This window comes from Lontra canadensis, unplaced genomic scaffold (genome assembly GCF_010015895.1).
Source record: "Lontra canadensis isolate GAN:19392208 unplaced genomic scaffold, GSC_riverotter_1.0 scaffold57, whole genome shotgun sequence".
NCBI lineage: Eukaryota > Metazoa > Chordata > Mammalia > Carnivora > Mustelidae > Lontra > Lontra canadensis.
The window spans coordinates 316,285-388,373 of record NW_022631051.1 but is presented as its reverse complement, the minus strand read 5'-3'; the positions used below and the strand labels follow the sequence as shown (position 1 = coordinate 388,373).

The following is a 72,089-nucleotide window of genomic DNA, read 5'->3' as shown; positions in this document are numbered from 1 at the left end:
GAGCCCCGCAGCATCGGGCTCTCTGCTCAGCAGGGAGCCTGCTTCCTCTTCTCTCTCTGCCTACTTGTGATCTCTGTCTGTCAAATAAATAAATAAAATCTTAAAAAAAAACAACAACAACAATTACAGGTTCTGTAGTCTTAAGTCCTAGTGTTTTCACTGCTTCTGGGGGGTCAATGCTCTGCAAATAGAAAATACTCCTGCATAGCTGCCCTTCTCTCATCAGTTGCTGAGCCCTTCCTTCTTCCTAGGGCTTTCAAGTCCAATGCCTGCCAGCAATAACTATTATGAAAAATGAAGAGAAACATCTGGGGACTTAAATAATACTATACGGATGGCCCCATAAAGTGTATTGGAGGAAACATCTCTCCAGGATAAAATAAAAACATTTTACTAACTTTAAAAGATGGCCCATTTGAAAGGATTTTTGGTCCTAGGAAATAATTCTTACTATTGAAATGTTTATTTACTTCTGTAAATTAATTTTTTTAAAGTAATCTGTACACCCAAGGTTGGGCTTAAACTCACCACCCCGTGATCAAGAGTCCAACTGAGCCAGCAAGACACCCCCATAAATTGTCTTTTTTAAAAATATCAGCTTTGTCACCATTGTTTCCTTTCTAGAATAACCCCTAATGTACTTTGCAACCTTGGCCAATACAATGTCTGTCTGTAATTCCCAAGTATGAGAAGAAGCAGACCTCAAAGGCAGCACTTAAACAAAGGCAAGCAGGAGATAGTTTATATAATTTACTCTTAGATTCCTTTCCAGCTTGATTTAATGTAACACATTGATCAAGAGCCTCCCTTCTCCCCAACACACTCAGTGAAGGTATTTCTCTCATCTACAGCCTGGTCCCTGGCCAGAGCAGTACCTGGGAGATCTTGGTGAGCCTGGCATTTCCAGTGTTGAGCTGGACAAGCATTAAAGAGCAACTCAAGGGCTCCTGAATTATTTCCTACATTAGTCAGGCAAGGCAATGAGTCTAAAATGATTGAAGGACGATCCTTTCAAAAGAGCTTGTGTCTTCGTGTCTAGGCTTGAGTTGGTACACCAAGGATTCCTTGGCTAGCAGACCATTCAAAATGAAATCTTACAGAGAAAGGAAAAAACTGATCAATCGTTTGGAAAATCAGAACAGTGGAGAGATGTTGGTACGGGAAAATATTTGTTTGTTTGTTTGTTTTTTTGTTTGTTTGTTTTAACTGAATGTGAGTGAGTATTAAACGCTTAGTAAATAGCGGTGAAATGAGGTATAATTATTCAGATAATTCTGAGTAATTCTGGAGACAGAGAAAGTAAAAAACCCTAACCAAGCAAGCCTGAGATGTCTCTGTGTTAGACTCTTCAGGACCTGTCAGTGGCTGAATTCATCATGTAGTTTTTCTCAAGGGCACTTCATTTTAAGATAGGTTAAGAGAAGGCCAAGGACTAGCTATTCTTCCAGCAAAGGCAACGCATTAGAATTGGGTTAAATATTCTACCGAGAGAACTTGAGTTAAATATTAAGGAAACGCTTACTGGAGGAAAGTATGAGGTCTTGACTACCCTGAGAACCTTGGTATAAAGAAGTTATTGTGACAACGGTGTCACCTCATGAAAGAAGGCGAGTCCCCGCGTGGTTCTTAGTATTTAAATTTGTTTATTAGGGCCCTGGGTGGCTCAGTTAATTAAGCATCTGCCTTCAACTCAGGTCATGATCCTAGGGTCCTGGGATTGAACCCAGTGTGGGGCTCTGTGCTCAGGGGGGAGTCTGCTTCTCCCTTTGCCTGCTGCTCTCCTGCTTGTGCGCTCTCTCTCTCTGTCAAATAAATAAATAAAATAGTTTTAAAAATAAATTTGTTGGGGCGCCTGGTTGGCTCAGTGGGTTAAAGCCTCTGTCTTCGGCTCAGGTCATGATCCCAGGGTTCTGGGATTGAGCCCCGCATCAGGCTCTCTGCTCAGCAGGGAACCTGCTTCCCCCCTCTCTGTCTGCATCTCTGCTTACTTGTGATCTCTATCTGATAAATAAATAAAATCTTAAAAAAAATAAAATAAATTTGTTTATTAGATAATAAATACAGAAAAGACAGGTCTCTCGCCCCCTCCACACCTCATAATCCCTGTTGGCTTCAGCCCAAAGTAATAATTTCCAAGCAGCATTTCTGTCAGTGACTACAGATTCACAAGCAGAGAGGATCCATCTGGGAGGAAACAAGGGCAGAGGGAAAGTCCCCACACCCTCCAGGGGAAAGACCCATGTGATATTTTGATTGTAATATTCTGACTTGGGGTTGGGTAGGAAAGAATTGCTATAGGCTTACAAATATTCCCAGCATTTCTCTCAGAAACTAGACTGACTCTCTGATCCTCTTCAGAACTGTGCCATGAGTGGGCCTGTCTGGCCAGCAGAAACAGCGCCATTCTGCAAGTGGGAAAGAGCTCAGGTTATGGCCAGACCACCTGTGTTCGAATCCCAGTTATACCACTGACAAGCTATGTCTTTGGGGGCAAGTTATCTAACTTCTCTGTACCTCAGTTTTCCCACCTGTACAATTAGGATGAAAATGGTACTTACCTCATAAGTTTATTCTAAGGATTAAATAAATCAACACATGTAAAGCTCTTAATATGGTGCCTGGCACATGGTAAGCACTCAAAGATTCATTCTCATTATTATCATCACCATTATTATTACACATTTACATGTACATTTACTGGAAAAGTGCTTTGTGTCCTGACTATATTGTTTCATATGCAGTTCGTAGCTTAATCTTCACAGTAACCCACACTAAGATAGTCACTTACAGGTAACTTATAGGGAGCATCCCAAGGTCCCTGGTAACTGACAGAGCTAGTCTTTCAATCCCATCTAACTCTAGATTCTTTGTTCATAGATGTACAATTTGTGCAAGCAAGGCCATTTATCTGTCAGTTTTTTTATTGGAGAAAAAGAAACACATATGAAAATTTCAAACAGAACAAAAGGTAGACGTTGAAAATAAGCCCATTTTTCCGCTCCAGTTCTGCAATATTCAACAGCTTTGAACAATTTATTGTTTTTCCTTTTGAAATTTGTCTATGCATACTGAAGCATATATATTTTTTATTTACCCACAAACATGAAGCAGACTAGACACATTCCTTTATTATTTGCTTCCCTTTGTTTAATGACGTGTTGTGTCATTTCAGAACGTTATGACCCACCTATTCTCTTTATTGGCTCCATAGCATTCCATTTCACGGGTGAACCATAATATATTATTTAGTCCCTGGGTTGATGAACAGTTAGGCTGTTTCCACAGCACGCTATGACAAACAAAATCTGCAGTAAAAATCGTTTCACAGTGTATCCTCAGTACATGTGGAAGCTGTATCTACAGGTTTTTCTCCAAGACAAATAGACCAATTAGACGTGTACTTTGTTTTAAATATTGCTAATGACCTTTCCAAAAATACTACCTTGATTTTCAGTTCACCAAACATGGACGCGTTTTAGCACTTATTTTTGCAAACAAGAAAACAGATCGTTCATAAAGTGAATTTCGAGGCATGTTTAGAACAGTAACAACAACAACAACAACAACAACAAAAACCCTGGAATCTTCCAGTTGGCTTTCAACAAGGAAGGAGAAAAAGTCTCTGGAGATGTGGAGGTGGTTCCCATGCAATCTTTGATGTAACTCTCAGAACAAAGGTACCAGAACTGAAGGAAAAAGTAAACACAGCGTTAAGGTTTTGATTTATTTGACAGGTAGAGAATACAAATAGGCAGAGAGAGGCAGAGGTAGAGAGAGAAGCACACTCTCCACTGAGCAGAGAGACCAACGCAGGACTCATTCTAGGACCCTGGGATCATGACCTGAGCCCAAGGCAGCCACTTAACCAACTGAGCCACCCAGGCGCCCCTCTTTAGTTGTTTGTTGTTGTTGTTGTTGTTGTTTTTTAAGAAACTCCTAAAAAGGCTTTAAGATGATTTATGGAATGAAAACATAAAACTCCAAACAATTTTTTAAACAAAAGAAAGAAAGGAAAAATTCGTGGATGACTTCACCAAGCTCTCAGGCCCCCAGGATCCTGAGTTGTCAAATGAATACTCCATTTCTTTCTAAGCTTCCAGACAGCCACGGCAAAGTGGTCAGCATTTTAAAGGTTGTCTTGGGCAGCCTGGTGGGCTCAGTCCGAAGAGCAGGCAACTCTTGGTCTCGGGGTTGTGAGTTTGACCCCACGCTGGGTGTAGAAATGACTTAAAAATAAAATCTTGGGGTGCCTGGTTGGCCCAGTGGGTTAAAGCCTCTGCCTTCAGCTCAGGTCATGATCCCAGGGTCCTGGGATTGAGCCCTACATCGGGCTCTCCGCTCAGCAGGGAGACTGCTTCCTCCTCTCTCTCTGCCTGCCTCTTTGCCTACTTGTGATCCCTGTCAAATAAATAAATAAAATCTTTTTTTAAAATTAAAATAAAATAAAAATAAAATCTTAAAAATAAATAAATAAAGTTGGTCTTCCTTCAGTTTGGAGACTCCAAAACTTTTAAAGTTCCTTCCATGCTGAAAGAGCTACCAAAACAATTTTGCATATGGCACAGGCCTAGTGTGTGAGTGCCACTGCCTTGCTAATCACAACACTGACAAATGTCCACGTAGAAGGAAGTACAACTACTGCTGTGTCTTTTAAAATCAACCCTCTTTTACTTAACTGATTTGAGTGACTTCTGGTTCTTGGCAAACAAATAGTCCCATAAGAAGACAGAGTTAGTTCGGACATCCTTGTTGAGACTGACATCCTTTGGAGTTCGATCCAAGAATATGTCCTTCCCTCTAGGAAGTAAGCAATAATTTAGTGGGTACTTTTTTTTCTTTTCTTTTCTTTTCAAGCAGACCTCCTGACAAATAAGAAATCCTCCTTTTCCTGTTCAGACAGGACCATATTAGAGCGTGTGACTTTCAAGACCTATTTTTCTGTGAGCAGGAACTCTTCATTTCCCAAAAGCATCCCTTTGTCTCACTAAAGGTTGCAACCCTTTCTTCCCAGCAGGCTTGGCTGGTCTTGCTGGGCGGAAGTCACTGCTGTCCCTCAGGGCTGTTACCACCTGACACCGTGTTCACGTTGTGACCCAGAGGGCAGTTTCAGCCGCGTTTAGGCAAACAGCCCTGTGTCTTTTAACACACATTAGGACAGAGGACTCTTCTTCAGTGTGGGAAAGTCCACAGAGGACTTCAGACAGCAGCTAGGGTTCTAAGGTCTAGTTAATACTTCAGCCCCAGCCCTCGAAAGACTATGCTTGGATGTTGAATGTAAAAGACCACTACTTTATTAAGTGTAAAATTCTGGGCTGAGCTGTCCCTACCCTCTCACAGTCACATTCTACTGTATGGAAGCTGGGAGAAGGGAAGGGAAGAAGACACACTCTGCAAATGCAGAAGAAAACTAGACGATAACGCGAAGATACACCAAAGCATTCTGCCTTTGACAAAGTACATAAGGTGATTAACTGCAGGGAAGGAGGCAAAGATTTATGGAAGATGGGGTTTGACTTGCAGATTTTTTTTTTTTTAAGATTTTATTTATTTATTTGACAGAGAGAGACATAGCAAGAGAGGGAACACAAGCAGGGGGAGTGGGAGAGGGAGAAGCAGGCTCCCCATGGAGCAAGGAGCCCAATGTGGGGCTGGATCCCAGGACCCTGGGATCATGACCTGAGCTGAAAGCAGACGCTTAACAACTGGGTCACCCCAACGCCCCTGGACACCTTATTTCAATCAACCTTCACAACAGTGAATTTTTTGGACAGTCAGATTTCTCTCTGGATATTTCATATAAGAATGAAATTTGAACTATAGTTCACCCTTGAACAGCACAGGTTTGAATTGCATAGATCCACTTATACACAGAGATTGTTTTTTATAAATATAGTACAGTACTGTAAATACATTTCCTAATAACATTTTCTTTTACCTAGCTTACTTTATTATAAGAATACTGTATATAATACAGGTAACATATAAAATATGTGTTAAAGGATTGTTTATCTTATTATTAAGGCTTTTGGCTAACAGTAGATCATCAGTAGTTAAGTTTTGGGAAGTCAAAAGTTCTATGTGGATTTCCAATGGTGCAGGGAGTTGACACCCCAACCCCCATGTTGTTCAAATACACAGGTCCTGAACTTTCCAAGACAATTTAGATACTACAGATTTTTCTTATAATTGTTGATATTTATGTATACACAGATCAGGAAAGAAAACTCCTTTGCCAAACCAAGTGATTTAATATTTGGTTCAGAAACATATTGCTCTTGCCTTCATCAAATCACCACTATTTCTCCCTTACCCAGAAATCTGTGCAGTTTTCCACAGATTATAATTTGCAAATCTAAATGGCCTTTAGAGTCATCCTCTCTGTCCTCCTTGCTTTTAAGAGAGCTCTAAGGCCTGTTGGTCTTTTGTATATGTGTATGTGGTCTTACGTATATATAAATATCAGTGATTATACCAGCTTTCCATGGCCCTGGAAATTATTTTGGGCCATCCACTCTGTTCTCCCTCCTTCCCACCCCAATTCCCAATCTGTAGAAGTCTGAAGTACCTGGCCTAGATTTCTTTTAATTTTGAGGAAGGGGCTTAAAGTGTGTAGTTTTTGAAGACTTTGGGTTCCTGTTTACAAATACAATGCTTATATTTGGAATCATGTTGAATCAGCCTCATATCAGTCCCTTTTTCCTTTTCCATATACATCTACACACCCACAATTCAAAAGGCTTCATGAATTCAAGATGTGGGCCATGAGAAGATAAACTGAGTGTCAAAAGCACAAAAATAGTACTTGGCATAAAATGGTCCTTAAAGTATGGCAGGGTTCTCAAAGTATCCTTCAGCCATCTCTCCTCCACGGAAGCCTGCAACTTCCCAGCAGTCACAGTAGAAGATGCATAAATAAAATGCCTTCTTTCCTTCTCCCACCTAAAATGTAACCCTCAGGACAGTAGGGAATTTTTTTTTTTTTTTGGTCTGTTTTGTTCCTTTCTATATTTCCAAGCAACCAAACAATGCCTAGCGTATAGAAGGCACTCAATAAATATTAGTCGAATGGATGACCCTTGAAGTTATGTCTTGCCTATTCTGTAATAATCTGTAATACATTATTCTGTAATATCTGTAATAAATTATTCTCATCTCTTCTGTAAAAAGTTGCTATTGTTTTTGTGTTCGTTTCGATAAAGAGGAATTATATCCAAAGCACATGGGATGACTTGAGATGAGGAGAGGGTATTGATTGTAGGAGGAAGGTGGGGGATGGGGAGAAGGTACAAAGTATAGGAGGCAAGTGATACTCCGGTGAATCAGTAACTCAGAGTAAAGGATGACAAGGAGTATTTAAGCTCTGGCTCCTCTTTTCTGAAGTTCTGACAAATGTTGGTTGAAGCAAATACATAAGCCCACATCAGATGAGACGGAAGCTGTAGTACTTATTTATTTATATTTATTTGAAGTAGGCTCCACATCCAACATGGGGCTTGAACTCATGAGCCTGAGAACAAGAGTCACGTGCTCTACAGAATGAGCCAGTCAGGAACCCCTGATCCAACTTTATAAGGTACATCACAAGCATTGGTTTTACCATTAATCAGTCTTGCCCTAGTTCAGGAGCTGGGGGACTTGCTTCTCCACCAACATTGTACCTGTCCTCTTTGGGAATGCAAGAGTTGGGGTGTCCATGCAGGGCCCAATTTATTTAGAGTTTTATCTGCAGGGTAAGCCACAGGCGCTGTGTCCTGGCAGCTGAGGGAACTGCTGTCCTGATGCCTCAACAGTACAGGAGGGTGATTTTCTCCACAGTGGAGCCTGTGGTCAGGTGCAAGTGGTGCGTCTCATGGGCTTGGCTTGGAGACTTCTGACTGCATGACTTTTTCTCTTCCCCCTTCCTATCAGCACCTCTCATTGACAGCCCCGGCCATCTCCAAGGCCACAAATGCCCATCTCCTTTCCCCTCCCCATCGAAGCTCACCTCATTACCTCATCTCACCACACCTACCAGCCCTTGTCTGATAATCCCTTGCTGATCTTCAACTGCTGGTAGAGCATAAACCCAATGCCTCCCTGTTCCTCTCTCTCTCTTTTGATTCTCAAAAGTATACTTTGAGGGGTGCCTGGGTGGCACAGTCAGTTGAACATCTCATTCTTGGTTTCCTACCCAGTCATGAACTGAATATGTGGGGTCGAGCCCTGTGAAGAGCTCCCTGGAGTCTGCTTGAAACTTTCTCCCTCTGTCCCTCTGCCCTGCTCTCTTTCTCAAATAATAAATAAATCCCTTTTTTTAAAAAAAGCACACTTTGAGAGTAAAACCAATCAACAACATGTATATGTTTTTCTTTGCTTTTCTGTTATCATATTGCTCATGGTCCTCAAGGCCTATAGATGTTTCAAGCTAAATGCAGAACAACAAGCAGCACAAAAAAGTGTGAAGGAAAGCACACAAGGTCTTACTCTTTTTTCATACAGGTAAGTTTTGTTGCCTCAATTTACATATGAAGGCACCAGTGTGCAGACTCCTGACTTATACAAGATCAAAGCCAAACCATTCCATGCAACTGAACTGACCCTCCCACATATAGGCAATGAGCATTTTAGTCCTCAAGGTGTTTGCTCAAAAGCACACTGAGGTTGGCTAATATATTCCATTTATATAACCCTAATTTTCCTGTCTACTTCCTGACAGAATGTCAGTAAGACTGAAGCAGCAGATGGAACAGGACAGAATAGTGGGCAAGAGCAGGCAGGGAGACCAGTCAGCTCAGAATTCAAACCCCAGCTGAGTCAGTTACCAACTCCATGACCTTGGCGAGCTCATTTTATAGCTTGTTAAGCCTCCATTTCCTTGTCTGTCAAAACCAGATGATAATACCTATTTTACCTACTTTAGAGATTGTCGTGAGGATTCAACTGGATGACGTGTTTCACAGAAAACATTCAACACAACAAGAAAATGAGTGCTGGCGAGGATGTGGAGGAAAAGGAACTTTGGAGCACTGTTGGTAGGAAGGTAAACTGGTACAGCCACTGCGGAAAACAGTATGGAGGTTTCTCAGAAAGTTAAAAATAGATACACAATCCTGTAATTGCACTACTAGGTATTTACCCAAAGAATAGAAAACACTAATTTGAAAGGATATATGCACCCCATATTTATAGCAACATTATTTATAACAGCCAAATGGAAGTAGTCCAAGTGTCCATTGATTGATGAATGGATAAAAAAGATGTGGGGTGTGTATACATTATTATTCAGCCAAAAAAATGAATAAAATCTTGCCATTTGCAACAACATGGATGGAGCTAGAGAGTATGATGCTAAGCAAAATAACTCAGAGAAAGACAAACACCATATGATTTCACTCTTGTGTGGAAATTAAGAAACAAAGCAAAGCACAAAAGATAAAAGAGAGAGAGGCAAATCAAGAAACAGACTCCTAACTATAGAGACAAACTGATAGTTACCAGAGGGCAGGTGGGGGTGGCAACGGGTGACAAAGGTGATGGAGATCAAGGAGTGCACTTGTAATGATAAGCATAGGCTGATATATAGATTGTTGAATCACTGGGGGGCCTGGATGGCTCAGTTGGTGGAGCATGCAACTCTTGATCTCGGGGTTGTGGGTTCAAGGCCCACGCTGGGTGGGAAGATTACTTAAAAAAAATAAAATCTTAAAAAAAAAAAAAGAATTGTTGAATCACTATATTACACACCTGAAATTAATATTAAACTGTATGTTGACTATACTGGAATTAAAATTAAAAACTTGGGGGCTCCTGGGTGGCTCAGTGGGTTAAAGCCTCTGCCTTCAGCTCTGGTCATGATCCCAGGGTCCTGGGATGGAGCCCTGCATTGGGCTCTCTGCTTAGCAGGGAGCCTGCTTCTTCCTCTCTCTCTGCCTGCCTCTCTGCCTACTTGTGATCTCTGTCTGTCAAATAAATAAATAAAATCTTTTTTAAAAAATTAAAAACTTGAAAAGAAAAAGGAAAACATGCAGCAGAGTCCTGGCAACATAGTAAGCATTCAGTAATTGGTACCTTAAAACTATTGCAATAGCAGAAGTTTTGACCTTTTGTTTCTTAAAAAAAAGGCCTGAAACCTTTTAGTTACAACATCTTAGATTAGCTATTAAATCTAACAGCTTTTTAACCAGTTGAACAGGTTATTTCATGTTGTTCATTTTTTCTGCATTAGTCATGAAAACTGGAGGTCCCGTCACTCATCTTTTCCCCGTTTCCAAAGTAAAATTTCAAACATGCAACTAACTGAAACACTTTTACAGTGAACACCCCAACATAGGCCCCCTACCGAGAACTTACCACTAATATTTTACTGGACTTGCTGTATCACCTAGCTATCCATGATCCATCTGTTTCTCTACTCAGTGATCTTTCTTATATTTTATGCATTTCAAAGTAAATTACAGACACTTCCTTCTGAATACTTCAGCATATCCTCACTATCTCAAGTTTAGGGTTTGTTTACATTTTCTAATCATTGTATTATGATCTAGAAGCTACATTGGAGATCAGTCTGTCCCCATCCCTTTGCTCCACAAAGTGGAAGCTGAACCAACACACGAATCTCTGGAAATGGCCTTAGCTTTGAGAGTGGAGACCCCAAACAACACATACAGCCAGGTTTTAAGAATTTCTCCATTTCCTTTTTTGTTTGTTTTATTTTATTTTATTTCTTTTCAGTGTTCCAGCATTCATTGTTTATGCACCACACCCAGTGCTCCATGCAATACATGCCCTCCTTAATACCCACCACCAGGCTCACCCAACCCCCCCAACCCCCTCCCCTCTAATACCCTAAGTTTGTTTCTCAGAGTCCACAGTCTCTCATGGTTTGTCTAAAGTAGTCTTTGTTTCTTTTTTTTTTTTTAAGACTTTTTTACGAGCAGTTTTATTTTTTTATTTTCTTTTTAAAGATTTTATTTATTTTATTTGACAGAGAAAGAAAGAGAGAGAGAGAGCACAAGTAGGGTCTGTGACAGGCAGAAGAAGAGGGAGAAGCAGGCTTCCCGGAGCCAGATGCAGGGCTCAATCCCAAGACCCTGGGATCGAGACCTGAGCCAAAGGCAGACACTTAACCGACTGAGCCACCAAGGGGCCCCTGAGCAGTTTTAGATTTGCAACAAAATTGCAAGGAAAGTACAGAGATTTCCCTTATACTCCCAGCCTCCTTATATGAATAACCTTCTCTATTATCAACACCACTTACCAGGATGATACATTTTTTACCAAGGATGAACCTACAATGACACATCATAATCACCCATAGTCCGTAGTTTACCTTAGGGTTCACTCTTGGTGTTGGACATTCTATGGGTTTAAGAAAATGTATAATGACATATATCCATTGTTATAATATCATATAAAGTATTTTCACTGGCCTAAAAATCTCCTGTGCTCTGCCCGTTCATCGCTCCTACTTAACCCCGACCCTGGCAATCACTGATCTTTTTACAGTCTCCATAGTCTTGCCTTTTTCATTATGTCATATCCTTGGAATCAGGTGAATTTTGGAATTAGGTGACTTTTCAGATTGGCTTCTTTCACCTAGTGATTTGCATTTAAGGTTCTTCCATTTCTTTTTGTGACTTGATAGCTTGTTTCTTCTTAGCACTGTATAATATCCCATTGTCTGCGTGTGCCACAATTTCTCCATTCACCTATTGAAAGGAGTCTTTGTTGTTTCCTTGTTTTGGCAATTATGAATACATTTGCTATAAACATCCACGTTCAGGTTTCCGTGTGGACGTGTTTCCAACTCTTTTTATTTTTATTAATTTTTTATTTTTTAAAGATTTTATTTATTTATTTGACAGAGAGAGACCCAGTGAGAGAGAGAGCATAAGCAGGGGGAGTGGGAGAGGAAAAAGCAGGCTTCCCGCCAAGCAGGGAGCCCAATGCAGGCTGGATCCCAGGACCCTGGGATCATGACCTGAGCCGAAGGCAGACGCTTAATGACTGAGCCACCCAGGTGCCCCTTCAACTCTTTTTAAATCAATACCATAGAGCACAATCACAGGATCTTAAGGTAAGAGTATGTTTAGATTTGTAAGAACTGCCAAACTGTCTTCCAAAGTGGCTGGACCATATTGTATTTCTACCAACAATAAATTAGAGTTCCATTGTTCTGCATCCTTGGCAGGACTCAGCGATATCAGCATTTCAGGTTTTTGCCATTCTGATAGGTGTGTAGTGTTATTTCATATTTGTCTGGATTTGCATCATTTGGTTTGTTGAAGTCTATCTTGGATACTTCTAGGTGGTGCCATGGACTGATTTGTGTTTCCCCAAAAGGTATATGTTGAACTCATTCCCTCCAGCGTGATGGTGATCAAACATGGGGACTTTGGGAGGTAGTTGGGATTAGAAAAAGTCATGACAGTGGGGCCCTTGTGATTGGATTAGTGCTCTTATAAGGAGAGACACCAGGGACCATGTTTGCTCTCTCTCCCGTTTGAGGACACAACACAAAGGTGACCATCTGCAAGTTAGGAAGAGAGGTCTCACCGAAACCTGACCATGCTGGCACCATGATTTTGGACTTCTCAGCCTCCTGAACTGTAAGAAATAAATTTCTGTCATTTAAGCCACCACCCATGCTGTTTAGTTATAGCAGCCAGAGCTAAGACCAATGCACTGTAGATATATTGAAACTATTGGCTCATCTTATCATAGACTGTAAATTAGTGTCCTGCAGAAAAGACTAATGAAATCTCAGTTTGTTGAAAATGTTAGATAAAAAGTATAAATTAAAAAATTATAAATAGGGGCACCTGGGTGGCTCAGTGGGTTAAAGCCTCTGCCGTGGGCTCAGGTCATGGTCCCAGGGTCCTGGGATCGAGCCCTGCATCCAGCTCTCTGCTCAGCAGGGACCTGCCTCTCTGCCTACTTATGACCTGTTAAACCTACTTATGTTATGACTTAGACCTACTTATGTCTGTTAAACAAAAATTTAAAAAACTTAAAAAAAATTATAAATAAAAAAATGCCATGTATTTACAAATCATGTATCTAATAAGAGGTTAATATCCAGAATATATAAAGAACTTCTACAACCTAATAACAAAAAACAAATAACCTAATTAAAAAGGAGCAAAGGTCTTGAACAGACATTTTTCCCAAGAAAATATGTAAAGGGACAATAAGCATATGAAATGATGCTCAACATCACTAGTCATTAGTAAATATAAGTCCAAGCCAGAAGACACCACTCTTGCCAATTAGGATGGCTATCAGCAAACAGAAACTAACAAATGTTCATGAGGGTGCTAGAGAAACTGGGACCCTTGTGCATTGCACATGGGAATATAGAATGCTATAGCCACTCAAAAACAGTGTGGTAGATCCTCAGAAAATTAAAACTGGAATTACCGTATGATATAGTAATTCCTCTTCTGGGTATATAGCCAAAGAATGGAAAACAGGGTCCCAAGGAGGTATTTGTTACACCCACATCCACAGAAGCATTACTCTAAATAACCAAAAGGTAGAAGCAACCCAGTTGCCATCAACAGGCAAACAAATGAACAAACTGTTCATTCAGCTTTTTCAAAAAAGGAAGGAAATTCTGTCACATGCTACAACATGGAAGAATCTTGAAGACACAATGCTAAGTGAAATAAACCAGTCATGGAAGGGACAAATATTGTATGATTCCGTCTAAGTGACTGACTGAGAGAACAGTCAAATTCATGGGGACAGAAAGTAAAATGCTGGCTCAAAGGGGCTGGAGCAGGGAGAATGGGAAGTTATTGCCTAATAGGGACAGAGTGTCTGTTTTGCAAGATGGGTTCTGGAGATGGATGATGGTGATAGTTGCGCAATAGCACAACAGTTCCACAGAACTGCACACTGACAAATGGTTAACTGGATGGCTCAGTGGATAAGTGTCCAACTCCTGATCTCAGCTCAGGTCTCAATCTCAGGGTTGTGCGTTCAAGCCCCACATGAAGCTCTGTGCTGGGCATGGGGTCTAGTTTAAAAAAAAAAAAAAGGTTAAGATGGTACATTTCATGTTATATGCATTTTACCACAATTCCCCTCAAAATAAAATATTATCACATAATAACTAAGTACTCTAAGATAGGAAAGAAAGGATGAGTGAGTTACTTTTTGGTGAGTGTCTACAGGCCTTTAAAAAATGTTCTACCAAAATTTTTAAAAAAATAAATAAATAAATATTGCTTTACCAGTAATCCACTGTGTCCATACAACGTCTATGGTTTAGGAAGCACATCAGCACCCACTATCTCAGTTATCCTTACAAAATCTCTGTGAGGCAGATAAAGTATGTTATTCCAACTTTATAAGAGAAGAGATTGAGGCTCAGACAAGGTCTTGGAGGCAGGAAACTATAGAATCAGCTATTAAGGCTGGTCTCCTGTCTCTAAAATGGTAGCCAATATACTTTTAGAAGCCCCTGGCTGCTTCTAGAATCCTTTGTGGTAAGTCACCCCAACATCTCCTGGAGCTTGTGGTGTATCACAGCACGAGTGTTTTTAACTCAGTTGGTTCGTAAGCCTTGCCAACTGGCCGGTGTCACGGGTCTGTTTCCTGTAGAGCCCAGTTCACTTCACTGCACTCATGGTCAGAGACAGTGGATCTAACTCTGGCCAAACATCTTTCAAATGGAGACGCCTTTTTTTTTTTTTTTTTTTTAAGATTTTAGTTATTATTTGACAGAGAGAGACACAACGAGAGAGGGAACACAAGCAGGGGGAGTGGGAGAGGGAGAAGCAGGCTTCCCACTGAGCAGGGAGCCCGACCTGGGGTTTGATCCCAGGCCCCTGGCATCATGACCTGAGCTGAAGGGAGATACTTAACCGACTGAGCCACACAGGCGCCCCATCAAATGGATACTTTCAACAACAATTCGGTATAGATGGAAATTTGGATAGATTTTTCCTTACTGCTACCGAAAAACTCGAAGTGCTTGCTAGAGGTATATCAGTATTAGATGCACAGGAGAATCGGAACCTGTTAGAATGCAGCCAGTTACAATTAAGAGGAAAGGTAACTAGACCTGGTTTAAACTACAAACTGATTTTGTTGGTTCCCATAAGTGCTAAGTTTAAAAACCATATACGCCTCAGGTCTGGAATCATCTAGAAGTTTGTGAAGAATCGGGGTCCTGGACTCCATTCACTTGCTGGGCCCTCTTCCAAGCATGACTTCCTCTACCTGGCTTCTGTCATGATGGCTCACTGGACATAGCGGTGGTCTCACCTCCACACACATGGTGGCCAGAAGAGGAGGGATTGCTTTGTCCCAGCATTCTAGGCATGAGTTTCATTTGATTGGACTGATGAAGGGCCATGCCCCACCCGGTCCCTGAGGCCTGGGGAATAGGTTTACCAACTGACTTAGCTCATGTCCTGTGCTCACCTCTACAGGCCAGGGATAACCACTTCTCCCTTAATCCTCCAGATATGGAAAATGTATGCCATTAGAAAGTAGAAACGGTTAATGACTTTCGGGAAGGATCCAACAGGTATTACCTCAGCAGAGCTTCCCATGCTGGGTGCTGCAGCCTGTGGAGTGGTTAGGTAAGGTACACTGAGTGCTCAGTAGGCCTTGGAGCCCCAGGCAAGGTTGGAGGCGGCTGGAGTTCCCATGGACGCTCTCCAGCCCTGAGCTGAGCCTAGCTGTATATGCTACACAATGTGAAGGCTTTCTGTGTCTGCCGTGGGAAGAAAAGATTGAGAAATACTGTGCCACCAAGTCATTTGGATACTTCTCAATCCATTAAAGCAATTTATCAGTCATGTTAATAGACTTAGGCAATCTTCTCCTGAAAGCACTACCTTTGTGAACTGCAATCTTATCTCAAATTTCCATTTCCAGAAAAGATGGTGCAAAAACTAGTTTGGATACTGCCTCATCTAGGTTTGGGTCTGAATATAGGGTAAAGTGCACATTGGCTTTGAGAGCAGGAACAGAGTATTCTTCAACATTTCCTATATGTGGGGCTTAGGATTGATCTGGCTGAATTTGATTGTAAACAACAGTGGATCTAAAACAGGATTTCCTTTGTTGGGGTGTAATAGGTAAGCCCCTGACCTCAGCCTGGCTGCTGTCATGGTCCTTTGACTTCCAAGAGTTGAAGGCAAAATGCATGGTGGGAGGAGGGATATATCCCTCACCAAAGCCACACATGGTCCCACCTCTCTTCAATTCTTAGCATTGCAAAATGTTGGTACCTCTTTGGAGCTTCTCCACTGCTGGTCTGTGGCTTAGTTGTGGTGAACACACACCGACAATGAGGACACAGAATAAAGGAGAAAGGAAGAGGAACCTGGAATTCCCTTTGCCTCTTCACCCAGACCTTTAGCAACTTTGATAGAACCTGGCTCTTCCTCACTTCCCTCACCTTGCCTTCATTTTAGAGGCCCTGGCCATAGAATCCGGTAACTTACAAATTAGAAATAAAGTCTAGGGTGGGAAATATGGACGTGGACATGCTCCATGCTCAGGAGAGCCCTGTGCTTGGTTTATTGCTTTTTTATAACCATCTTAACATTCTTTTTTTTTTTATTTTTAAGATTTTATTTATTTATTTAAGAGAGAGAGAGAGAGCGTGCAAGCAGAGGGAGTGGGAGAGGCAGAAGGAGAAGCAGGCTCTCTGCTGAGCAGGGAGCCCGAAGCAGGGCAGACTCCATCCCAGGACCCTGGGATCATGACCTGAGCCGAAGGCAGATGCTTAACCGACTGAGCCACCCAAGTGCCCCCCAACTTGAAATTCTTAATAATTATACCTTTGTATTTGTGTTTTGGAGGTGAAGTCCAATGGGACAGCAGTGGATGTTCATAAGCTGAAGAGTCAGGTGTCACGTGTGACCTTGCAGGCTCATTCTCATGGAGTGTGCAGTCTCATGTCTCAGGAGCACAGGATTTCAGTGGACTCACCGGAGAGCCCCACTGGAGATAGCAAGAGACTGGGCAGACTCCAAATAGATGTCAGATAGGGTGCCAGGTCTACGACTGAGTAACTGGAGGTGTTCACCCCCAAGAAGCCATTCTTTCTCTTTGAGCCAGAAAGCAAGCAATGGCATTCTCAGAGTCATGAATGAATGAGGACTGCTATCACGTTTTCTCTTGCTCTCGTTACTTCCTTATAACAGCCAACCACTTGCTTCAAAGATTTTATCTATTTATCTCATTTTAGAGAGAGAGAAAGGGAGAGCACATACAAGTGGGAGGAGGGGCAAAGGGAGAGGGAGAGAATCTCAAGCAGACAAGGCACTGTACCCAGAACCTGATGCAGGGCTGAGTTTGTGACTAGAGCTGAAACCAAGAGTCAGTCCCTCAGCCTACTGAGCCACCCAGGTGCCCCAGCCAACCACTCACTTCGAAGATGGTGATACAAAAGGAAAGGGAAAGGAAGGGAGATCCATAGTTCCTTCTCCTTTCAGTCCTTTCTTGCTCAGGAAGCCACAGGTAGAGAATGTCGGTAGGATGTGGGCATATTAAGAAGTGAAAAACGACAAACAACGTTTGGTTATTTTTCCGCCATGTTTCCACTATTCTCGCTACAACAAAATATATATGCGTGTACAAACTATGAAACAGAAATGGTGTGATTTGGGTGATTCTGCATATGTTTCATGCTCTTATACTTCCATCTAAAGCTGCCATTTGTGGGGCGCCTGGGAGGCTCCGTCAGTTAGGATTCTGACTTTGGCTCAGGCCATGATCTCCAGGCCTTGGGATCAGGTTCCTTGCTCAGTGGGGAGCCTGCTTCTCCCTCTGCCTGGCGCTCCCCCGCCCTGCTTGTGCGAGCGCTCTCTCTCTGTGAAATAAAGAAATAATATGTTTTAAAAAATAAAGAAAGAAAAGTAAATAAAACTGGAATTTGTGATATAAAGATGAGTGGTAAAATTTCATGCTAATAATGTACAATTGTAGTTTTTCTTTACTTGAAACATTAAATAGCAAGTGGAAAACACCACGACAGGTGAACAGAAGGAAGAAACATGAGATTTTAGTAGCTTTCATGGTGCTTTTTTTTCTTGTTCTTTGGTCCTCTAAGTTAATGGGGCTGGCCCTGGCTGGAGCCCAGATATCTGCATTTCAAAGCTCCCTGCCAGAAGATTCCAAAGCACAGCCTGAAGGTAGAACCTGGTATCTCTTTCCCTGGCTTCCCAGGGCTCTATTCCTGCCAGCCTGCTCCAGCACTCCCCCACTACTGCCCCTCCACCTTCGCCTCCAGAGTCCTGAGCACAAAGTCAAGGTTCTCGAGCTCCGGAGTTGTCTGCCCCGCATAGCGTGGCTCCCTTTCTCTCAAATAACATTGACGCTGTGCTTCAGATGGCCTTAATGTGAAAGCATACAGTTGCCCAGCTACTCTGAAGGGACAGCTCAGTTTTGAAAGCACTACATCCTAACTTCCAAGGCTCCACATTTTTGCTCCCTGAAGTCATAAGGTTCTTTCCTACCTGGTTTCCAAATGCCCCTCTGACCTTTCACTCAGTTTAGAATTTCAATCATTTTCCTAATCGACTACAGGTTTTCCTGGAGGCCTGTAGTCTTCAGGAAATCCTTGAGATCCTCCCCACTTGTCTCCAGTAGAGACAGACATGACAACTGGGCAGGCCTGGCACTCTACCCACCTCTGCTCACCTCCACCTCCCTCTCAGAGCAGCAAACCATTCTGTCCTCTCCTCCCTCTGCCGCCTCACTGCTACCTGAAACAAAACAAAACACTTGGCTTTTCCAATTTAATAGTTTATTATCTTTTTAAAGAGTCTATTGATTTATTTGACAGAGAGAGACACAGCAAGAGAGGGAACACAAGCAGGGAGTGGGAGAGGGAGAAACAGTCTTCCCACTGAGCAGGGAGCCCGAGGCAGGACTTTGATCCCAGGACTCTGGGATCATAACCTGAGCCAAAACCAGACACTTAACCACTGAGCCACCCAGGCGAATAGTTGAATGTAGGCTCTTCTCCTCCATGAATGGAAGTATCATCCCTAAAGTTTACAATCCCGCTCTTGATAGTTTTGCCCAGGGAAGAGATATTTCCAGTAGTAAACTTTTTACTTGCATTCTGTCACATAATCTTTTGCTTAAACTTATGATTATCAGTATTTTGTGGACCTTTTACTGATTTCAAAGAAACTACATTGTTATTAGATCAATAGGTACTATTGTTTATGTCCTTAGAAGTTAGTGCTCTCAGAGGCGGGCCCGATCATTTCCGTCACCCTATCCTCTGCTTTACTGGTGAGAAAACCAGCTTGGAGAAGCTAGTGTTATGGGGCCTGGTACAATACTTAGTTCTTCTGAAGTCGAGCTCAGTGTATCAAAGTCAGAAAAGGCAAGAAACCTGTAGGTTGGTGAAGACATCTGCGCACAGTGCGGGGCAGGGTGGGGGGCACACTGCAGGTTGCGGGGACAGAAGCTCCTTCACTCCTCTCCCCTCTTCTGGACCTCACCCATTACCCCTTCACCTGGTTGTTCATCTGTATCCTTCAAAATGTCCTTTATGAGAAGCTGGCAAACAAAAAAGGGGGATAAAGAAAGAGAAAAGGAGAGCAGAGAGCAAAGAACAAAGAGCTGAAGGAGAGATACTATCCTTGAGTAACTGGGGAATGAAGCAAAAGAAAGACATCCAAGAATAGACAAATGAGATTCTATTCAACCAGTTATTTTTTCTAGTAAAGGACCAACTGTGGTAACTTAAAAACGTTCTCTAGGAGATAAACAAGGAGATGAGGGGACTCAAGCTTGGAGAGGTCATGTAACTTGAAAAGGTTAAGAGAGGAACCAGTGTTCGCATCTCTTTTAAATGATCCAGTAAAGTCCTTCTGCCTCCAAGAAAATGAAAAAGTATACCTCTGTTTCTGTTCCACGGTCATCATAAATTTCACATCTTTCATGAGAACAACAACAAAAAAGCACAAAAGTCAAAATGAGATCTTTTCGGAATGTTTTTCTATTTTTCTTTTTCTTTCTTTTTTTTTTTTGTTTGTTTTTTAAGATTTTATTTATTTATTTGACAGACAGAGATCTCAAGTAGGCGGAAAGGCAGGCAGATAGAGAGGCAAGCAGGCTCCCTGATGAGCAGAGAGCCCGAGGCAGGGCTCCATCCCAGGACCCTGAGCCAAAGGCAGAGGCTTTAACCCACTGAACCACCCAGGCACCCCTCGGAGTGTTTTTCTTGAGGGAACCCAGAGGAAGGAGAAAGCAAATCTCTCTGGGTGGGTCAGCCCCTTCGTAAGGAGGAATCGGTGTTATTTTGTACTTCGCAAGAGGGATGCCCGTGGTAAAAATTCAAACCGTTTTGAGAGAGAGAGAGAGAGAGAGGATTACCTCATCTTCAGTAGAAGGGCCACCACTCTCTCCAGCCTACAACCCATTTCTGAAACTTTCACACAACTTCCTTGTATAACAAGAGAGAAGGAAGACAGCACATATGGAGTGGGGGAAGGAAATGGAACGGCTGCTATTGTAAGACAGGGAGAAAGGCAGCCAGTAGGTGGGAAGAATAGGTGGGGTGGGGCCTGGCCAGACAAGATCAAAGGCAGCAGCAGGATCAGGAGCATTTACCTGGCCTGAGGCATGTGGAAGCAGGACTCTGAACCTGGCCCAGGGAATGGTGGGTGTGTGGAGGTAGGTCCGGTTTATCTAACACGCAACAACCGCATATCTTTGTAGGCCAACCTGTTTTGCTCTAAAACTTTTAAAGGGTTTCTGCTTTAGGTATTTATTTTTACCAAATTTAGAGGTGACATCCAGGTTTAGCAGGACGCCAGCTAGCTTGCTTGGAGCTTCACAAGTTCAATTGTCTTTCACTTATGGCCCCAGTTCTAAAACACCTCTCAAAGCAATGTCAAAAACAAAACAAAACAAAACAAAAAACCAAGCGAGGAAAATGGGTGGGTCAGTCGTTGAGCATCTGCCTTAGGCTGTGGTCATGATCCCAGAGTCCTGGGATGGAGCCCCACACCGGGCTCCCTGATTGGCAGGAAGCCTGCTTCTCCCTCTCACACTCCCCCTGCTTGTGTTCCCTGTCTCGCTGTGTCTCTCTCTGTCAAATAAGTAAAATCTTTTTTTTTTTTTTAAAGCATTTTTAGAAATCCAAATGCAGAGGCACAAAATCTTGGCAGCCAAAATTGTATGGGCTTTGAAAGAGAAATGGAGCCCAAGGACACGTATTGACTTGTAGTTGAGTGCCAAAGGATGAGAGACCAATTTTTTTTAAAAAAAGAGGAAGACTGGATGTTATCTGACCATTCACTTTTGAGCTGGTAATATACTCGGGATCCCTTGGTAAGGGACATTGCTCTTTGTAACTTAGAATACCCAATCCACTGTCTGAGGCCCAGTTCATAATACCCAGACCTGTTGTCTGGGTGTCGTCTTCATGGACAAAACATGTTGCACTTCCTAGCTGCTTTCCCGCTAACAGAATTCCCTTAAACCAAGGTGGATCTTCTGGTTACTTCCAGCACCAGGACGGCAGGCATTGATTTATATCATCACATAAATGTCATCTCAAAAGAGCAGGAGAACCCTCCTTGACTTTCCATTTGCAAAGATTGAGTTACAAAAAGCGCCCCCCCCCCAATACCTGGATGCAGGTTTGATATTGTGACAGTCAGTATAATCGAGGAAAACGCCCTTCAAGGAAAACATGCTATTATGCGAACCCAGTGGGCAGACACAGAAACAGGAAGGCTGAGATTAGAGTCTGCTTTACAGTTCTTTTGATGTTTCCGGAGCCAACTCGGGAAGCCTGTGAGGTTCTCAGGGAGCTGATCAAAGGTACCTCGGCAGGTTCAAGTTAACACGGACTTGGCGAAAGCAGGGCAGCACCTGCCTGCGAATAGCAACACATTCCACCAAATAAAGTCGACCTTTGAGTCAAGCTTGGAGGTGACGGTCCATTATAAAACTTGTACAGAGTTTTTTCCTGCTGTAGCTGAGGTCTCTGAAAGGGAAATAATGTTCTGCTTTGTTTTCTTTGCTTGGTGGTATTTATTTTAAAGCCGATCTTTGCCCCCTGGTGTATACCATTTAAGACCTCTGGCTCTAATTAGCTTACATGGACTTGTTTCAAAAAAAAAAGGTGATATTTTGGGGTTGGAGGAGAGAAGAGTGGAAAGACACTGTCATAAATCTTCACTTTCCTTTTTAAAGTGTTACTTCTTGAAGCGGTGCCTTCGGTTACTTCTTGAAGCAGCCCCTCATCTCTATTTGGGAAAATAGTTTCCCCCAAAGACAATTTCTATACCGAGGAAATTAAAAGGAGCAGCACAGAGTAATTAGATACACTAGGATAAGTCTAAAGTTTCTCTGAGTCAAAAAACAAACCACCACTCCAGACATGTACTGAAAAAAGTAGTAGCCCCAAGGTTGCAGTCTCAGAAAGCTGATACTTAGAAAGGGAAATGAAATGCAGTGAATCAGACATTAGGTGTTAAGACTCACACAGAGAAGCTACAAAACAGATTTCTTGGCATTGGAGAGTTCATGATTTCAGGCTCTGGCCAGCCATAGCATTTAGGAAATCAAGTCTCCCTGAGAAGCAGAGGTGGCCAAAGGGTAAACCAATGGGGGATGGCAGGGAGCTTGATAGACAACAGAAAAATAGAGGTACTTAGAAAATAAAACTTGAATGTGATCATCTGCCAAAACAACCATCAAATCTTTTTTGATCAACAGAATGATAAAAATGGGACAGGTCCAAGTTGTTTCATTTCAGGTATCGTGTGTGGAAGGAGAGGGAGCTTGCAGAATCACCTAGTGAATGTAGGCTCTATTAGCCACTAACCACAGCCAACTTGAACTTGGATGAGCCTCAGGTTCCTTAGCTACATAATGGGAATAACATCTCTCACTAGGGTTGTGAGGACTAAAGGAGACAGGTACATAAACTGTTCGATAAATGTAATACTAATGAAATAAATCACATAAAGTGTTCAGTAAATATTGTTTCTTTTCCTTTTCTCATTGATCTCACATTTTTCATTGCAACATTGGGTTTATAGATGATACATTTATAGAAAACATTACAATTGGAGGACTGCTGATTAGAGAATTGGAAATAAGTAATGTTCCAGATTGTGGAGATTTACCATACACATGGTAAGCTGGGGGTGGGGTGGGGAGAAATGTTACCTAATGTGATACACATTGGCTTGTCACAGAATCAATGGAGTAAATCAAATTTCCAAAACAAAAATTGATCTTGAAACCCCTCCATGGTTTCGTTTTCATAACCTGTATGCTCTTTTTTTTTTTTTTAAAGATTTTATTTATTTATTTGACAGAGAGAGATCACAAGCAGGCAGAGAGGCAGGCAGAGAGAGAGGAGGAAGCAGGCTCCCTGCTGAGCAGAGAGCCCGATGCGGGGCTCGATCCCAGGACTCTGAGATCATGACCTGAGCCGAAGGCAGCGGCCCAACCCACTGAACCACCCAGGCACCCCATAACCTGTATGTTCTTCAGTTAAATGTCTTTGTCTATATAAGTTCTCTCTACGTCTGAGTAAATTCCCACCGTGGAATTTGATTTCATTAAGTCAACCATACAGCGCTTCAAAAGCTGTACATTCTATTGACGTCTATAAAACATTTCATTCAAAAACTATTTCCTTGACATTTGGTGAAAACCTTGTAGTACTTTTTACTGTACTCATCACTTTTCATGCTTCCCTCATTTATTAGCTGTCCTCCTGTGACCACCAACCATAAATTGTTGCTCTTTCTTTTTTTCTTTAAGATTTTATTTATTTGTCAGAGAGAGAAAGAACACAGCAGGCGGAGCAGCAGCAAGCAGAGGGAGAAGCAGGCTCTCTGCTGAACTAGGAGTCCAATGTAGGACTTGATCCCAGGACCCTGGGATCATGACCTGAGCCGAAGACCGATTCTTAACTGACTGGGCCACCCAGGCATCCCAAATTACTACTATTTCTTCAGCCACAAATTATTTATTATTTTTTCGGTCTTTAAATCATAAAACTCATCTCAGGGGTGTCTGGGTGGCTTAGCTAGCTAAACATTTGCCTTCAGCTTGGATCATGATCTCAGGGTCCTGGGATGGAGCCCATTGGTCTCGATACTCAGCCGGGAGCCTGCTTCTCCCTCTCTTTTTGCCTGCCACTCCCCCTGCTTGAGCTCTCTGTCAAATAAATAAATAAAATCTTGGGGCACCTGGGTGGCTCAGTGGGTTAAGCCTCTGCCTTTGGCTCAGGTCATGATCCCAGGGTCTTGGGATGGAGCCCCGCATCAGGCTCTCTGTTCAGCAGGGAGCCTGCTCCCCCCTGCCCCCGCCTGCCTCTCTGCCTACTTGTGATCTCTCTCTGTGTCAAATAAATAAATAAAATCTTTAAAAATAAATAAGTAAATAAATAAATAAAATCTTAAAAAAAAAAAAAAAAGAAAGAAAGCACCCCTCATCTCAGCAATCTGTTTTTGGGTAGAGGTCAAGATTTGATACATTCTTCTCTTAATGAGCTTAATGAGACCTAAAACCTGATTTCTGAAAGTTGCTTTTTACTCTCTGAACAAGTCTTCAGAGATAAACTGTATTTTTTCATTTGCTACAAATGCATGTGTATCTTCCTTTAGTATTAGGTCTATTTGTTGCTGGCTTAGTTTGACAGGTTGCATGGACTGTACATATGTTACATACGAACCCAGTGTCTGATACCAAATTTATGTTAAACTCTAACTGGCTAAGTTGACCTAGATGATAACTCTACATCCAATTACATTTATTTACTTATTTTTATTTCTTTAAAGATTTATTTGAGAGAGAGAGCAAGCAAGAGAGCACAAGCAGGGGGAGTGGCAGAGGGAGAGGGAGAAGCAGACTCCTTGCTCAGCAGGGAGCCAGCTGCCAGGACCCTGGGATGGTGCCCTGAGTCAAAGGCAGATGCTTAATGATTGAGCCACCCAGGAGGCCTAAATTACATTTCTTACAAAAATTGTCTAATACCTTAACAAAAAGCGAAAGAACAATTTTTTTAAGGTATGGAAAGAGAACTCCTATTGTTCTCCTTACGTAGAGAAACTAGCTAATAAGCCAAGCCACAGGTTTTTCTTTTTTTTTTTTTAATTTTATTTATTTATTCATGAGAGACAGAGAGAGAGGCAGAGTCAGAGGAAGAAGCAGGCTCCCAGGGAGCCCAATGTGGGATTTGGGATTCGATCCCAGGACCTTAATCATCTGAGCCACTTAGGTTCCCTGTTTTTTGTTTTTTGTTTTTTTAAGATTTTATTTATTTTTGAGAGAGAGGGTGAGAGAGGAGAAGGGGGAGAGCAAAGTGGAAGAGTGAGAGGGATAAGCAGATTCCCCACTGAGCAGAGAACCCGATGTGGAACTCGATCCCAGGACCCGGAGATCATGGTCTAAGCTGAAGGCAGACACTAAACCAATTGTGCCTCCCAGGAGCTCCTGTTTTTGTTTTTTTAAGCCTTCCAGGTGATTCCAATTTGCAGATAAATCTAAGAACTCATGATTTAGCATTTAAAAGTATCTATAGTAAAATTCTACTTTCTAGTAATGGCGGAGTCATTTCTTTTCAGACTAACTTTCCTACAGGTAATAACAACAAAATGTGAACAAAAAATTAAACAAAAAGCTAATTGGAGGCCTGGAGAGTGAACAGCAGCAGGAAGAAACTGGAGGGTTGTGTACCTTTAAAATGAAGGAACTTCAAGGAATAAAATATCCAACTTGTGGCTTGATGCCTGAGGGCTCTCTTCATCTTCACTAGAGGTGGCAGAGAGCTGCACCCTGAGTGACCTGAGAAACTAAGGACAGAGTTGGAGTTGGCAGAGTAGATGGAAAGTTAGAAGAGGAATCCTGCAAAGGAGGGAGCAGCAGCAGGAGCAAACCTAACTCTGAATCTAAACTCTGTTCAAGTCCTTGGTCTGCTTGTGCAGGGAGATCCTAGTGCGCCCATTGAAAGGCAACAGCTGGAAGCTGAAAAAACTTATCAGACATTTGAGCTACTATTTACCACAGGAAAGACAGATGTTGAAGTTTCAGTCCAGCCAAATGAACTGCCTGCTGGAACGAAGAACAGAAACAAAAAAACACTCTTTAGAGGAATGTAGCAGAATCCAGAATCCTTATTAAGGTATTATCTATAATGTCCAGCATACAGTGAAAAAAAATCACTAGGCAAGCACAATAGTAATGTGACCCTTCCTGAAATGAAGTGCAAACTGACACTTGATTTGACATGTAAATTAACAAATACTTTAAAACAACTATTATAAATAGCTTATACAAAAATATACTTGTGTGGTGTCTGGGTGGCTCAGTGGGTTGCGCCTCTGCCTTCGGCTCAGGTCATGATCCCAGAGTCCTGCAATTGAGTACCACACTGGGATCTCTGCTCAGCAGGGGGCCTGCTTCCCCCTTCTCGCTCTGCCAGCTTGTGATCTGTGTCAAATAAATAAAATCTTAAAAAAAAAAAGGAAAATATACTTGTAATTAATAAACTGGTGGGAAATCTCAACAGAGAAACAGAAATAATTAAAAAAGAACCAGATGGGAATGATACATGTACAAAACATAATAACTGAGTGAAAATTCATTGGATGGGCTCAATAGAGTATTAGAGATAGCACAGGAGTTGGTGAATTAAAAATGACTTAATACAGGGGCACCTGGGTGGTTCAGTCAGTTAAATGTCTGCCTTTGGCTCAGGTCATGATCCCAGGGTCCTGGGATCAAGCCCCAAGTCAGGCTTCCAGCTCAACAGAATCTCCTTCTCCCTCTTCCTCTGACCCCCACCCTGCTTATGCTCTTTCTCTCAAGTAAATAAGCAAAATCTTTTTTTATTTTTTTTTTTTTAAGATTTTATTTATTTGACAGCGAGAGAGATCACAAGTAGGCCGAGAGGCAGGCGGGGGGTGGGGGGAAGCAGGCTCCCTGCTGAGCAGAGAGCCTGATGCAGGGCGATCCCAGGACCCTGAGATCAGGACCTGAGCTGAAGGCAGAGGCTTTAACCCACTGAGCCACCCAGGCGCCCCACAAAATCTTTTTAAGAAAAATATTTAATACAGGCGCGCCTGGGTGGCTCAGCATCTGCCTTCGGCTCAGGTCATGATCCCAGGCTCCTGAGAACGAGTCCAGCAGTCCTGCATCAGGCTCCACGCAAAGCAGGAAGCCTGCTTCTCCCTCTCCCACTCCCCCTGATTGTGTTCCCTCTCTCGCAGTATGTATCTCTCTGTCAAATAAATAAAATCTTAAAAAAAAAAATTACTTAATACAAATTATTCGATTTGAAAAATAAATAGAAACAAGACTCAAGAAAAACAGAGCCTGGAGAAATGTCAGGTGATCTAATATAAACCTACATAAGTTCTAGAGAGAAGACTGCAGAAAACAAAATTTAAGTAATGGCCAAATTTTCTCAAATTCGGTAAAAAAGCAAAACAAAACATCAACTTACAGATGCAGTAAGTTCAACCCCAAACAGAACAAATACAAAGAAAACCCTACCTAAGCACATCATAGTGGAACTACAAAAATCCAAAGATAAAAGAGGCAGAGAAAGACATGATATACAAGAGAACAATGAGACCATTGATGTCTCATCCCAAGCAATAGAAGCCAGAAAACAAATGCTTTTAAAGTGATGGAAAAAACAAAAAACAAAAGCCATCAACCCAGAATTCATCTTTAGTGAAACTGTCCTTCAAAGATGAAAGTAAAATAAGACATTTTCAATGAACAAAAACAGATGATTTGTCACTGGAAGGCCTGTGCAATTCTCAAGGAAATTCTTTAAGCTGAAATGATAACATGTCATTTGGATTCACAAGAAGGAATGAAGAGCACCAGAAGTGATAATATTTAACAAAAATACAAGACTATATATATCCTCTTTTCTCTGAATTTTTAGAGAGACATGGACCAGCCTAAAACAAAAATTATACCATTGTAATTAATTTATTATGTATCTAACTCTACTATATACAAAAAACAAAGAAAGGAAGAAGCATACTGTTGAAAGGTACCGTATTTTGTATGAAGTCGTGTAGTAATAACCCTAAATAGATTGTTGTAAATTTAAGATGTATTTTTTAATCCCTAGAACAACCATTTAAAAAAGTACAGCTCATAAGCCAATAGAAAAATTAAAAAGAAACACTAAAAATATTCAATTAACCTGAAAGACAGAGGAACAGAGAAAAACCCAAAAGACACATAGCAAAAATTATATTAAATATATATAACACTGTATGTTAATTGGAATTAAAACTAAAAGTTAACAAAAAATTGTATTAAACATAAACCAAATATATACACCAAGTAAAAGGCAGAGATTGTTAGGCTAGATAAAAAAGCAAGACCCAACAGTATCCTATCTAGGAGGGATGAACTTTAAACAGAAACACAAATAGCTAAAAGTAAATGAAAAGCAATTATGTAAATACTAAGCACAAAATTCATTTCTATTCAGCTGTAATATGGATAGTTATATGGTCTTTTATATTTCACATTCCAATTATATTTACCTGTTTTTTAATGGCTTACATTTATTACACACCAGTTATTATCAACCAGGATCTTTATGAACCTCAAGGCAGACAAAAAGTCAAATAAAACACAGGCAATTTTGGAGGACTCTTTGTTTTTTAAACTTTTGGGTTTCGTTTGACCTTTGACATTTTTCCTTTAAATCACTCATATGGTGCCTTCTCTCTCCCTTCTAGTATGATTAATTAAACATCTTAACAAGGGAAGCCTTTCAGGATTTGCTGGTGTCCCTTATCTCTACTCAAAGAATTTCAGTCTTTGATCTAGCTATTAGAGCAGGTAATGAGTCTTAGTCATCTTTATCTCATTTATATTTGATATTTCCTTTTCTTCACTTTATTTCTTTTTCTGGTTATATCTACTTCTGCAACCCTGAGGTGGGGCCACCCCCTCGTGGTTGAGGTTCCCTTCATAGCTGCATCCATCACAGGCTACCACACACCTTTTCCTCACTTACTTGACTTCCACCTCTTTGCTTGATTTCTCAGTGTTGCTTTTGTATTTACAAGTCTGAGTTTAGCCCTTTCTACGGTAGGGACTTTCTTAAGAAGTTGACAAAGTTAGACAAACTTAACTTTGAATTTTTCTACATTCTTTAAACAGTACTAAAGCTCTGAGGTTACCTCAAACTCAAGCCAGTTCCTAGCTGGAGCAGGGCTGGAAAGAATAGGACTGTAATAACAAAGAAACCTCATACTAAGCATGACAACAAAGAATGGTTTTGTGGCATGTGACAAATCTGGTCAACCATGTAAGTGAAAGGAACACCACCAATTCCCTTCTGGCTATCCTGGCCTAGTAAGTAATTGTCTATCGACACAAACTCCACTTGGTATGGCACCAGTTTTCACCCACTGTGACCTTAGAAAATAAACCTAACACACAGTCTCATGGCTGACAGAACCCCACTGTTTTAATCATTTTAGAAAATGTTTTCAGATGTTTTAAGAGGTGATTTCTGTAGAGATTCACATCGTGTTTGAATGCAGAGGCCTAACTGTAGCACTTGATAAAGTTTAAAGAGTGACGTGAAAGAGGGAAATACAGAGGGACCCCGTGGGTTATTGTTTCCTTCTGAAAACTTAAGTCCTAATCAGGAGCTTTGAGACCTTTTCTCAACACTGGCCATGTCTCAAAATGTGAAGGACAGATCACTAAGGGCTTTAGGGGCTAGCTAAACACTGATGGAATCAATCATTTCAACTTGTCATGCAGTTTTAAGTCAAGATTTAAGGGCCTGCTTATGCCTCCTATCAAGAGTAAATATCACACATCCTGTTTATACGTACTGGCTTGTTGTCCACGGTTCTTCAAAGAGCTCGTGACACCCCCCTAACTCGCACTCCACCCTACCCCCAACTTCCTGCTCATTGGGTGCTATATTCCTACTCATTTTTAAGAAGTGCTTCCCTCAACAAAATACTCTGCATTACAGTAAATTTTAAAGAAAATACTTTATTACATCATGAAAAAAGGCATCAATCAACTAGATTCATACTTGTTTGGAAAAAAATGGAAAATTTATTAATTAGTATGTGGGCATCCTGTTCCACATGGGAATGAGAAGATGCTATAGGTTCTCTAAGTATTGCACAGTCTGGAGATATAAAAAAAAAAAAAAAAAAAAAAAAAGAACAAAAAAAGGGAAGGGAGAAAGAGAGGGGAAAAAAAATAAATCACATGATCTTGGGAACCATCTCACATTATGAATAATCTACCAAGAAACATTTAAAAAAGAAAACCATTTGTTTCTACAGTAGCTTTGAGTTTATAGTTCTTGGAATGACTGTATTCCATTGAAGACATCTCAGTAACAGGAAGCTTCACTTTAGCAATCCCATGTGCAAATATTAATAAAAAAATATATAAAATAATGCAGTTTGTCTCTTGCCATCACCCCGGCAATCATAATAACACCTGTGAAAACTTTTCTTCTTGAAAATGGGTTAAGCTGTAAGTTTAGCCTGAAGCTCCATCTCTGCAGCCCGTTTGAGTGCAACATCCACGAGAAGCTGAAATCCACTAAAATCCTGGTTGAGGTCCGGTGGAGTAGGGGGGGGAGTGTTGAAAAGACCGCTCTGTGGATTTGTACTTGGTCCGGATTTACATGTGTCCTCTGGGTACAGGAGGGAGGTGTCTGTGAAGCTGCTGGCTGCTATCTGCTGTGTATCTGTGTTTTGTCCCACACCAACTGGCTGGCAGAGAGAGAAAGGCACGTCTTTCAATGCAGTCACAGTGGTATGACAAATCACGGATGGACGAGCCAATATTGATCCTGGGGACGATGGCTTGGGGGACAGCGGCCTCCCTAGGGCTGGGTTTGGTCCAGCTGTACAGGAATGAAATGGGCTCTCCTCTAGAGCCGGTAGGAAGTTTTTGATACCAATGGCTGACTCCACAGAGCTCGCCTCAGAAATCTTGGCCCCACGGCGGGAAATTGTGAACTGATTTGGATCTTTGCCATCTTTTCTCAGCATGTCTGGGAGGAGCCTGCGGCGGGCGTTGATGAACCAGTTACAGACCTGAAATCATAAAGGTATGCTTTAACACTTGGCAAACACGTTCTGAGAACCTTCTGTGGGATGCCTAACTGATCTCTCTCTTTGCAGTAAAGAAGGCATGAAAAGGCTTATCGGAACTTCCAAAGTTATTTCAAGGTATTTGAGCTCGCCAAGAAAGAGAGCTATTTCCTGCCATAAACCTATTTCTCTTCTAATACAAATTCCCTTTTTAATCTCATCATCCTTAAGCCTTTTCAGGAGGAAGAAAAGGATAGAAATTCTCAAATGTCTGAAAATGAGTTTAGGGAGGGAAGTTCACCCTTTAATACTCCCCCATATTAACCTACTACCCACTGCCCCAGCACTGAAGTTAATCAACTACAGAAAAACTTTTCCTGTATGAAAAGGGCCACTCCTCCCAGTTACTGATTTTTCCCAGTTCAAATGACTGTGTCAACAGACACAACATGAATTACTTCACTGAAGTCTGCCCTTGTTTAAATATCAAACCAGTTTCCTGGGCAATAGAGGAAGATTTAACCTTCTCTTTATGTTTGGTGCATAAAAGAAGGCCCTTTTAGGCATTAAAGGAAAAGCTATTTGCCAGATGACGGTCAAGTGTTTCTGCTTCTCTAAAGAGCCAGTTAGTACTATAAAGTTTACAATAGAAAAATATTCTTTTTTTTTTGGAGTGGGGAGGCATTTAATGATCTGATAAACAGGAATACTATAAAAGGTCTTTGGAAAGGAAAAGAAACCTACGCCATGCATATACCTCATGTTCTTTTTCCTTACCTGTAGTGTAGACAGGTGTGTTTGTTGGGACAGTAATGCTTTTTCTTGTTCTGAGGGATAGGCATTGTATCGGTGCTCATACAGCCAATCGCGGAGAATCTGCACAGATTCCTTGGGAAGGTTGCCCCTTCGCCTTCTCTTGCCTGCACCAGCAGAGGAGGAGAGGTCCAGAGGGATGTCCATGTTGTCATCATCCTCTGTCTCACTGCCCGATGCCACAACAACACCTGGTCAAGTACAAAGGCCGGCGTCAACCACGTTTATCAGGGGAGCACCAACGCACAGCTTATCTCTTAGGGCCATTAGTGTGCAACCACACTGTCTTAACTCCTGAGAGCCAAGCAAGTACCAGTGTTTTCTCTCTTGACGTATCAGAGCACATGTCAAAGTCTCAACGGTAACCTGACAGGTGGTGGCACGTTAGAGATTCTCAACCAATGGTCACGAGCCCTTTCATACCCACTTTCCTGTAGAATTTAACTTCTCGCATTCCTTTTGAGTGATGCCCAGAAGAAGTCTAGTGCAGCAGAGGAGGCAACGCTGCACCCGAAGTGAACAGTTGGGTCACATGTGAACAGGAAAGGCGCTACAGCAGATGGAATGTATCTAACAATGTTCTCCTTGAGGTCATTGCTAACTCAGGAAAAACAATCCAAGGGTCCTAATGTACATTTTAAATGGTACTTTGCCTCCTTCTTCCATTGAAAGCTGGAAATAAAAGGGCAGAGTCATACATTTTTTCCCACTTATATAAGGAGGGAAAAATCAAACACTTAACCCAGTATGTGTCCGTGTGTGTATATATATACTTTTTTTTTTTTAAGTAGGCTCCACAGAGGGGCTTGAACTCATGACCCTGAGATCAAGATCTGAGCTGCAATGAAGAATCCTCATATTTAACCGACTGAGCCATCCAAGCGTCCCCAACCCAGTTAGTATTCTAAAGGTAAAATTTATTTCAAATTTTTCTGCCAACTCCATGGTCATTTCTTTTTCATTGTTACCTACATTTATTCAAAACTGGACACCTACGTTTAATGGAAAGCACTGGTCACCTTTATTAAATACCAACAGCCACTGAAGTTTTGTTTTGGTACGCAAAAATTTTTTTACTACTGGTACTTGAGTAAGAGCTCAAAAGATGCGACTACTGAATAAACTTTTAAAATTTCTATAAATTCAACTGACAGTTTAATCAGAATCTAGAATAGTATATACCAAGAAGTAGACTTCAGTCTTAAAATATTACATGACAAAGACTGAATATGCACCCCCTAGAGGAAATGCTCTTTTGTCGGTAAGTACTTTAATCCTACCAGAAATTTTAAGAATTCACAGCCATAGAGAATATTTACATCACATATAATAGACTGGGGTCAACAAAAATTCAGACTTGGCCCCTTTAACATTTAAACATAATTTTGAACTTTTAAAAAATTTCAATTACAAATGCTACGGACCCTCCCCCCTTTCAAAAGGACAACTGGCAACTCTGAATGACTAAAGAAATACATTCTCTATTTTGAAGACAATCTAGAATGTTTAAAATGTAAATGAATTACAAACAATCGCATGCTCGAAAATACCAGTAGTTCTATATAAAAAAATTAAAATAACATAAAATTGAAAGAAAACAGAACGTTCATAACTTTGTTGATGCAATTCAGAGTGGTTCGCCTTGATAAAAAAATAAAAACAAATACTCCACATCGTGATAAACCATTTGATGCATTGTAAACAAATTTTTAACCTGTACTTTTAAAGCATTTTAACATTCAAAAAGCTATGCATTCCAAGATTTGTTGACGAGCTAGTTCACAGTTAATTGAGTCTGACTTTTACTTGGGGACACATTTTTAGTTTTGGACTGCAGGGGGCAGATGGTGCTGGAGGGAGTGTCCACAGAAAAGAACCTTCCAAAGACAAAGTAAAGCAAGTTCTAACAAAAGAGTAGGATGATCTTGCAAATTCACTTCAGCTCAAGGCTTAACTAACAGCCATCAATAAACCGCACGAAGAATCCAAGTTTTAACCGCCATGTATTTGATGTTCCCTTTTGCAGAGAATTTCATTAAACTGCTTTAAAAAAAGTTTTTTTAAAAAAGAGGCACATTTAAAACTGAAACTGCTTTCACTGTAGAAAACTGGAGAAACTTTTAAAACCTGTATCGAAATTTGGGCAAAGCGCTACTAATAAAATACCTTAAGAAATTAGAAATGAGTTCCTGTTTTACATTTACTTTGATAAATAAAGAAATCTACCTTTTAAAAAATGTGTCAAGTAACTGAATGACTAAGGCTAATTTGAATAAAGCAATTTGTTTAAACTCTTCAACGTGTGAAAAGCCAGACATTCTTCTTGAGCCAATAATCCCTTTCCCCCCTTTTAAACTAGAAAAGTGTAAAAATTTCCTCAGTGAACGGTGAATTCCCAACTGTAAGTTGATAACAACAAAAGAGTTTGAGACAAACAAACAAAAAAACCCTGAAGCCTGCCCTTTGATCTGGTTGCTTAGTTTGACAAGAAGCCTGATCTTTCAGAATAGGTTAGTGACACACAAAAAGCAGGTTTCAGTTAAGCAACACTAAACTGCAGTGTGACTTTACTCTGTTCTCAGTTCATTTAAATAAATGAATGCCAGGCCTCTGGACCTCTTAACAAATATTTCCAGTATGGGCACAAAAGCTGAAGTAACAGGAAGTTAAGACTTTCAAGTTCCTTGGCCACACCAGCTGATATTTCACTGCAGCAAACCACGTTTGCTGCTGTCAGGACTGTTTTCATTAAAACTCTCCCTCCGGATTGTGGCTCAGCTTGGAAAAACAAAAAGACTTTTCCACGTTACTCATTTCCTATTGTAACAGAGCTTTCCCGGTTACCACTTTTTTCCAAAGGTCCTGCTCTGCTTGCACTTTAAAAAAAAAAATGTGGTGGTGGGGGAGGGGGCTCACAAGCCTTTTTTTTACTCCATCCACATGCAAGGAAATGTTTAGAAAGCCACAAGATGGCCTATGGATCCCACCGCTGGGAAAATCAATCTTTTCTTAATAGGAACTGGGGTTGGGGGCGGAGGGGGAAGGCCACAGATCATGGCTGTGAAGTTGGGACTTTAAAAAATACCTGGAAGAGGCTAGAAGGGGATCTAGAAGTTAGAATAATCGAAGGAAGAGTTTAAGTATACAACTAGGAAAAAGGAAGCCTAACCTAACAAGTTTTCTGATTAGAGTATCTCAGGAGATGCCACGGGAATCGTAGTTAACACCCCAGGCACAAACTCCAAGGTGAGCTTGGCTGGACCCAGCTGGAGAGGAGTTCTAAAGAATTCCAAAGTGTCAGAGACTAGGAGCGAAAGACATTGGGGATTTTCCTCACTCAATCTTTGCTTGTTTTAAATCCATCTGCAGGGTGGGAACTTTCTGATATCTTCAGCTTTCTAAAGACGAGACACTACTATCATAAAACAAGCTTACCAAATCTCGGGCCTTGCAACTGCTTTTAAAGTGCTTTTGTTTTCAAGAAAACTTTTCAGATTTTCAGAGACTTTTATAAAACAGACAATAGTCCGACCCCACAAAAGCCAGGCAGGACAGATTTCTTCCCGGCTCCTGGCTGAGTCGATCCGCAACGCGGCCCCCTCCAAGGTAGTTTGAGGAAAGGGGCGGGGGAGGCAGAACGCAGGGGGAGGCAGAACGCAGGAGGACCACAGAGGGAGGAGCCCGGGAGGGAGGACAGCCAGGGAAGCTTTTGTTCTAGCGAGTTTCTCAGCCTCAACTGAAATCGCCCCTCCAACTGCACGGGTAGAGAGGACTTCAGGAGTTTCAGATTACAAGAAACTGGAAACGATGCTGTGAATCTCAACATTCTGAGGGGTCTGCCCACCATCAATACGATTTGCCGGGAAAACCTAAAAAGGGAAAGAAACTGGGCAATCTCCGCAGTCTCAGCTCCCCCGCACAAGCTGTGAACCAGTCGCAAAGTTTCCCTTCCAACACGTCACCTTTCATTGTTTCCATGAGTCGGCGCTCGGTAGCAGGACCTCCTTACCCGGTGCGGCCGGGGCCGCTGACCCTGAATATTCGGGGTCCCAGCCTAGTTCCTTTGCTGGGAAGGGGGGACATACTCGAGGGGGGCTCTGGGGAGGGCCGAGGAGCGCTGTCGGTGTGTGGGGGGGAGACGACGAGGGAGAGCCGCGGGGAGAGGGAGCGTACCCGAGGGGCTGCGGGGGAGGACCCGCGAGGCAGCTCTTCGCCTTCCCCACCCGAGCCCGAACAATGGGGGGGAGCCCGCCCCCGGCGGAAACCTAACTTTGCTTTAGGCTCCCAAGAACCGCTCTACATAAACAAACCCCCCAAGTGATGCCCGTCAGTTCCACCAGGAGGCCGAAAACGCCTTCCAGTAAGGAGCTAGACCCGTCAGTCCTCGGCGAGGCGACACAGCCTTCCAGACGCCACGCAGGGCGCTCCCCGCGCGCGTCTGTTACCGAGTCCCGTTAAACATCCGAGCCTCTAAGCCCTCGACGTTCTCACTGACCGTTGGGGAGGGTTCGCTGGGAGTCCTACCACCAACTACTATGAATGCCCCGGGTTTTGACATTTAATTTTACTCTCTCTGGGAAAGCATGGGTTGAGAAGTTCCGCGTGTTCTGAAGCCATCGGCCCAGAATGAAAGGAACAGAACTCCCAGGTGAAAACGTGGCCGAAGGAACTCTCCTGGGTTGAAAGCTGCCCGGCTAACAATCTTGGGTTTTGACCGTATCCGCCGGCAGAGTCTGAAAGAATGTGGAGTTACAAAAACTCCCGGACGCTCCCGGGCATGCGCAGCAGCCCCCCGCGCCCCCCCCCCCCGCCGCCCCCGCGCTGGCTTCCCTGAGCGATTAACTTCTGTTTTGAACCACTCCACATAAATCACAACAGAAAAGCCAACTCTGGCTCACCACGGAACGTTCGGGGTACCTCCCAGTCAGGGACTCAAAAGTTAACTTCAGAAGGGAGTTAACATTCTTTGACCTTTCGTGGTTTTTTTTTTTTTTTTCTGTGTATTTTGTTTTTAAACCAGACTGACGGCAAGTTTTAGTTGTAACGCTTCCAGAACGCTTCGTGGAAACAATGACAGACTCACTCTGTGCCCTTACAACCAAGCCTGCTTGTCACACTTGGACTCATTCTGACCACACGCCGCTTTAAGCTGCTCGCCCTCAGTACTTACTCTTCATCTTGCCTCAAACTCATCGTGGGAAAACTTTTAGAGACTGGGAGTTTTTAAAAGTCCAGCTTTCCAAGGCTACCGACACCCTAGGGCGGTTTGGGGGCCAGGATCGCATTCCTTCGATTGTGAAAACACCCCATCCCCAGGGAAGAGAGTGCCCGGGCCCAACTGGGAGGGAGTGGGGGCCCGGGAGCCCAACTTTCAGACAAAGGCGCCGCGGTCCTGGCGGGGAGAATCGGGGCGGGGGGTCCCCACGACCCGGCCCAAACCTCCACCAGCGAGAGGCCACGCGGCGGCTCCGCGGAGCGTGGGGTGTCGGCTGAGACAATGAAACTTGGGAGGCGCACAAACAAGGCACTGAGCGTGTTCTTGACAACGTGCCAGCAGCGTGGAGAGGCCCGTCTCCCCACAACAGCCCCTCGTGTTGTGTCTAGAAGGAAAACAGCAACTGCCATTTCAGACGCAGCTTCAACAAAGAGAACCGCGGCCGCTCCTGAGCGCCCCGGGCTGAAAAGTCCACTAAGTCACTCTTTCCCCAATCCCGGCGGGGCCCAGCGAGCACGTTTCCCCGGGACCCGCGCCCACGTTGGGCACAGCCCGCCAAGCTTTACCTTTCTTGCTTTTCATTCTGGAGCTCCCCTTCCAGCGCGAGGCGATGCGGGGGTCTCGAGGGGCCAGGAGCGGGGGCAAAGGGGGCACGCGATTGTCCTCCTTCTCGGCCGACTCTCCCGTAACTTGTAGGACGCGATCCAGCCGTTATTGCTAATCAAGTCGCTCGGATCCCAGGCTCCCGCTCCTTGGGTGGAATTCAAGTGACACTTGGGTTTCCTCCTGCCGGGATCTTCTGGCAGCCGGCTGAGGACTCTCCCTCGCTCAACTCGCTCTCCTCCCCACTCCTCTCCTTTGTTCCCCGATCCTGCTCGGCGTACCTCGGCGCTGTCAGAGTGAGAGAGGCGAAGAGGGAAGGTACAGGAGGTTCCTGCCTCCGCCCCCAGCTGCCCGCCCCGTCCCCCGCCCGCCCCGCCGCTCCTCCGCCCCTCCCCCGCACCTTCTAGTTGGGGAGGACGGCACCGAGCGCTGGGGCTGCACTGCCTCACTCCGCGCCTCTCTGCCCGCTGTCACCCGTCCCTCGTGGGGGCGGCTGAGCCCAGAAACCCGATCCTTCCTCGGTGCTGCGCGCACGCCGCCCGCATCCCTCGCTCGGTTGCGGCGGCGGCGGCGGCGGCGGCGCCACCAGCCAGGGGTCCGGGTTTCTCTTTTGGGCCTTTCTTCCTCCGCCTGGCGAGGGTGCGTTTGGTTAGGAAATTGCAACAGATGGAAAAAGGCTGCCCCCTCCTCCACCCCAGGGAAGAAAAGGCTCCCCTCTCGTTTTTGACAGCTGCCCCAAACTCCACGGTTCCTGGCTCTAGCCGCAGGAGAAGACAGCTGCTTCTGATTCAAGGGGCGGGGCGCCGTAGGAAAAGTATTCAGGACAAGAACCAACTTCTTCCAGAATGCGCGGCTGCCATTGACACGCGGGCGCGGCGCGTCGCACCCTGCTCCTCCCGGGGCTCTTCCTCCAACGGCGACGGCGGTGGGTGGGTGGGGGCGGTTGGGGGAGGAGAATGAGACACCGACACCCCAGGCAAATGTCTGTTACCCCCGGCTAAAGCTGTGAGTTCCGGACTGGATTGCAAGGCAGTTTCAAAATCTAACTCGTTGCGGACAGACACTTGTCATGCTCACATGCTCTTTAAAAAGTCTCAGCCTGGGGACTGCCCGGGCGCGCGCCTGCCCCACAGCAAAAACTCGGCCTGAAACCTCTACCCTAGGACTCAGGAGGCTGCCGCCTTTAAGGAAAAGGGGCGACCACACTGGGGCTGTTCGTCTGTTTCGGTAAACAGTCTACTTTTAGAGCTTAAGCCCTGTTAGAGGACCCCTTCTCCCCTCGGGTATTTCAAACAGAAACTAGCCATTGAATAAACACATGTTCCTGTTGGTTTATTTTGGTTGAGAGTTAGGGCTCCAACAGGAGTTCCTTGATGAGATTACCCTTTTAAAAAACCAGATGCTGTTTGGCCGACTTCAAGAAACGCCGGCCCCCTCCCCGCCCTCTCCGCTGGGTCTAGTTTTCGCGCGTGTGTCCTGTTGTTTTGAGGTAGACGAACTGTCGCATGCCACTGTACGGCTTTCCCCATCACTAAAAAAAAAAAAAAAAAAAAAAAAAAAAAGCAAACAAACCAACAACAACGTAAATAAGCCTACTAGAGACGTCAGCGCCCGAGTCTGCCTCCAGTTTCGGCTCTGTGCTGTTTTTGTTTTGTAACCTCGATGGAGAAGCCGGCAGGAAAAGCTCCGTGGAAATAAGGTTAAACCCGAGGACTAAGGCAGCCAAACGATGACTAACTAGACTTTGGAGCCTCTGTTTTAGGATTACACTGGAAATTAAAGCCAGCCTCCCACCCACTCGCCCTCCCAAAAAAAGACACCCCCGCCTCGAGAGTGAATTAAGGCCAGAGTTTACAAAGCTTGGGTGGTTTTACCAATTACAGGACTTAAAATGAATAAACAAGGAAAAAAGCGTCATTCTAAGAAGGCAGCAGCCTTACGATTTTTTTTCTTCTGTGGTTTGCCGCCTGCTCGGCACCTAAGAGAACACACATCTAAAACGGCAAAGGGGGGAAACATGGTCCTAGGGGAAACCACCAGCCTGGAAGCTACCCTGCAACTTGCTGGAGCAGAGTTCCTTCCCCGGGCCTGGCTGGAGATGAATCAGCTGCTGCGCCCGAGTGCAGGACAGATGTGGGGCGGGGCGGGGGTGGGGGGCCGCCCGTTAGAGGGCCGCGGCGTTCTTGCATTTGAAGGGTTGTTTGTTGCTGGGATTGGTGGCTTGTATCCGTTGGGGAACTGGGAGGAGGGAGGAGCGAGGATCGAGGAGAGACGCAGGGAGGAGGAGCCGCGGGCTGGCCGACGCGGCTACTCAGCGGTCTGAGTGGCAGGAGCTTCGTCTGGAACCGGGCGGTTACTGGGGAGACGCTTTGTTTGCTAACTTCGAAAGCTGCTTCGGCTGCCTCGGCCGTTTTCGAAGCCACTCCACAAATCACGCCTTCGGGTCGGCTTAACCCTCCCCCTCCCCGTTTACAGAAGCGCGAGACAAAAATGTTTCCTTCTGCGTGGTTATCCTTGGCCACGCGGTGGCTCTCATTAGGTACACAAAGGTATCTTTTTTTCCGTCTAAGTGAACTTGGCTAATTATTGCGATTCTCAGGCAACCGGGATGGAAACCAAGAGCTGAAGCGACTTTATAGCTAGAAAACAAACTTTACAGGGGAAGGGGGAGGAGCGGGGAGAATTAAAAGCCTCTTTCAAATTGCGAGGAGGAAAACAGTCGAACTTCAAACTCTCGCTGGAGGGCCGGCTTGATCCGGCCAATGCTCACCTTTTGCTCGAGCGAATCCTATCAAAGCTGTTACTAAATCTGGCGAGATGGCACCAAAGAGGAACACCGGCATCATCTCGTGTGATGGCTCTCCAGTAGTCTCCCACCCCCACCCCAGGCTGGTCTCAAACTTGTTTGGAGCTTTGGATTGTTGTTGCATTCTGGGAAGAAAGTGCCTGGAGTCTGCATAACACAGGGAAGGAAAACAACCCGACCGAGTGGGCTCAAAAAACCCGCAATTGCTTAGGGTATTTTTTGTTTATTTGCTTTTCTCAAGGTGGAAAAACAAGTTTCAGTTCTGGCTCTGTCAGTCCCTTAATGTCCCAGGCCGGGCTTCTCTATTAAACTGATCCAATGACTTTTGAGTTTCCTTCCAGTGCTAAAAGAAATGCTATAGATTCCCTTTTGCTACATATTATTTGCTGAATTCATATGAGTGTTAAATTGGAAAATTATGTGAGTAAAAGTGAGAAGGTGCTTGGTGCTGGAGAAGACCGCCGATACACGTTTTTCACCATTATTTATTTTTTCCCTCTAGGCACACAAAGTTCCATTTGGTGTCATCTTTTTGAAGCCGCCTCAGGGCCAAGAAAGACAGTTGGGTTAAGTTAATCCACAGCCTACAAACCCTTCCAACACAAAAACTCAGCAAGAAACAGAAAGGCAAATAAGCCAGGAAAGTGTGTGCAGTGTGCAGTTATATATATATATATTCAGGTGATCAGAGAATGTATTTATTTCCTCCATCTACTGGACAGCCATTGATAAAGCATGACTTCCATCCAGCAAGGATGATGACTCACACAGTGGCTGGATCCCTTTTGCTTCTAGTCTCTGGGGAACAGATACTTTTATAAAATATGCAGAATGCGGGGCTCCAAATACTGCACCAGAATTCCATAATCAACTTTTCACATCTCAGGTCAGAGGGTCTTGGGCTGCTTTTGGAGAAGCTGGCCATTGTCTTTCCAAGGGCCTGGGCTACAACAATCATCTTGTGATTTTATCCACCCCGTCAGGATTACTCTCCCCACTCTTAGTTGCATGAATAATGTAACTGGGGCTACAACTTCTGTTTGTAATCACTTTCCTCCTGGCCTGCACTTCCTTTCCCAGGCTTTTCCCCTCTTCCAGTTCAGTCCTCATCTTTCTTTACCCAGAGGGGGTTTGGAATCAAGGTAACAAAGCAAAAAGGTTATTAGTTGAGCACAGCCTTTCCCCTTTTATTCTCAGCAGCGTGTATCTATATTGTGTTTTCCAGTTTATGAAACACTTCCTTAAATTATCTCATTTAATACACAAACTGTAAGGTGGGTTATTCTTTCCCCCTTAAAGTCAAGATAAATAACACATCAAATACAACAAAACTAAAAGATATAAAACCAAGTATTGGACATAGATATCTGGCTTTAAATCAGGTGATCTCTGTCATTCTTTGGGGGAAGGTCCATCGGATGTAGAACATGGTGAAGAGCAGAGCCTGACCACAGATGATACACCAGGGCCTCCTGAGCAGGTGGGGCGTGCTCTAAGATATCCGTCTCTGAAATCTACTTATAGTTTTACAAGAGGCTGTCTTCCAATCTGTCTACTTTTTATACTCTCCCCTCCCCCATTTTTATTTATTTATTGTTTTTAGATTTTATTTATTATTTGACACAGAGAGAGCAGATAGCAGATAGAGCAGGAACACAGCAGCAGTAGAGGGAAAGGGAGAGAAGCGCTTCCAGTGGAGCAGGGAGCCCAGTGTGGGGCTCCTTGGGATCATGACCTGAGCTGAAGGCTGACGCTTAAGGACTGAGCCACCCAGCCCCTGGCCCCCATTTTTAAATTAAAAAAAAAAAAAAAAAAGCTATTCTTTAAAATTCAACAAGACAGCTAAAATGTAAAAGGCCTCCTAATTGCCCCCTTTACTCTCTGTGGGGGCATATGTGTACTACACACTAATATAAGGAATTTTTCATTGTTATTTGTTGTTTTCAAGTCCTCTGTGCCCAGGTTGGACCCACACCACTTGCTGCAAGTCTGGCTCTTTTTCCCTAGTCAAAATTTGGCCTAAATGTCACCCCAGAGAAGTCTCTGTGACCTTCTGACCTAAGTTCAGGTACCCCTCTCACCTCTCACTGTCACCACCTGGCTCAGGGTTTCTCAGCCATAACCCTGTTAACATTGGGGCTGGCTAATTCTCTGTTGCAGGGGCTGTCCTGTGCATGGTTTAGCAGCATTCCTGACTGCTAACCAATACTTGCCAGTAATACCCTCCCTACCAAACATCTCTAGACATTGCCAGATGTCCTCCAGAGGGGATGGAAATGGTGGTGGTGGCATGGAGAGGTAGGGATTACCTCTGGCTGAGAACTGCTGATCCAGCTCAACCCTTTCTTCATTTCTTCCATAACCACAATTTTTAATTATTTTGCTTATTTGACTGTTAACTTATTTTCCTTTGACTCCTCTTCTAAAATGTATGATCATTACGAAATTTTCATGCACTTAGCACAATGCCTCATACGTCATAGATACTCAATAAATATTTATTAAACAAAATAATGTACGCAAATGAGACTGTAAGTGGGTACACCTGGCTGGCCCAGTGGATAGACCATGTGACTCCTGATCTTAAGGTGGTGAGTTCAAGCCCCATGTTGGGTATAGAGCTTTCTAGAAAGAAAGCAAAAAAAAGAAAGAAAGAAAAGGAAAGAAGATAAAATGAGAGTATAAGAATCATTAATGAAAAGATTACAATCGTTACAATCAACATTTGTTGAATATAACATGCCAGCCAGTTTCCAAACATTTCACTTATTTAGTCTTACTTATTCCTGGAAAACAACCCTAAGAAGTATTCCTTGTTATTACCCCATCTGACGAATGAAGTTGTTGGAGTCTGGGGAGATTAAATAATTTGTCCTGTCACTCTGAACCCCTAGACAATGATCCAAACAATAATTATATTCTGTAGTTTGCTTTTTTCCACTAATGTAACAGTTTGCTTAGTGATGAATATTTAGATAGTTGTAGTTTGTTACAAAGCACAAAAAGATAGTCCAATTATATTTGAAATACTTGACAATTGAGAGAACATGGATGGGTTCACCATCCAAATCAAGGGAACGCCTCCTGATTGTAAACTAGTGTGTTTCAAAAGAATGTCAGCTCCTATGCAGATTTCTGGGGGCTTGAGTACATTTGTAGGGTCCCTGGGAAGTGGAATGGCCGGGTCAAAGGTATGTGTTTTTCATAGATATTGCCAAATGGCCCTCTAAATCATCTTACCTATTTAATAATCACACCAAAAGTATGTGAGAAAACCTCTTTCTCTATTCCTTTACATATTAACAGTCAATTTCAGTTCGTCAGTCACCTGGGCAAATAAATGGCACCTAACTGTTGTAAGGTTCACATTTCTTTGTTTGAGAAGGTGAGCACATTTTAATGTATATATTGGCAATTTTTAATTCTTCTTTTTCCTGATTCATGACTTTTGAGAAATATTTTATTATATTGGTTGTTTCCATGTTCTTCTTTCTTCTTTTTTTTAGAAAGGTAAGTAAGAAACAGTCTGCTTTTGTTCATCTGACAAAGAACTAAAAGGAGTAAATTAACATTGAGGGAACAAGGTTAGGTGAACCAGCAATGAATGCAGGGAGGCGATGTGTCCATTTTTAAAAAATATGTATCATTTGGAATAAGTACCATAATTATGCAGCAAGAATAAGACTTTCAGAATATCATACCCGTTTGTTTTTAACTTATTCCCTTTCTCCTCCTTCTGTCAAAGGGTTAATTCATTCGCGTGTTTCCATTTATCACCATTACCTCTTCCCAATGCTGTGGAGGACCCATTTATAATAGCAATAAAATGATGAAATATCTAGGAATAAATTTAACAAGAAATATGTGCGAGTTTTATGAAGGAAACTTTAAAACCCTACTGAGGGACATAAAGGAAGACTTAAGTAAAATAAAAGATATAATTTATTCTTTCTAGCAAGATTCAGTAGTGAAGGCATAAAGATGTTTATTTTCCCCAAATCAATCTTTAAATTTAAAGCAACTTCCATTAAAATACCAACAGGATTTCTAAAAATTGCCACAGTTCATCAAAATTAAAAAGTTCACTATAGGCAGGGAAATTCTGAAAGAGAAGCACTGGGCACTGGGGATGAAAGAGGGCAGGGGAAGCCCCTCCAAGTATCAAAGTATATTATATTTTTAAAGGTTTTATTTTTAAGTTATCTCTCCACCCAACGTGGGGCTTGTACTTAACAGCAGAATGTCAAGGGTCACATGTCCCACTGACTGAGTCAGCCAGGTGCCCCTAAAGTATATTTAGAAGTTGATAATAATTAAAATGTAAAAGTTTTGTACCAAGAAAAAAAAGGAAGAGAAAACAAAGAACAATGAGACACGTTAGAATATATATGGAGATTTAGATTTTTGGCAAAGGTGTCTTTTCAGAGCAGGGGTAAATTGAATTGGGACAGTTGACTACTCGTGGTTAAAAATAAAGCTGGATCTCAATCTCACTTCTTTAACAGAAATAAAGTTCACCTGAATCAAAGATTAAAATGCTGGGGTGCCTGACTGGCTCAGTCAATAGAGCATGTGACTCTTGATCTCCGGGTTGTGGGTTTGAGCCCTATGTTGGTTGTGGAGATTACGTAAAAACAAAATCTTTAAAATAAATAAATAAATAGATAGATAGATAGATAAATAAAATAAAGATTAAAATGTTAAAGTAATTAAAAAGGCACTTATGCGTGTTCTAGAACAGTGGTTGTCCAGGCACATGGATCCTATGCATGTGGCGATTTTTCTTCCCAGAGGACAATCTTCTGGAAACATGTTTGGTGAGCTTAACCTGAGAGGAAGGGGATGCTACTGGCATCTAGTGGATAGGGGCTGGGGATGCCGCTGAGCGTTCTACCATGCCTAGGACGGACCACACAAAAATTATCCTGCCCACGGAGCCTATAGTGCCAAGGTTGACACAGCCTGTTCTGAAAGAAGACATAAATATGATCTTGGAGTGAGGGAGGCCTCTCTAATCAGCTCATAAAACCAAGAGACAATAAAAGATATAAACATTTATAAACATTTTGTGTCTTCAAAGAACTTACTTTTGAGGAAAAACACCATACATTTTCCAAAAGCAAAGAAAATGGGAAAAAATACTTGCAACATATGTCAGGCACAAGACCAATTTATCTAATTTATGAAGAACTACAGACTATAGGAAAGAAGAGCTCTGTGTTTAAAGAGTTGGGCAAAGTCTGTAGGTAGGCAGTTCACAAAAAAAAAAAAAAGGAATCTGGATTTAAAAACCCATGAAAACCCTATGTAGCAGTCATTAGAACAAAAATAGTAAATTAGGGGCACCTGGGTGACTCAGTCATTAAGCATCTGCCTTTGGCTCAGGTAGGGAATCCCTGCTCAGTGGGGAGCCTACTTCTCCCTCAAGCACTCCCCGCCCCCCCACTTGTGTTCCCTCTCCTGCTCTCTCTGTCAAATAAATAAAATGTTTAAAAAATTAAAAAATAGTAAATTAGACTAATTAATAATATATAATGATAAGGTTAATATATTAAAGATTAATTATATATTGATAAGGAAGGTCTTTTAAAACAGGGTACAGAACAATTATCCCTTTTGTGTAAAATATTTTATGCCTATATTTTTTGGAATGAAACTCAAGAAATATTAACTCAAGGAAATATTCACAATGGCTACTTTTGAAGGAAGAAAAGGAAGGGAATAAGATGCACAATAAAGGGGCTACTTTTTTTCATCTTGTACTTTTTTGGTACAAGTCTGAGAAGAGAGAGAGAGGTGAAATGGAGTTAGAGAGGCAAGTACCCCATTATAGGCTGGTGCAGGGGGCCTGCATCATTTTATTTTATCATCATTTACTCCTTCTGTGCTCTTCCTTTATGTAGGTCTGAGTTTCTGACCTGTGTTATTTCCCTTTTCTCTTAAGAACTTCTTTTAAGGAGTGCCTGGGTGGCTCGGTGGGTTAAAGCCTCTGCCTTCGGCTCAGGTCATGATCTCAGGGTCCTGGGATGGAGCCCTGCATCAGACTCTCTGCACAGCAGGGAGCCTGCTTCCCCCCTCTCTCTCTGCCTGCCTCTCTGCCTACTTGTGATTTCTGTTTGTCAAATAAATAAATAAAATCTTTAAAAAAAAAAAAAAGAACTTCTTTTAACATTTCTTGGAAACATGTCCACCATCATCATTTTTAATGACCAAATAATAGTCCATTGCAACTGGGGATATAATTTATGTACCACTCCCCATTTATTGGACATTGAGGTTTTGTTCTGGCTTGAGTTAGAGGGGATTTTTGAAGCTCCTATATAAAAAATAAGCAGGGATCTAAAATAGGAGTTTGAAGTTGTATTTGGGGCCTTTAAGTCTGGCTCTGCAGGCCAGGAGCCATGGGTGGTTAATCATTAGCAAGTGCGAATAACCCCCAGTGACACCCTGGGAGCTCATTATTCATTGCCTTTTTCAGGACACAATAACAAAGGCTGTCAGACCATTTACATTGTTGAACTAGATGACCAAATCTGCAAAATTAGAAAGGTTAATCCCAATGCAGGTAATTTTTATAGAAAATTTGGCCAAGTATTCCAACATGTAAAAATAGGGAAAGATGCTTTCCCACAAAACAAATTCATACATGCTATCAGTGGAGGGAGGGAGTCAGCATATCCCCTGAAAGGCATGGAACATTTAAGTCAAGGCTTTCTCTTCTCCTGGCATATTTGGGAACAAGGGAACAATCTGTTATCTCCTGAAGTGTTCAGCAGGCCTCCACAGGATGTCATGAAAAAGCCAAAACAGCTCTCCCATATTACCATAAAAGGCAGGAAAACATCCTCATGTCCAAGCTACTTGGATATACTTTATTTTTAAAACTTAGATATATTTTTATTTTATTTTTCCAACCCGTTTTGGGAGCTGTCCTCAGCAACACATTTACAGGGTAGATGATCAGGTCTCCTGTTCAAGGTGAAATAAATGTTTGAATCAGTCCCTATTTTTCTCTCCCCTTCTGTTTGTGCTTGGCAACAGTCCACACTCAAGTGCAACTAGTCCCGAATACAGTTTTTTAAAAGATCTTAAAAATAGCCAGGTGACCTCAGAAACAAAGACTCTGTCATGCCTAGAATGTCTTTGTTTTGCTTTTTTACTTTTTATTACGGAAAAACTTAAATATCTAATATGGAGATCCTAGTATAATGAATCCTCACATCCCCATCATTTAGATGCAACAATTATCAGCCCAAGGCCACTCTGGCTTCATACTCACGTACTCCCTTCTCTCCTGTATTGTTTTGAAGCAAATACCAGACATCATATCATTTCTGGATAAGTTCTTACAGTTAATGTTCTGGCTGATAACTCTTCATTCCCTAGTCTAAGTGGTTTGTATACTAAGGGGGCTAAGAAGAAGTCCCAGAATGATGCCCTGTTGTATCTTCCTTTCTAGTTATTTCTGTTGATATCATTAAACATTTTCTTCTTGCCAGGGAAAATAATTATATTTTATCTGTAGATGGCATTTTAAGGCTGTTAGTTCTCCTAGCCTCTTTTAGGGCGATACCTGAGGTAAATTTTCTTTTTTGGACAATTCTATCTTCAAATAGTTATTGCCGTTTCTCCTTGTTGAACAGTCAGACCACGTGTCCTCTGATTTTTTTTTTTTTTTTTTTTTTTTTCTGATTCAGGCAACATGTTCATTGAATCAGTATCTCACTTTGAGATCTCTAGAACTACTGTTTTAGGTTACTGGTCCTAAAGAAATAAATTACTTTTAAAAACTAATGGCTACAAAGGTGTTTAAGGCAATTATTTCCTCCTTGGGTGTGTCCTGTGTATGTGAGAGACAAGAATAGGGAGATGGGGGAGGAAAGTCTAGAAAGATTTGATACATCTAGTGTGGAGTTGTTTTCAGCCAGTGCAGCCAGATGGTAACATGAAAACACACACAGGCCTTATTCCACAGGATAGAATCATGACATTCTGACCATAAAGTTTGAAAAAAGTAGAATTTCAGGTAGCTGAACTGTTTTTACTTCTCCCCCCCTTTCTCCTTTGCCTCCTTCCTTCTCTCTCTATCTGTCGCATAATTCTTGGACACATTATCCCTCGCTGGAAATCTGAAATTGGTGAGTTCTAAATATTTTGTACTTCACAAGAATCCCATTTATTTATTTTTTATTTTATTTTTAAATTTTAAGTCGGCCCCATGCCCAGGGTGGGGGCTCAAACTCACAACCCTGAGATGAAGAGTCAGTCATGGCGCCCCTTAGTTTTAAAACTAAGTTTTAAAAACTAAACAAAACAACCATTTCAAAAATTTCTTGAGTTAGTTTCACTTTGTTTTCATCTAATAAAATCATATGTTCACCTACCAGCCTTTTTATGAGAAAGAATATAGGAAAAAGCCTACACAGACTTCTCCTTCATCAGTCACTTGTCACTTCGTATTTGTCTGATTACAAAGTGCATTTTCTAAACAGATTAATGATTCTGTAAGCACAGTGCTTTGCCTTCTGTCGACATTTTGTTGAGCCTCCAAGAATTCTTGAGAACCCCCCCACGCCCCCGCCACAGTCTGAGATACAGGCCCTTCTTTGTAGTTGAAATCCAATTCACAAAATAAAGTCTCCGTTTTTCATACTAATGATATTGTTTAGGAAAAGTCTCCTTTCCAATAGAACTTAAATGTACACTTGCTTTTCCCATTTCTCCAAAATCTGTATCTTATTTTGTAAATTGTAACTTGCATGAAAAACACAAAAAACTCTGATCCAGGGAGAATAATAACACAAATTTAGTTTGTTCAACTTCAAGCCGTGAAAAGAAGGTTTAATGAAGTTACTGTTAAGGAATCCTTATCTGGTAACAGGCTGTCTAAGCTGGGAAAAAAAACCTTACAATGCTGGAATGGGAAGTTGACATTCATTCCTCATCGATTAGCTGATTAGCTGTAGGATTAGAGGCCTCCCCTCCAACCCCATACCCACTGCTCACAGAGAGCAGTTGTCCAAGCTGTGGATTGTTCTTGAGAAATAAAGCCCAGAAAGCTTGGAGGACTTTGAGGAGTTTGTATTCTTTCTTCCAGGTCAAGGAAATCGAAGATTTATATTCTTTTAGCTGGGGTCCTCTAGATCTACACTCTAACCTTCATCCACTCCAGACATAACTTCAGTGTCCACAGAAACAAAACAAAAATAAATTGTGTATGTCTAGAATTCAGCTTTATCTGTTGCCTTAAGTCCATCACTCTCAATGTAAAATAGTGTCTGTGTCCAAGTTGTGAGATTATGCCTCCCCTCTCTCTTGCAGGTTTTCTTTTCCTTCCTTCCTTCCTTCCTGACTTTTTTCGTATATTTGAGAGTGACAGAGAGAGCAGGGGGAGGGCAGGCAGAAGGAGCCAGGAGCCCACTGAGGGGCTTATCCCAGGACCCTAGGATCATGACCAGAGCCAAAGGCAGATGCTTATTAACCAACTGAGCAGCCCAGGGGCCGTCTTGTAGCTTTTCCTGCAGTGAGCTTGGACGTTTCTTTTATCATCACAAAAAACAGTAGGTGTTATTTTTTTTTTAGTTAAAGAAAAGACCTTGGCCTCAGGTTCTAGGTATAATGAGAGGTTATGCATGAATGAAATAGTGATATTAAGTCACTTGGCAAATATTGACAAATATTCTTGAGAGCTCACTATGTGTACAGTGTGAAGCTGGCTGGTGTGAAAATTAAGTAAGCAAAGAACAATAGACGAATGTGCCCAGGAGTTCAAAGGAGGAAAAAAGATGAGTTGTTTAGTGAATTCTAAAAGCTGAAGGAAGTAGAATTGGCAAGGTTTTGAGAAAAAGGAAATCTCGTGTTCAAAGCTGGTGAGAGAACAACTCACCAATGTATATTTAAAGTCTTGAAAATGGGTTCACTCTTTGGGGGATTCATTCTAAGGGTTCAGTGGTCTAATTTGGCAGATACATGGAAGGTAAACCTCAAAAGACATATTGAGGTCCAACTGCTAGGCTGAGGTGGGGTATGGGGCCTTATTCTGTAGGGAATGGTGACTGTTTGGCAATACTTTTGGAGGACAAAGTGTGCCGTTTTCTCCAGAATGAATTAGAGGCAAAAAGTCTGGTTTAAAGGGGTTTTAAAAAATTGAAGGCTTGGGAAAAAATCAATAAATAAAGATGAAAGGCCTGAAATGCCACTGTAGCTGTGAAAAAGGGAAATGATTTTTTTCACTTGGTACTCGAAGTTTCTAAAAAATAAGACAAGATTTATGGCACCTTGTTATTTGATGCTGTACAGGCAATTACTACAAGTACTTCAAGTATAGAAGACACTTTACCACTGTTGATACTATAAAAGAATAATGAGTAACCTAGATGAGAATGTGGGCCTACTTCGGGCCAAGCCAGTGCCAGAACTCAGACTGCACAAATCAGCCGTTTCAGTTTGCTTTAATTTTCCTCTTCCTATGGCAGAGGTCAAAGAGTGCAACAGGCAAAGGCTTGCAGGATGCTTGGTTTCTTGGTCACCGTCCTTGGGATGCCTGCAGATGGGCTGTTGGCTCATTACTCCAGTGACTGAGATTACTTCCTGAGCCAGCTCATAACTATTACTTAAATAGGCCCTTTCTTACTGTGATTGACAGGATGTTACGAGACCTCTGGTCTGGCAGGAGGCTGTTCCTTAAATGTTTTGTTGAATGAATCTGCAGTTTGTAATCAGTTCTGGGGAAGCAGCGCTGGTATTGTAGGATTAAAGTAGAAATCTGGGGCTGTCAACCTTCATTTACTTTTTTTTTTGTATGTGTGGTAAATTATACATAATGCAAAATGGTACGTGGTACCCTTTTGAGTGTACAGTTCTGTGGCATTAAACACCTTTACTATGCTGGGCTACCATCTCCAGCACTAGAACCTTTCTCATGACCCTAAACTGAAAGTTTCTACCCACTGAACACTAACTCTCTGTTCCTCCCTCTCCCTAGCCCCTCACAACCTCTCTTCTACTTTCTGTCTCTATGACTACTACTGTAGGTCCCTCAGATAAGTTAAATCATACAATATTTGTGCTTTTGAGACTTAATCTACAGAGTATAATGTCTTTAAGGTCCATCCATGTTAGAGCTTGTGTCTGAATATCCTTATTTTCTCATTTATTTTTGTTTTGTGATTTTTTTAACATACTTTTGACTTTACAAAAAAGTGGTAAGAATAGTACAAATAACTCCCATATGCGCTTCACCACCCAGAATCTTCAGGTTTGGTTCATTTTACACACACACACACACACACACACACAATCATTTCCCACAGATATGTCCCTTTTTTCTTTAATCAGTTGAGAATAAGTTGTAGGTATGTTGCCCCCTTAAGCTCAAAATACTTGCGTGTTTATTTTTTTTTTTAAGATTTTTAATTTATTATTTGACAGAGAGAGGGATCACAAGTAGGCAGAGAGGCAGGCAGGGGGGTGGGGAGCAGACTCCCCACTGAGCAGAGACCCCGATACTGGACTTGATTCCAGGACTCCGAGATCATGACTCGAGCCGAAGGCAGAGGCTTTAACCCACTGAGCCATCCAGGCACCCACGTGTTTATTTCTTAAGAACAAGGACATCCCCTTACATGATGCAATGATCAAACTTAGGAAACTAACGGGGCACCTGGGTGGCTCAGTCAGTTGGGTGGCTGGCTCTTGGTTTTGACTTGGGGTGTGATCTCAGGGCCCTGGGATTGAGCCCTACATCAGGCTCTGCACTTGATGGGGAATCTGCTTGAGGATTCTCTCTTCCTCCCCCTCATGCTGTCTCTCCCTCTACCTTGTCTCTTTCTCAAATGAATAAATGGATCTTTAAGAAAAAATGAGGAAACTAATATTGATATAATGCTATTACCCTAAATACGGACCAGATTCATATTTTGCTAGTTGTCAAATAATGTTTTTCATAAGAAGCAAAAATTTCTAGGCTAAGACCCAATCTAGAATTACACGTATGTTTAGTCAGTATCTTTTCATCTGGAACAGACGGTCTTTTTCATTCATAACCTTGCCACTTTTGAAGAGTAAGTCCCGTTATTTTACAATAGCACACTCTGGCATTGCCCCACCTTTTTTCATAATTAGATAGCGACTGTGCATTTTTGACAGATATATCGCAAAAGTGACATTATGCCCTTCTCAGTACAGTGTATTAGGTGGCACTAGGATTTCAGTGTTGACTTGTCCCCTTACTGGTAATACTAACTTTAATTACTTGGGTAAGGTGGTGTCAATCCACTGTGATTCTAGCTTGAATCAAATATAACCATCATATTTACCAACTTCTTGTTTTTTTTGGTTTTTTTTTGGTTTTTTTTTAGATTTTATTTATTCATTTGAGAGGGAGATAGAGCACAAGCAGGGGGAGAGGCGGGGTGGGGAGGGAGAAGCAAACTCCCTGTTGAGCTGGGAGCCCAATGTGGGGCTCAATCCCAGGACCTGGAGCCAAAAGCAGACGCTGAACCATCTGAGCCACCCAGGCACCCCCTTATTTACCAGTTTCTAACACCATTTCTTTTGCATTTATTTGTTGGCATTCTACTAATATTAACTTTCTACTACTGTTCTACTGAGTGCTGTTCCTTCCCCATTTGTTTGTTTGCTTGTGTATTTATATCAGTATAGATCTGTGGAATCCTATTCAGTGGGTTATAACCAATTGCTGTTATTTTGATGCTCAAATGGTCTCATATTTGGCCAGTGGGAGCACCTCAAACTGACTCCCATGTCCTTTTGACTTGACTCTGTCATTTTTTGAGGACTTTTTCTTTTCTGGTATGGGAAAATGTTCCAGACTCATACTGATTTTCCCTATCCTAGCTTTGATACCAATTATTTCTCCAAGAAATGCTAATTATTTTCATTAGAGAAGGTATTTAGAAACCAAGACCTGGGCTCTAGGTGTGTTTATAACTACTGGAGTATCATTACTTTTAGGACCTGTCAGAGAGGGTAGAGGTAGACATATGTGTACACACACACACCTGTAACCATATGCTGAAAACCATGAGTTCATGGTTTCAATCCGACACCACAAGACTCATTTCAGTCTTCCTGGTTTTCATAGTTATAACTCTCTTTTCTGACAGGGAGAAACCTGTGTCACCTTACTCTTAAGCAATTATCACATGTTCAATTCTAGAATATATCAATCACACCTCTGTAAAGAATAAACCTACTATTATATTTCTTTTTTTTTTCTATAGTCTGAGGGTATAAGGTCAAAATACTATGTTCAAAAGTTACTTGAGTTAGTTCTTCATTCCATCCTGTTCAATGTGACTTATTCTTTTGAAATGCATTTAGGTTTATTTTTAAAATTTATATTCTATTTTATGGTTGCCCCATATTCTTTTGATTTTATCATAATTTTTTTGTATTTAAAACAGTAGCATTGGGGCACCTGGGTGGCTCAGTCGGTTAGACATCTGCCTTTGGCTCAGGTCATGAACCCAGGGGCCTGGGATTGAAACCTACACAGGGCTCCCTACTCAGCAGTGAGTCTGCTTCTCTTTCTCCCTCTGCCACTCCTCCTGCTTGTGTTCTCTCTCTGTCAAAATAAATAAAATCTTAAAAAGACACAAAAACAGTAGCGTGGTTCCAAAGTCAATACTAAGTATAAGGTTTACCTAAAGAAGGGTCAGTCCTGTAAGTTCCTCCCACCATGTAGGTAACTCCTCTAGGTAACCAAGACTATTAGTTTCTAGCGTTTCCTTCCTGTGTTTCTTTTTGCAAAAAAATAAGTAGATATATGTATATTTCTTTATTATATGGTAGTATACTATAGATGACCAATTCTCAAACTTTTTAATATCAGGGACTCTGCGTTATTAAAAATTATTGAAGAAGCGAAGAGCTTTTGTTTATGTGGGTGGTATCCTTATATTTACTACATCAGAAATTAAAATCTGGGAAATTATAAAAACATTTACTAGTTCAATTAAAATTAACAATAATAAGCTCCTGAAATGTAAACACATTACATTTTTGTGAAAAATTACTCCATGTTCTCAAATAAAAAAACAGAAAGAAGGTGGCATTGTTTTACTTTTTTTTTTTTTTTTTTTTACAAATCTCTTTAATGTCTGCCTTAATAGAATACAGCTGGATTCTCTTTCTGCTTCTTCAAGTGATCTCCTACAGTTATATTGTTTTGACAGAAGCATGAAAAGAAAAGCTAGCCTCAAACAGACATGTCTTTGGAAAAGGGAAGAGTATTTTAACAGTCTTCGAGTATTGTGCATGTTCTTTGATATTACTTTAAAACACAATAGTGATAGTTTCTTAAAAGTTAGTTGCTGTGTGGAATCTATTCTGTTTGGAAGCTATTATCCATGAACTTTAAAAAATCCTCTTATATTAAAAAAAATCCTCTTACCTTAAAATCTATGGATCTACTTTATACTTTGACAGAATTTTTTTTTAAGGTTTTTACTTATTTATATGACACAGACAGGGCGAGCAAGAGAGACAGAGAGCAAGCATAAGCAGGTGAAATGGCAGGTAGGGGAGAAGCAGACTTCACCCTGAGCAAAGAACCTGATGCCGAGCTTGATCCCAGGACTCTGGGATCATGACCTGAGCTGAAGGCAGCCACTTAACCAACTGAGCCACCCAGGTGCCCCAATAGTATTTTTTAACCATGCATGATTTTGTACCATCATGCTTTAGTCATTTGGAAAATTATGGTTCACTTAAATATATGGATCTCCCAAATGTTGATACATTGCATTGTACAGAGTGAATAAAAAATTGTTTGATTTAATATCATCTCTGAATCCATCAGAAAAATCTTTAAGCTGAAATCAGTAAGCTGAAAACCCCATGGTAGTGGGTGGGACTTTTTCAAAATTCTAATTTTGACTTGAGTTTAAATTTTACCACTAGTAATATATACTATCAGTGGTTTTGCTTGAAGAAATAGGTTCACTTCAGTCATTTCTGAGAAAACAAAACAAAACTATCAGATATCCATGTCTGAATAACAATAGTTTGTCATTTGTTCTTTCAAGTACAAATGGTGTTCCATGAAAAAGTGGCTAGTTCAGCTTGTAACTCAGACAACAGCAGAAATACTTTTCCTTGAGATAACCATCACACTCTGTGTGCATCAGAAGTGATTCATGTATACTTCCCATTTAGTTACACAAAATATTGAAAAGACATGTCCTTAGGGTCAAGTTTCAATAAAATTACCAATTTTAGGGGAACCTGATTGTTAAGTGTCTGCCTTCAGCTCAGGTTGTGATCCCGGGGTCCTGAGATTGAGCCCTGCATCGGGCTCCCTGCTCAGCTGGAAGCCTGCTTCTCCTCTCCCACTCGCCCTGCTTGTGTTCCTTTTCTCACTTTGTCTCTCTCTGTCAAATAAATAAGTAAAATCTTTAAAAAATAAAAATAAATAAAATTACCAATTTTTACTGCTTCATCAAGGTGAAATTGTCTCCCCCACCCCTGCCCAAGAGTATGTTGCAGTAAAGTGTCCTTGTAACAAGCTTGATTTACAGTGGCCCCAGTAGTTTTACCCTCATTGTTTTTATACCATCAGTGAGATGCCAACATAGTAAAAACAGACAAGTGATGACTTTGTAAGTAATATGAGGAAAAGAGTTTGACTGCACAGAAAATCTCAGGGACTCTCAGGTTGTGGACTTCATTTCGAGGACTGCCATAGATACTTTTTTGTATTTTCCTTTTTTCACTTAAGAAATAGATTCTGGAGGCACCTAGGTGGCTTAGTGGGTTAAAGCCTCTGCCTTCAGCTCAGGTCATGATCCCAGGGTCCTGGGATTGAGCCCCACATGGGGCTCTCTGCTCAGCGGGGAGCCTGCTTCTCTCTCCCTCTCTGCTGCTCTGCCTACTTGTGATCTCTGTCTGTCAAATAAATAAATAAAATCTTAAAAAAAAAAGAAATATGTTCTGGAAATCTCTCCATATCAGTTTATAGACATCAACTTTTTTTTTTTTTTTAATAGTTCCATAGTACTCCATAATATGGATGCACCATACTTGAATTACTTTCTTATGTTTGGACATTTAGACTACAGTTACAAACAACTTTGTAGTGAACAGTCTTTTTTTTTGGTAGTGAACAGTCTTGTGCATATGTATTTTGTATTTCATAGTATTGAAGATGTTTCCCGAGGACAACTTCCTAGAAGTGCATTTGCTGTGTCAAACATTTGTGGTTTTGTTAAATGTTGCCAAATTCCACTTCACAATGCAAATTTGCATTTCTACCAGTAATGAATAGGAGTTCCTATTTCTTTACACCTCACAACAAAGTATAATGCAGAAGATAGAAACATAAATTAATCATATATTAGACCCATAGGTTATCTTTGAAGCTGACACCAACCTTTTCTGAGAACTTTCTTCTCTAATACCAGTCTATGGGATGACTGATTTAAGTAGACCCTAGCCAAAGCTGGGCCAGATTTCCTATCATGGGAATTCTGGAATCAGAAAGGTGGTGTCATTCTGTTTCTGATAGGAAATGAAGTAAAGTTGGAGCCAGTTCAATTATATTTGGTCGTATACCAACCCATGTAGAGAAAATCTGCTCTATAGAAGCAGAGGTGATAATAACCCCATTTTCCTGATATCTTCTCTAATTCCTGTTTTAGATCCTGCAAGGGTTGGTTGAACTTCCAGCCCTTGGATTATAGTAGACTTGTTACATATTATTGCTCCCAGATACTCTTCGTATTATTACTGATTGGTGACTTAAAATAAAAAGAATCACAATTAAGAAAAAGAGTTACAATGTAATGAGATGATACCTGAACATAAACCTGCATTAATTAGGTTATAAGCTTTCATTGTTTTAACAAAGGCCCAAATAAATAAGAAAGAACTTTATTTCTCTCTGTGTCAGTCTGAATATAAGCATTCCAGGGGGGTAATATGGCCGCTCTGAGGTGCTGACGGTCACCTCACTTAGCCTTCTATTTTGTGGCTCCACCCTGGCTGCACTCTCAGGTTTTTTTTCTTTTAACAATGTGTTTATTTATTTTAGAGAGAGAGCCCAAGAGGCCCTGAGCAGAGGGAGAGGGACAAAGAGAAATCTCCAGCAGACTCCCCACTAAGAAAGGAGCTGGACACAGAGCGTGATCCCAGGACCCTGAGATCATCACCTGAGCCAAAATTAAGAGTCAGACATTCAACCAGCTGAGCCACCCAGGTGCCCCTGTGGCTGCTGTCTTATAATCTGAGATGCTTGCTTTAGCTCTTGCCACCTATCACCTCTTCAGACACTGGAGAGAGAGAAAGGAACAGGGCAGGCATGCCTATTTCTTTTAATAGCTTAAGAATGTATGGTATGTATGAATTCTCACATCCCATGAACTAGAACCAAATCACATAGTCAAACCCAGGTGCTAAGGAGGTTGAGAAATACAGCCGTTAGCTGACTGGCCATGTGCTAATCTAAAATTTGATAATTCTGTTGCTAGATGAAGAGGGGGAAATGCATACAGCCCACCCCCCTGATCAGCCAATTATACATGCTCAGCCTTCTTCCTATAGATAAAACACACTTGTCCCACATTCAAGTGAAATAACACAAAATCCCATCTGACCACTTACTCAGTTCAAAATCTAGGATCTCTGTGACATACATTCCTCCATCAGGACACTCTGTGACTCTTTCATGTGAGCATCTTCTGAAAAACAAGTTATCTGTCCTCCCCACCTCCACTCACCAAAAACAGTGGTGAATTAGGAATGGGATCATAAGAATCCTCTTTCAGAAAAAGAGGGAAAGGGAGAGAAACAGCAATCATTGTCCTACAGCAATGGTGTAATGTGTGCTAAGGTGAAAGGCTCCCTGCCCTGGCAGTAAAGTTTGTTTCCCCATTAGACCCCCGCTCTGCAAGGAGTCTCCTTCATCACCCTTTGTGGCTTTCGGCTCTGCCTCTGGAAGATTCTTCAATCAGTTATCCTTCATAACCACATCTGAAATGGTTTTGAAGTGTATGCTCCTGCCTAGGTTCAGTTGTGGGGTCCTGGGGATTGCTTTAGGGGTTGAAGAATTATAAGTTCTTGAAGATCAGTTTTGTGGATTCTTAATATATTTCTGGTATATTTCCTTCCACTCAGCTCCTCGATCAAGTAACCACAATCACACCTGGTGTCTGGAAGGCCTGAAGAGCCTTCTCTTTTACTCACTGGCTGGTACATGGCTCCTATCCACACTCAAAATATTATGGTGGATATCACCTGAAGCCATGTGAAGCAACTGGCTTAGGTAGGAAAGCAACCAAACTTTATTAATCTGGCTGGCTCCTGTTGACTGGTAAAGAGCACATGAGAAAGGTTTTACTAAACATCCTTAGTGGAAATGTATTCCATTTTACTCTGCTTTCAGACCTACCTCTTGCCTGGACTCATCCCTCTCATAGGACTTAGCTAAAGATAGAAAAAGCAATCAGTATATATATATATATAGATAGATAGATAGATAGATAGATAGATACAGATATAGATATAGATATAGATATAGATAATTGTGACTTTTCTCAAACACTCCTCCTAGAGCTATGAGCCTGATTGGCATGAGTCCTGCCTTCCAAGATATTACAGGAGATATTTGTCTGAAACTAATATAGCTACTACCACTTTCTTGTGGTCAGTGTTAACATAGTAGATATTTCTCTGTCTCTTTACTTGTAATCTGTCTTCATAGTCAATCTTGTGGACAGCATATTGCTGGGTCTTGTTATTTTTATTTATTTATTTATTTATTTTAAAAATATTTTATTTATTTATTTGACAGAGGTCACAAGTAGGCAGAGAGGCAGGCGGGGGGTAGGGGAAGCAGGCTGCCTGCTGAGCAAGGAGCCCAATGCGGGGCTCGATCCCAGAACCCTGGGTTCATGACTCGAGGCGAAGGCAGAGGCTTTAACCCACTGAGCCACCCAGGTGCCCCGGGTCTTGTTATTTTTATCTACTCTGATAGTCTCTCTCTTTTAATTGGTATATTTAGGCCATTCACATTTAAAGTGATTATTGATATACCTGGATTAATATATGTCATATTTATGACTTTTTTATTCACTGTTCTTGTTCTTTGTTTTTGTGTGTGGGTTGGGTTTTTTGTTCTTTGTTTTCCTTTGTTTTTTGGGTCTTCCACTCCTATTTTGCCTTCTCTGTTTTTAATTGAACATTTTATATGATTCAGTTTTTCTCTCCTCTCTCAGTGTATCAGTTACACTTCTTTAAAACATTTTTTTGGGGGGGTGGGGGGTGCCTGGGTGGCTTAGTTGGTTAGGCGGCTGCCTTCGGCTCAGGTCGTGATTCCAGGGTCCTGGAATCGAGCCCCGCATCGGGCTCCCTGCTCAGCAGAGAGCCTGCTTCTCTCTCTATCCCTCCGACTGCTGTTCTGCTTACTTGTGCTCTCTCTCTGTCATATGAACAAATAAAATCTTAAAAAAAAAAAACCACACAACTTTTTTTTTTATTCATTGCCTTAGAGTTTACAATATATACTTACAGCTAATTTAAGTCCACTTTTGAATAACATTATATCACTTCATGGGTAGTGCATGTACCATAGAATAGGGTATCTCTAATTCCTCCTTCCCATCCCTTATGATATTGTTGTCATACAATTTACTTGTCCATAAGCTAGAATTGTACTATATTTATCATTGCTATTACTATTCTGAACTGTTATCTGTTAGATCAGTTAAGAATAAAAAAAAACAAATTATTTTACTTTACCTTCATTTATCAATGCTTCATTTCTGGACTCTCTTTATGTAGATCAGATTTTCTGAACTTTATCATTTTCCTTCTCTCTAAAGAACTTCTTTTGACATTTCTTACAAGGCAGGTGTACTAGAGAAAAATTCCCTCAATTTTTGCTTGTCTGAAAAAGTCTTTATTTCTCCTTCACTTTTTTTTTTTTTAAAGATTTTATGTATATTTATTTGTCAAAGAGAGAGCACGCACAAACAGGGGCAGCAGCAGGCAGGGGGAGAAGCAGGCTCCCTGCTGAGCAGGGAGCCCAATATGGGACTCTGTCCCAGGACCCTGGGATCATGACCTGAGCCGAAGACAACAGCTTAGCTGACTGATCCATCCAGGCATCCCTCTCCTTCATATTTGAAAGATAATTTTATTGGATGTAGAATTCTGTTGCTGACTTTTTCTTTTAATGTTTTAAATATTTTACTCTTTTCTTGCTTGGATGGTTTCTGAAGAAAAGGCCAATGTAATTCTTATTCTTATTCTTATGTAATTCTTATTCTTATTCCTTTATAGAGAAGGTGCTTTTTTCTCCCTTCTCTGGTTTCTTTCAAGATTTGCTCCTTGTCTTAGATTTTCTGCAGTTTGAATATAATATGCCTGTGTGTACACTTTTTGTTATTTATCCCTGTGGTATTCTCTGAGCTTCCTGAATCTGTGGTTTTGTGTCTCATAAATTTTGGAAAATTCTCAGCTATGATTATTTTAAGTCTTTTTCTTTCTTTTCTTTTCCTTCAGTTATTGCAGTCCTTATATGTTACACCTTTTGTAAGTGTCCCACAGCACTTGGATATTCTGTTCCATCTTGTTCATTCTTTCTTTTCTTCTCTTTGATTTTCAGTTTGGGAAGTTTCTACTCCTTTATCGTTAGGCTCACTGATTCTTTTTTCATGTGTAGTCTATTGATGAGCCCATCATTTCTGCCACAGGTTTTGATTTCTAACGTTTTCTTTTGATTCTTAGAGTTTCCATCTCTCTGCTTTTATCATCCAGCTGTCCTTATGTTGTCTACCTTCTGCATTAGACTCCTTGACATATTACTCCTAGTTATTTAAAACTCCTAGTCTGAGAACTCCAAAATCTCTGCCAAATTTAATACCCCCATTTTTAAAAAGTAAAAATAAAAAGAAATGGGTAAAATTCACTTTTTTTTTGAGGGAGGAGGGGCAGAGGGAAAGAGAAAGATATTCTCAACCAGGCTCCACACCCAGTGTGCAGAGCCCAACTCTGGGCTTGATCTCATGAACCTCTGAGATCATTACCTGAGCTGAAATCAAGAGTTGGATGCTTAACTGACTAGGCCACTTAGGCACCCCTAAATTTATCTTTAATAATATATTATTTGAGGCACCTGAGTGGCTCAGTCAATTAAGCATCTGACTCTTGATTTTAGCTTAGGTCATGATCTCAGGGTCATGGGGTCAAGCCCTGTGTGGGGCTCCATGCTCAGTGGGGAGTCTGCTGGAGATTCTCTCTCTCCCTCTCCATCTGCCCCTTCCCTCATTCATGCATTATCTCTAAAATAAATAAGTCTTCTAAAAAATAATAATACTGTATTTTTATTTAACGTAATATATCTAAAATGTTACCATTCAACATGTAATGAGATATATTTAATGATATTTAATATTATAATGATATTTAATATTTAATTAAAATTAATTTAATTATAATTATAATATATTATAATTATATAATTATAATTAAATAATTAATTATAAATTAAATGATATTTAATATTTTTTGTACTAGGTTTTTTTTTTTAAGATTTTATTTATTTATTTGACAGAGAGAGATCACAAGTAGGCAGAGAGGCAGGCAGAGAGAGAGAGAGAGGGAAGCAGGCTCCCTGTTGAGCAGAGAGCCCGATGTGGGACTTGATCCCAGGACCCTGAGATCAAGACCTGAGCCGAAGGCAGCGGCTTAACCACTGAGCCACCCAGGCACCCTGTACTAGGTCTTTGAACCTCCATGTGTATTATTACTGTTATATTTTTTAAGATTTCATTTTTAGGCAATCTCTACACCCAACATGAGGCTTGAACTCAAAACCCCAAGATCAAGTCTCATGCTCTGTTGACTGAGCCAGCCAGGCATCCCACACCCTCAGTGTGTATTATTAAGTTATAGCACATCTCAATTAGGAATAGTCATTTTGAGTGCTCCATGGCCACATGTGGCTGGTGGCTACCATGTTGGATAGCTCAGCTATAAGAACTCTCTGTTTCTGATTCTTGCCATCTAAAACCACAAATTCTGTGATGAGATTGATTTTTTAAAATTATGGTAAAAAACATATACCACAAAAATTTACTATCTTAACCATTTTAAGTATATAGGTCAGTGGTGTTAAATATACTAACATTGTGCAAGCAGTCTCCAGACCTCTTTTCGTGTTGCAAAACTGAAACTTTGTACCCATTAAATAACAACTCTGTTTCCCTCTTCCCCCAGCCCCTGGTAACCACCACTCTACTTCCTGTTTCTATGAATTTGTCTACTTCAGATACCTCATATAAGTGGAGTCATACAGTATGTGTCTCAGACGTGGGATTGCTCGATCATATGGTGGTCTATTTTTATTAATTTTTTGAGGAACCGCCATACTGTTTCTCATAACAGCTGCATTTCCACCAACAGCCACAAAGTTTCCAATTCTCCATATCCTTACCAATACTTTAATTTTCTAGGTTTTTAAAAATTATTTTATTTTATTTTTTAAAGATTTTATTCATTTATTTGACCCAGAGAGAGATCACAAGAAGTGAGGAGCAGCAGAGGGAGAGGGAGAAGCAGGCTCCCCGCAGAACAGGGAGCCTGATGCGGGGCTCAGTCCCAGGATCCTGGGACCATGACCCAAACTGAAGGCAGAGGCTTACCTAACTGAGCCACTCAGTTGCCCCTTGTTTTGTCTTTTAATTTTTAATAGTAGCCATCCTACTATCAGTGGGTAGAATGTGGTAAGAGGTGATATCTCCTTGTGATTTTGATTTGCATTCTCTATTATTTTTTCTTTTTTAAGGAGGTTCCATGCCTAATGTGGGGCTTGAATTCATGACACTGAGATTGTGAGTCACATGCTCTACCACATGATCTCCCAACTGAGCCAGCTAGGTGTCCTTACCTTCCCTGATGATTAGTGATGTTAAGCAACTTTTCATACATTTGTTGGCCATTTGCATATCATCTTTAGAAAAATGTGTATTCTAGTCATTTGCCCATTTTTTAAATAGAGTTTTTTGTTGTTGTTGAGTTGGAGACTTTTTATTTGCAGCAAATACAATCAGATGCGTACAGGATAGTCTCAGGTAGAAGTTGGAAGTCATGTAGTTTTATGCATTGTGTTTAGCAACACATAAGGTCGACATAAAGGAAAAAGGATCAAAGAAAGGATACAAGCCAACAACAACAACAACAACAACAACAAAAACAAAGTAGAAAGCACTCTTCTGACCCAGGACAAACATGGCCTTCTATGTGGCTGAGTTGCAGTTCTGGTTGCCAAAGGTCAATGAAGAGGTAATTAAACTCAATAAGGCCCAGAGATCTGTGGAATAGGGAACCAACTACAGAAGTACAATCTGGTCACCATTTTCATCAGTATTTCCCTATAGCACTTTAAGTATTTAAGACATCTGGAATATATTTTGTTATTTAATCTAATTTTGTTTTTTTCCAAATGGTTATCCAGTTCTCAACATCACTGATTGGATAATTCATTTTGTCATTCATCCTAATTTGAAAAGCTACCTTCTTTTTTAAAATATGTTTAAATCTTAAATGAATCTGAGACTGTTTCTCGTTTACCTGGTCTACTCCATTATTTTATTTATTCTTGTACCACAGAATTACATTATTTTAACTATTGTAGCTTTATAATATCTGGGGAAAGTGTCTATTAATTGATTACCACTATTCATTCCTACTTCTTCATTATAGTAATAATTCCTCATCTTCAGTTTTAGTGGAACATGTATCTGTGGCTAGGAGCTATAGATGACAGCTTGCTTTGCAGACTGGTGTGGTCACATGACCAGGATGAAGCCCACAGTGGATGGAAATGAAGTGTACAGCTTCATCTCCTTATAGACAAGGGTCATCTCCATATAGACAAATCTACTTGTCCTGGACTCTCCTGTGGTCTAGAATATGGACGTGGAGGTTAGCCAGCTTCTACCAAGTGGAAAAGGATATAAACCCAAATAATAGCAGCATGAGGTGAAAGAAATCTTCTAGTTCCTGAATAACTGGAGTACGCTTCATCATAACACTGAAACACTTACCTCGAGACAGTTTGGGGAGATTTAAGAACCCTTCTATTTTAGACACAAACAGACATTTCTGCAAAGAAGATATCCAAATGGCCAACGGACTCATGAAAAAGTCTTCAACATCATTCAGCGTTAGGGAAATACAAATCAAAACCACAGTGAGATACCACCTCACACCCGTCAGAATGGCTAAAATTAACAAGTCAGAAAACGGCAAGGTGTCGGCGAGGATGCTTAGAAAGGGGAACCCTCCTACACTATTGGTGGGAATGCAAGCTGGTACAGCCACTCTGGAAAACAGTATGGAGGTTCCTCAAAAAGTTGAAAATAGAGCTATGCTATGACACAGCAATTGCATTACTGGGTATTTACCCTAAAGATACAAACATAGTGATCCATAGGGGCATGTGTACTGCAATGTTTATAGCAGCAATGTCTATAATAGCCAAACTATGGAAAGAACCTAGTTGTCCATCAACAGATGAATGGATAAGGATGTGGTATGTACACACACACACACACACACACACACACACATATACACACGAATACTATGCAGCCATCAAAAAAACCTAGATTTTTCCATTTGCAACAATGTGGATGGAATTAGAGGGTATTTTGCTAAGTGAAATAAGTCAATCAGAGAAAAACAATTATTGTATGATCTTACTGATATGAGGAATTTGGAAACAAGATGGAGGATCATAGGGGAAGGGAGGGAAAAATGAAACAAGACAAAACCAGAGAGGGAGACAAACCATAAGAGACTCTTAAAACTGAGGGTTGCTGGAGGGGAGGGGGTTGGGAGGGATGGGGTGGCTGGGTGATAGACATTGGGGAGGGTATGTGCTATGGTGAGTGCTGTGAATTCTGTAAGACTGATGAATCACAGACCTGTACCCCTGAAACAAATAATACATTATATGTTAATTTAAAAAAACCCTTTTATTGTATTTGAGCCCAATAGTGTGTGTCTCTTTGCCAAAACCTAATTAACAAATGGGTTAAGAGTGACTATTTTTGGGGTTAAGCCTCTGCCTTCGGCTCAGGTCATGATCTCAGGGTCTTGGGATTGAGCCCCACATCGGGTTCTCTGCTCAGCAGGGAGCCTGCTTCCTCCTCTCTCTCTGCCTGCTTCTCTGCCTACTTGTGATCTCTGTCTGTCAAATAAATAAATAAAATATTAAAAAAAAAAGAGTGACTATTTTTCGTATTCCAAATGTAATGTACGTCAACTGTAGAAAATTCAGAATTCAGTGAGCAAAAAAGAAATACACAATGTTTCTTCATAATTACACAATGACACAATTATTACAGAATTGAATATTTGGGGGTATGTATTTCTATTGTCTGTGGTGACTTCTATAGTGATATATAAATATACAGATAGACAATAGATATTTATAATCACATAGTTATATAGAAATGAATGTATATTCATATAACATAAATGGATTACACTCCATATGTTGAGTTGTAATATATTTTTTGTACCTAACGGTGCATATGGTGAACTTTCCCATGTTATGAAATATTCCTCTGGATATAGTATAATTTATTTAACAAACCATTTATTGTCAGACATCTAGATTCTACAGATTTTTAACCATTATAAATAATGTTGAAATAAAGACTTTTATAGAAATGTATTTGTGTTCATCCATGATGACGGCATAAATTCCAAAAAGTGAGATTTCTTGGTCAAGGAATATGTAAAATTCTATGATTTTTTTTTTTTTTTTTTTTTTGCAGGCACTGTCAAGTTGCCCTTTTGAAGGAATATGGAAGTGTTGAGTAGAAGAGTATCACTTCTCTTTAGTCTTTCTGACATTAGCTATGGTGAGTTTTTAATTAACAAAACAATCTCGCTAATTCCTCTTTTTTGCTGTTGTTTTCAAAGATATTTTAAAGGGAAGTTGGGAGAGACTTCGATGGTGTTATGTTGGTAAAAGGAAACTGGGACCTTAAATAAGATGGGGTCTTGAGGCCTAAAGAAGATGCAGAGAAAGGCCACCTCTTTATTTAATTTCATTGGTAGAGCCAAGAGACCATTATTGGAAGCAGTGGTGCAAGGAAGTGCCAAATAAGATAGGGCAAACAGGATCACCAGTCCAACTGGGGCTAGAGTTGGAGATAAAGCTTGGCTACAAAGCCAGGAAACTGGTGGGAGATGATAGAGAAAAAAGTCTGAAGCATGAGGATCATGCTAGAGTGGCGTGGAACATGCTAGAACAGGAGAGAATAGTTCATGAATTAGTATGGTTGAGAGCATCAACTTTAGACTCAGACTGTCTTGGTGCACTTTGTGTCAGGGATTCTTGTTTCCATTATTGCAGCTGACTATAGCATCATATGTACTCATGTCCACTCAGGGTATGAGGCTTCAGGAACATTTAAGAGATGATAATTATTTAACATCTTACTATAATATGACCAGTTCCAGGGTGCCTGGGTGGCTCAGTGGGTTAAAGTCTCTGCCTTTAGCTCAGGTCATGATCCCATGGTTCTGGGATAGAGCCCCGCATCAGGCTCTCTGCTCAGTGGGGAGCCTGCTTCCTTTCCTCTCTCTGCCTGCCTCTTTGCCTACTTGTGATCTCTGTCTGTCAAATAAATAATCTTAAAAACAAAAACAAAAAACCCTTTTGTAATATGACCATTTCAGTGCAGCATGAAACAAAAATAGGAGACAGAACTTTTGGAAAGGAGTAGATAAAATTCTCATTTTGTGTAAGTGATATGATGAATGTGTGTTTAGAAAACCTAAGGGAACTAATTAAGTGCTCAGTAATGAACTAATTGACCCTGGGCGGTTACTTCATCTTACTGAACCTCGATTTTTTCATTTATAACTTAGGATAATAATGATAAATAACAACAGGGTTACTGTGAAGATTCAACAGGAAAATATGTATAAATACACGATATAGTGCCTGACATTTGGCAACTGTATACTAGTATATAGTATACTGTATACTAGTATATACTAGTATAATTTTATCATTTTTTATTGCTATTTTTATTATGGCAACTATAGGACAGATTTTTAGGTCAGTAACTTTTCTGTATATCATCTGTAATGTATATCATCTGTAAACAGCTAAAATATGATGGAGAGAAGTCTCTTTTATAGTAGGAAAAAAAGCTTATAAAATTCTTTACAAAAAACACACTAGACTCTATGAGGAAAACTCCAAAATGTACTCAGAGAAAAATAATAATTTAAGTGAATGAAACTACCATCTTCCTGAACAAGAAAACTCCATATTCTAACAATCAGGTTTAACAAAATTCCAGTTAAATCTCAATTCAAATTTTGGGACAGAATTTTACCTAATGATTCTAAACTTATCTCATTGTTAGAATGAGTGGCAAACAAGATGAGCTTTGGGCAGTAGTTAGCAGACTTGATTGCATTAAGAGCCAGGTCTTGAAGAATAAAAATGTTCACCTGCCACATTTTTCTTTCTCTCTCTCTCTCTCTCTTTTTAAAGATTTTATTTTTAAGTGATCTTGATACCCAAAGTGGGGCTGGAACTTAAAATCCTGAGATCAAGACTCTCTTGTCTATGGACTGGTCTAGCCAGGCACTCCCACATTTTTCTCTTTCAACATGAAAATAGTTATACTGATTCCATGAAAAAAAAACTCTTACTCTGCCTACTCTATTAAAGAATGCCAATAAGAAAATAAGCGTTTCTTTTTAGTCCTTTTTTTTTTTTCTTTTTAGTCCTTATTACTTACCTTATTACCTTATTACTATCTGGGGATATTGAAAAATTAGGGATTTTTTTATTCCTACATTTCTGAGTTCACCAAGTGACATATAATACCATCTCTTTTTTCACACTCGGAAGAAACCTTGTGAGGTAGGTTTTATTTATTATCAGCTTTACCTTTTTTTTTTTTTTTAAGATTTTATTTATTTATTTGAGAGAGAGAGAGAGAGCACAAACAGGAGGCGTGGCAGAGGGAGAAGAAGAAGCAGACTCCCAGCAGGGAAGCCCCACACTGGGCTGGATCCCAGGACCCTGGGATCATGAGCTGAGCCGAAAGCAGATGCTTAACCACTGAGCCACCCAGATGCCCCTATCAGCTCTACTTTATAGAGGGAAAAACAGATTACTCACCCAAGAAAACTTGACAAAGCCAAAGAGTGAGTCAGTGGCAAAGGCCAGAGTTAGTCCACTCCATTGACTATAACGTTCCCTGTGAATCTAATGAGCCAGATCCCGTGCCAGGTAACAGGGACGCAGACCTCGCATACCTGGTCCTTCCTGACCCGGGTTCCTCCTACCCCTGCTGGTAAGGGCAAGGTGAGCCCCATGCAACAACCTGAGCACCTTGCTCCCTTGGTGAAGGACATTCTCTTCCACCAGGTCCTGGTCTTTCCCAGCTGAGGCAAATCCTTGTTGTCCTAGAGACTTCTTTCTCCCTTGTAACAGATAGAATGTTTTTTAATGATTCCTGGCTTGTGTTTCCTCACGATAAGCTGGTTTCTGTTTCCTGAACCCTTTCCACTTCGGGGGCAAGGGCAGGAGTCACCTCCGGAAGAAAGAGGATATGGTGAAGGGGAATGTTCTGTCACACAGGAAGGGGAAGGGCAAAGTCTGCCCTTCTTCTTACGGTCATTGCAGACCAGAGTGGAGCTGGAGGTATGAGAGTGCCAGGTTAGGTGTGTTCCGATGTTCTTTTTGGGGCCCAAGATAAGGTCACACAGTATGGTTGGGACAAAGAATGGAGTATGTTTTCCTAAACCGCTGTTGATTCTCAAGAAGTGGTACCAGACCCTCCCGCAGGTGAGTGTCATGGATTAGGGAAGATGCAGAAGGGGTTGACTTGAGAACTGGGAGCCTTGTGGGTTCCAAAGGGGCAAAAATGGGAGGACCTGGCAGCAGAGGCTGGGGTGTACCCACTGGGCAAGGACACAGTTCGAGGGTGAGGTATAGCTCAGAGGAGGTGACTGTAGGAGAAAGAGCCTGCTGGACACTTGACCAAGCCCTAAACTACTCTAGCAGCAAACTTATACCAACCACACATGGGACCTTGCCATGTTTTAATCACAAGGCCAGCAGCCGCCTGGACAGTGCACCATCCAAGCACCTTTTATCTGAAAGACATCAAGAAGATACAAGTCCTGCCCATCTTCCCAGAGCAAAGAAGAAAGGGTGGATGAGACAACATTTACAAGATGGAGTATTTTATCTAAAGGCATTTACTCAACCAAATAATTTTTTATCAGCCCTAACGGGAAGCTGAATTTTGGACCAGTTGCTTACACTGAAACAAACCTGCATAAATGGGAAAAAATAGAAATAATGTGAAGAAACGAAATCAAGCTTTCCTCCTGATACCTGAGAAATGAAGAGGGTGGAGTAGAAGAGGGATATCTGCTTGCAAATGAGCAAGCAAAGGGAACAAACTTGAAATTGTTTTTGCGCATTTGAATTGTATAATTTCACAACCTTGCTGCATTCTATATCTTCCATGTTGTAGGAACTGAAAGGTTGCATTTAAAATCAAGTGGGCCTTTGGGAGCCATGGATTTCAGAATGATTATCACTATCTCTAAAGAAATTAATTACAGCAAAATAGCAGTTACCACTGTGGCTACTGACAGATTTCTTCTGCGTATGCAATTTAATACAAATTGTGTTTTGGGGAGGGACACCTGGGTGGCTCAGTTGGTTGAGCATCTGATTTTTTACCTCAGCTTGGGTCTTGATCTCAGGGTTGTGATTTCAAGCTCTACCTGGGCATGGACACTACTTTAAAAAAAATTGAGGGGGAAAAAGAGTGCTCAAAATGAAAAAAATAAATAAATAAATAAAGCTACTTCATCAGGATAACTGACCATAGCTTTCCTGGCCAAGCTATAAAAATATGTCTGTGTCATCCTCAGTCAATATTTAAGCAAATTAAATGAACTCTTTTGAGACTGTATTCTTCTCTATTCTAGACAATAAACCTTTGTGTTTTTATAATAGTCTAGAATTTACCTTTTCTATCTGATGCAAAAAGTTAATCTTGTGACACGGGGGGAGATATATTAGTATCTCCATTTTGCAAGTCTAGAAATGTCCCTTGGTGTTGAGATTCCATATTGAATATTCCATAACTTGGGACAGTATCCCCACATTTGCCCCCACACCTTTACATTTTATGGATCCTATCAGGTATTATAACAGTGCCCATGGAAAACAGCCCCACGTTGGTGTTATATGGGTCTAAGATTCTAACCCAACTCAGAATCATTTTGGAGGAAGCCTGTGTGCGGTGTTTTAATCTTATAAAACTGATTAAAGGAAAAAGGAAAGAAACCTATCCTATAGCACCTAAACATAGAAACTTCTTTTGTATCCCAGGTGTGGCTTCCACAGACCAAACAGTGATGCTGTATTGGTCTGACAGAACCTTCAGTTCAGTGATGTCTGTCTGAAATGTCTCCAGATGATTTCTGTGCTGTGAAATAAAGCCAAACTCTGGAAACAAACAAACAAAATGTCCTAGGATTGCTTATGGCTGTAGAGCCATCAAGCAGGTGAGAGAAATAATGTGCAAACCTAGGCCTTCTGATCTCTAGTCCAGTGTTTTTTTATAGCACCAGTGATTTCCAGGGCGTTACTTCCGGAACCTTCTTCTTCCCAAAAAACGAGACAGGACAGGATCAGCTACCCTGATTCGAGTGGGAATGAGGTGGAATCCAGAGTCCTGGCTACTCCTTCCCAGTCCCTGGAGCACCTCTATGGAGGTGTCTCTGCAGCACCCCAGGACTCCACTGAAAACCACTGCCCTGTGCCACGCTACTCCCAAACCACTTCAACCTCCCCCATTTCCAGCTATAATTACATGGTGTTGAGAACAGAGAGCCTGACATCAGCCTGTGAGACAAGTAATTTTGGGCACAGAGTAAATCACAAAAATGACAGTATGGTGAGAAGAAACATGCCAACTGAATTTAAAGATAGAGACATGGTTTAATTGCTCCTCTTACAATATACCATCATTACTGTCTGCTCAAGTGCTTTGGGCAATTCATTGCTGAGACATTGTGACTTTCCATGATGCAAACATTCAGCTGCCCATTCAGAACTGAGACGCATGAGGACGAGTCTCCTATAGCAAACATCCGTTACCCATTAAGGCTGTGTGCCCCACTTCTGAATGAGAAAGTGGGGGTGGTCAGGAGAGGAAATTCTGCAGAAGGTGGCATTGGCAAGACCGCCAACAGACCGCTCTGAGCTGGTTCTCCTTCAGTCTGGCTGCATGTGAACTCTGTACAGCAGTCCAAAGGATGATGCCAATGAGGAGAGGGCCTTTTGTCAGAAACTCTGTCCTAATCCAGCCATTTTTAAAGCTGCCTCACAAGAGAGGAGAGACTTGGGGCTCTTCACACAATCTGGTGACCCCTTTGCAAAGGAACTCTTTGTAGGAGGACTCTGTCCCACCTTGTGTATACCACCTCTGCAAACATAATTTTTAAGGTTCTCATCATTGGAACACATTCTGTAAGTTGGAAAAAAAAAAAAAAAAGAAGAATTGTAGAGAAG

At 41.4% G+C, this 72,089-nt stretch overlaps 1 protein-coding gene across 1 annotated transcript; it reads right to left on the bottom strand.

The window, feature by feature from the left end:
- Positions 1-30,027: 30,027 nt before the first annotated feature.
- Positions 30,028-38,242, bottom strand: TGIF1 (TGFB induced factor homeobox 1). The gene is made up of 4 exons (XM_032875680.1): positions 38,081-38,242; positions 37,644-37,968; positions 31,827-32,053; positions 30,028-31,052 (listed from the first exon to the last, which is right to left on the bottom strand). Exons 2-4 carry the CDS (start codon positions 37,657-37,659, stop codon positions 30,477-30,479), a joined length of 819 nt encoding a protein of 272 aa, XP_032731571.1. The 5' UTR covers positions 37,660-37,968; positions 38,081-38,242; the 3' UTR covers positions 30,028-30,476.
- Between the last annotated feature and the right edge of the window lie 33,847 nt (positions 38,243-72,089).

Bases quoted from the DNA above. Each gene is read 5' to 3' on its own strand.
- TGIF1 (XM_032875680.1), bottom strand. The intron at 31,053-31,826 runs GTAAGGAAAAAG...TTATGATTTCAG, and splicing joins CACACCTGTCTACACTACAG to GTCTGTAACTGGTTCATCAA.